We start from the raw sequence: 72,089 nt of genomic DNA on the forward strand, positions 1-72,089 counted from the left end.
CACATGTCATCTGTGTATATTCTCTAGATCACAGCCCTTGCTGCTCATTCTTCTGGTAAACTTTTACCTCACCCGTGAGTTCTCACTGACCACCTCAACCCCTTCCAATAACCAATGACACAGCCACAAACCAGTAAGAGCCAGCCGCCTGCAACTCTGCACCTACTTCAGAGTGACACACCCACCCAAATCTTCACTGATGGCACCAAAGGCTGTATTTCTGAAACCATGTATGCTTATTCATCATACAGCCAGCATGATGGTAAGGAAAAAGACACTAGGCGTTGGGTAAGAAATACCCAAGCCCAACTCCAGAGCAGGTAAACTGGAAGTCTCTGGGTGTGGGATTCAGGTACTGGTATTTTAAAAAATCTCCCCAAGGGATTCTAAAGCACAGACAGAGTTGAGAACCACAGGCCTCATACAATATGGAGCCCTGAGGACTATGGCCATGTGCGTAGTGCAATACTGTTCCAAAGTCAATGACCTTCCAGGCAGAGCTTATAGAGGTAGAATCACAAAATCAGCATGAAACCTGGTGTGGCAATTTTAAAATATGGCGCCAAAGTGTTTGACATTTCTTCCACCAAAAGGTAAGGTCTGTCAAAATAAATTAAAAATGGATGAAAGACCTGAATGTGAGACAGGAAACCATCAAAATCCTAGAGGAGAACACAGGCAGCCACCTCTTTGATCTCACCATTGCAACTTCTTACCAGACACATCTCACCAGAGGCAAGGGGAAAAAAAGCAAAAAAAAATTATTGGGACTTCATCAAGATAAAAAGCTTCTGTACAGCGAAGGAAAAAATCAACAAAACTAAAGGCAATCTACGGGATGGGAGAAGATATTTGCAAATGACATATCTGATAAAGGGTTAGTATCCAAAATCTATAAAGAATTTATCAAACTCAACACCCAAAAATAGATAATCCAGTTGAGAAATGGGCAGAAGACAGGAATAGACATTATTCTAAAGAAGACATCCAGATGACACATGAAAAGATGCTCAACATCACTCATCATCAGGGAAATATGAATCAAAACCACAATGAGATACCGCCTCACACCTGTCAAAATGGCTAAAATTAACAACACAGGAAACAACAGATGTTGGCAAGGATGCAGAGAAAAGGGAACCCTCTTAAACTGTTGGTGGGAATGCAAACTTGGGCAGCTACTCTGGAAGACAATATGGAGGTTCCTCAAAAAGTTAAAAATAGAGCTACCCTATGACCCAGCAATTGCACTCCTAGGTATTTACCTAGACCCACAGATCGGAAGGGGTACCTGCCTCCCAATGTTTATAGCAACATCATCAACAATAGCCAAACTATGGAAATAGCCCAAATGTCCATCTGCTGATGAATGGGTAAAGATGTGTGTGTGTGTGTGTGTGTGTGTGTGTGTGTGTATGTGTGTGTAATGAAATATGACTCACTCATTGAAAAGAATGATATCTCACCATTTACAACAATGTGGAGGGAGCTGGAGTGTGTTATGTTAAGCAAAATAAGACAGAAAAAGACAAATACCATATGATTCCTCTCATCTGGAATTTAAGAAACAAAACAGATGAACACAGGGGAAGGAAGAAAAAAGAAAGAAACCATTAACTAATGGTCTAAATGGTCTAACTAAAATAAGAGACCATTAACTACACAGTACAATCTGAGGGTTGCTGGAGGGGAGGTGGGCAAGGGATGGGCTAAATGTGTAATGGGTATTAAGGAAGGCACTTGTGATGAGCACTGGGTGTTATAGGTAAGTGATAAATCACTAAATTCTGCCCCTGAAACCAGTATTATCATATATGTTAACCAACTAGAATTTAAATAAAAACTTGAAACTAAAAGAAGAAGAAAAGAAAGGTAGTGTGTGTGTCCTTTCCTCTCAAATATGGGTGGATCTTTGACTGTTTCGTCCAAAAAATATAGCAGAATTGATGTTATCTTCTTTCAAAGGCTACATCATAAAAAGCAATACAATTTCCACTTTGTGGGCTTGGGAACTCATTTTGGAGTCCTGAGTCCCCAAAGAAGTCCAACGGCCTCAGCCACCAGGCCATAAGGAAGGAAGATCGGGCTACACTGAGAAGCCATATGCAGGGATCCTTCTTGATGCTCCACCCAACTTCCCAGTCACCATCAGTGTCAACTGAATAACTGAGAGATTGACAGCTTATCTACAAAATGTGGGGCTCGAAAGCATCAAAGTAAATAAGTATATTGGAGTGATGTCCCTGAATTTGCCCAACAAACGCTCATTTTCCAGTTTTCCTCCAAATTTAAGATCACTCTTAGTTTAAGCAAACAGAAGCTACATCACGAGTTTTTCTTGCTCTGAATAGTGGCTACATTTGAAATGAAACAGAAAAAATACTCTGAAAATGCTAGAAAGGTCTCTAACAAAACTGCCTAACCTCAGAGTAACAACCACTATCATTCTGAAATACCAGAGAAATGAACAAACTTTAGTAATTTGAATGTGGGTCTAAAAAGCCGAATAGTGGTCCCAAAAAGGAATATCCATGTCCTAATCCCTGGAACCTATGGCTGTCACCGTATTTGGAAAAAAGGTCTTTGTAGAGGTAATTGAGTTAAGGATCTTAAGATGAAACCATCCGGAATTATACAAGTGGAAACTACATTCAGTAACAACTGTTCTTGTAAGAGATACACAAGAGAGGTAACAGACAGAAGGGGACCAGGCAATGTGACCACTGAGGTAGAGATCTGAGTGAGCCAGCCATACATCAAGGACTGCCACCAGAAGACGGGAAGAGGCAAAGAACAGATTCTCCTCTAGAGCCCCAGAGGGAATGTGGTTCAGCCAACACCTTAAATTTCGACTTCTGGCCTCCAGAACTGTGAAAGAATAAATCTCTATTATTCTAAATCAGTCTGTGGTGATTTGTCACAGCAGCTACAGGAAATTAATACAGTTGGGGGGAAAAAAATTTCCTAATCCAATGTTCTGCTTCTTTCTATAGAAGTACAAAATTTAATAAGTTAGTTTTATTCTTTATACTTTCTCCTCATGCTTCTACCTATAAGATAAATTTCAGTTCAAAATGTCATTTCTAATATAAAAATGTCAAATTATTGTTGTTATTTTTCTATATGTTTAATGTTTCCATGCTTGTCCTTTGAGTATGATCTAACAGTAATTTTTAGACTATATTTATCAGCAGCCTAAACAGAGTATAAAGTGAAGGACTTGATTGAGCGTTCTAAGTTCTGCAGACAATGCACTTAAATTCTGGGAGGCGAGAAGTGGATCTCAGAGCAATAGTTACAGAAAGAATAAGAAGAATGATATCCCTTCTGTAAAGTATATGACTTGTAGAGCAATGTCTCTAGACATGCTTTAAAAAGGCTGTCTCAAAATCCCAATAGCAGGACATCCTACAAAATGACTTACCAGTATTCCTCAAAACCATGGAGGACAGCAAAAACAAGGAAAGTATGAAAAATTGTCACAGCCACAAGGAGCCTAGAGAGACATGAGCACTAAATGTAGTATCCTGGAAGAGAAAAACATTAGGAAAAATGTAAGGAAATCTGAATAATGACTTCAGTTAAAGAATAACATATCGTTACTGGTTCATTAATTCCAACAAAAGTACAACACAAATATAAGGTGTTAATAAACAGGTAAAACTGGGTGCCAGATGTAGGGGCACTCTGCATTCTATCTTCTCAATCTTCCTAAAAATGTAAAACTGTTCTAAGCAACAGTCTACTAAAATACACACCGCACGCACACGTGTGCATACACACACACACACACACACACACACACAAAGCTGTCTCTATCAATATTCATATTTCAAATAAGAAACTAAAGTTGAAGGAAGTGAAACATTTAATACAAATCAGTAATGTTGAGGAAATTTTCTCGACTACTTCCCAGAATGCTGGTGCATGTCACAAAGAATTATTTAATAAGGCTTTTTGCCCTGAATTATTGGCGATGTTCTCAAAAAGGCACACTATCAAAAGAACTTTTCTGGAATTACAAAAAAGAAAAGGAAAGGAAAGGAAAAGAAAGAAAAGAAAAAAACAGCTGGTTCTGCTTGCAGTCTAGTTTCCAGGACTAACTGGCGTGCCATCTGCTCCCAGCATAGAATGGTAACCATGGTTCACGTGTCACACCAGCGTGCGGTGTTAGGAAGTTTGCCCCAACAAGCCTGGACAACTTAGCTTCCGCGCAGGCTGCAGAGGGGAGGGGTGGCGGCAGCGGCGTCCAGAGTGCGTATATCGTTTTTTCCAAACTCCATCTGCTTTCCCCACCCCTGGCTGTGCCCGCGGTCTCCCAGCGCGGCAAGCCGAGGGGACCGGAGCGGGCCTTTTACGCATAACAAAAGAGCCCTGCTCCTCCTCCTCCCTCCGCCCCGCGCTGCCCCGCGCCGCCCCCACCTTGGCTTCCCGCGGCCGCCCGGGCCCGCGTCCCCGGCAGGAATTGGCTCCCGGGCCCGAAGTTTCCAGGTACCCGGAAGGGGGAGGGGGCTGAGGCGGCAACAATTGGGCGGGTGAGAGCCAAACGCGCGGCTCGGAGCGCCAAGACTCCGAGGGGCGGCGAGCCCGAGCCGTGACGCCACGTGATTGGCCGGGACCGCCCCGCCAGCCTCCGCTGATTGGTGGATTCTTAAATTCGGTCTCAAGGCGCCAGAGGAGGTGTTTTAGCGGGGACTGCGATTCAGGGCTGGAACGCTGGCGCTGCCCGGACACCTCGGGGTCCCAGCCAGCTCAGGGCACTCGGAGCGGGGATCGGCGCGCCTCACTTTCCCCGCCCGATGTCGCCGCCCGCCTGCTGATCGCCTCGTCCCGCTGGTCCCGCGCCGGTGTGGGGGTCGTGGAGGTCCCCAGAGGCAGGAAGCCTCCTCAAAGTGGGAGTAAGTAGCGTGCGGCCCTAAGCGCTGCGAGGAGGCGGGAATTGGGGGGAAAGGGGACACCCCCGCCCAGGCTGCCAGCCTGCCACCCCGCTCCCCTGCTGGCGGGGATCGAGGCATTTCTGCCACCGGACCAGGCGTGCGTGGGGTGTCCTGGTTCCAGCTCTGCCTCCCGTGGAGCAGTAGAAGAGACTTGTCTTTCCTCAGGATCTGAGGGTTTCATTGGAAGAGTTTATCCTTGGGGTCCGCTTGGAGGCCTGGGAAGGGGCTGCGCTAAAAGCCGAGTGGGTTTGGACTGGCGATCAGATTTCCTTCCCTCCCGCCCCCACCCCCCGATTCAAAACCCCCTCAAAGCCGAATTCCTCCCAGTTCTTTGCGCCAAAATTAACTGACCCAGGAGACCCTGTACTTTCTGACAGATTTGCCCTCCACTCTCCTGACTTGGTAACTTTGTTTTGTGCTGTTGCTCTTCATAAAAAATTACCATTTTTGTGTATTTCTTTTTCTTCACAGGTTTTTAGTGTTTCCAAGCACACTTTAAGTGTTCGTGTTCATTTCATGTGTGTTTTAGAGTTGGGGGGTGGCTACACTCCTGGAAATTCCCAGGATGAGTTTAGGGAAGGGAAGTTCATGTTCATGGGCAAGTGATAGATATTTTTGTTGGAGGAGAAAACATCCAATTGTAAAATCATAATTGTGCTTTACAGATGGAGGTAAATTGTTTAACACTAAAAGACTTGATCAACCCCAGGCAGTCCAGACTAGATTTTGCAATTGAAGATGGGGAAAATGCACAAAAGGTAAGTACACTTAAATACCTTAAAGCTCTAACATATTTAGGATGGTGGTGTCTTATTCAATAAAGTGTTCCGACATGCCACCCATACTTGTCTTGTAAACAATAATTAGTTTGATGAACATTATAGAAATATACTTTTCTTTTTTTTTACAATGGAGACTTCCAAACCATTATTGTTGAGCTTCTCACTGATTTTGCCGTGGAAAGAGGCTAAGTTAAATGTAATGTTGGAACCAATTTATATGAATCAAAGATGTGCTGGACACGGCAATTGAAAGTTTGTAATACTTATTTATAGCTGTCAAGAATGGAGTTAGCTAATGCTGAGCAGGAATGTTAAGCCTCAATTCCCAAAAAAATAGACCTTATACTGTAAATGCTGTATTATTAAAGTGCTGTGGAATGTTCTTTTGTACCAATGATCGATCTCCTAGCGGCTGTTCCATTCACCCAAAATTATGACCTGTGCCTCCTGTATATGAGGAGATAAAATGACTTGGCCCACTAGTGTACTCCGAATATTTGACAGCGCTGCTGATGGTTTTGTACTAAGCCTCTCCCTCCCTTTTTGCACCCCTTGTGATTTTTAAGACCGTAGTTGTGTCTTCAAGAAACGTAATGAAATAAAGTGGCCATAGTAATGTCTAAGCTATCACTATTGCCACATCAGCTGTACTCACCAGCCAATGCCCTACTGAAAAAGTATAGTAGCTCGTTAGCAAATGTCTAAGCATTTTTAGCTAGAAACCAAATAGATATAACAAACCTAGATAGAGAAACTTTGCATACAAATCTGAGCATCACAACTTACTTGGGCACTGAACTTCTCTAGGTCTCTATTTTTAGGCTTAGTTAGCATCAACAGTGAAACTGCCTGGTGGAAAAACACCTGTTATGTAGACCTTTGAAGAATACTTGACGACTGTTTATTTGGATAGGTGTGCAATTGTATGTTTTTTGTAGATTGTTGTTCCTAGCATTCAAAATTTTTTTGTTGGGAGAAGTATGCCAAAACATTATTGTTTTCAAGAGGACTTTCTAAAAATTACCTAAGCTATACGAAGATGAAATGCCCAGACTTTAAAATGTAGATTGAGAGTTTTGGCTTTAGGAGTTTCAGAGCAAGACTTTTTGTTTTTCTTTATAATTTGGATGGAACAGCCTTGAAGGAATGTGTATACATTTATATAAAGCCTGAGTCAGTGTCCACTTCTTTCCTTCTGGGTCAGTGATTTTTTTAAGTGCCTTCCGCAAGGGCACTCTACTCTAGTTAGCATCAGTAAGGGCTATGTCCATTTGAACTTTCCCATTTTAATGCGTGTGGAGAAGAACTCAAATTACTCAAAAGAGATCGGAAAAACAGTTAAAATATTTGAAATGGAATGTATGAGCAGGGATTATTTCACCTCTCAAAGAGAAGGAAAGGAATGAGAACAGTGCTTCTGCCTGGATACGGGAGGGGTTTTGTCCTTTTTTCACTTTGCTCTGTAGTAAAAGAAAGGAGGATTTCTAGTGATGGCGAAAACATGGAATTTGCAATAACAGAGATCTGGGTTTGATTTCCTGCTGTGCCATTTATTAGCTCTGTAACCTTGAACTAATACATTTATTCAGTCACTCAATAAATATTTATGTTCTAGGTGCTGGGACACAGCGGTTTAGGTTTCCTCACCTTTCTCAAGCCTGTTTTTTTCTTCCGTAAATTAGAGCTAATAAATAGCACCTCCCTCTTTAGGTATTTGTAACCCAGTAATACATATTCACACTATCCTCAGTGGAACTGGCGACCCAAAGCCAAACGAGTCGTCCCTGCCCTTACTTGTGAGACTTTCAGGGTCTCAGATGCAAAACTAACCAACTGTACTGTGATTTGGTAAGTGCCATCATAGGAGCAGGCGCAAAATGTTTGGCAAAATAAAGAAGGAAGAAATAAATTCACAGGGAATTCTGGGAGATTTGGGAAGGTTCACAGAGGAGTTAACATCTGGGCTAAGCCTCAGTGGCTGAGGACATTCATCCTACAAAAAAACAAGAGTGAGCGAGATGGACATTGTAGGCAGAGGAAACCACATGAGGTGTAGGCATTCAAGAAATGCTCAAGATTTTCAGAGTGGCCAGAAGCTAGTGGTGTTGGATTGTTACTTGAAACTCTCTGAGAAATGCCTACTACAGTGTTTTGTGGGTCAGCTGGCATTTAGAGGATTTCTTTTTTGACTTTCTGCACATTGGTCAACAACTCTAAGTACTATATTGTGCATGCATTTTCTTGCTACTTATGGAGAAGTTTTTGTAAACATATAAGAGCTTTCAATTTCATTACCCAAGTTTACTGAGACCAGTTATGAGAAATAAACCAGAGTCTCCTCTTAAGTTGTTTACAGCTGTTTTGGGGAAGACAAAAGGAAACAAATGGTTTGGCACACAGGGGTGAGCAGTAAGGATTAAGCTGTTGGGGTGCTTGGTGAAAAAGATAATACCTCACAAGGGCTGGAAGGAAGGAATACTAACTTAAGCAAGTATAGAGGAAGGGAACTGGTAAGGAGTAGAAATGAGCAGGTATGTTTGGAGACAATACCCAGACTTGGTGGGCACAGGTTTTCCTTGAAGGTCATTCATAACTTTTTGGAGTAATTAAGAAAAAAGGTTAAGTTCAATTTGGAATATATCTATGTTTGTTCCTGTGTGATTACAGGTAGATAAATATGTACAGGAGACACTGGTTGTCTGATTGTGGAATTCATGAAAAATCCTAGCCAGATACAAACTTGGGAACTGTCAGGTTGGTTTTAAAGCCATGGACATGACAGTGGGTGAACTCTCCCAGAGCGAACAGAGAAGACTGGAGGGCAGAGGTTTTAAGAGTGGAAAAAGAGGAACCAAGGAAGGAGACTGAGAAGAAATAGTCCAAGAAATAGGAAGAGAACCAAGAGAGAAAGTGTGCTATTTTAGAAGGGCTGTGTGTTTTGTAGAGCAAAGAACAGTCAACAGTCTCAACCATGGCAGTGAGATCAAGTGAGGTGTTTTACTATTGAACTGGCCAGTGAGAGGTGACCTAGGTGAAAGCATTGGATCAGAAGAGCCTGGTGGTTTGAGGAACCCCTGGGAGATGGGCAGGGGAAAGCCCTTGGTGTGGATTATTTTAGAAAGTGTGCTCTGAAGGGAAAGAGAGTTATTGGTCGGTAGCTAGAAGGAGACACTTCCTAAGGTGTCATCTTTACAGTGAGTCCTAAAGCATAGGTAGGGTTTCTGTGGCCGAAGTTTCACTGAGAGCATTAAAGACAAAGTCGTGGTGTAGGGCAGGTTTGAAGAAAAACAAGTGTACTATTTGGGTAAAATGTGGAATAGGCGTGAGATGGAACTGGAAAAGCAGTTGGCAAAATAATGCCAACGGCCTGGACAAGGCTGATCATCGTATATGTTATTTGAGGGACACGATCAAAGCTGTGTCTGAGACACAAGCAAGACGCGAACCAAGATCTTCTAACAATAAAGCCTCTCTCTGGCAGTGTACGGCAGAGTCAAAATTCTGGTGTAATTCATGATCACACACATCTGTAAAACACTCACAAGTTACTTCTCCTATCCCACCTTCCCAGCACTTCTATGGCAAGTAAGCCAGGCTGTGTGGTCTCTCTTTGCATATGAGAACTGGAGAGCCTGTTTCATGGGTCACACTTCCCCAGGCCCTCTCTAGCCAAGGAAGGGGACTTCTGCACATTGCAGCTTAGATTTCCTGGCAGGCAGATCTGACATAGAGTCAGTGCACAGGTGGTATGTAGGGGGATTCTGGGGGTCCAGGCATGTGGGTGGAAGGGGAAGGCTGCCGAACTGGACAGAGGGAGAAGCAGATCTGTAATACAGTCTCAGGGGACGTCTAGACTTAACCCAACTGGAAGTTCTAGGATGGCCCCTCAGAGCCATCCTGAGTCATTCGTTCCTGAAGAGATTTCAGTGCCTCCCTATGGCCACCACACAGCTGGGAAGCCTTGGTGGAAGGCCTTGGAGGTAGTTACTATAGTTGGAACCCCTCATTTTATTGATAAGGAAACTTGGGCCCAGATGGAACAAGCATTTTGTTCAGGATCAAAAAGATACAGAACTGAGACAAAAGCTACATTTCCAGATTCTAACTCCCTTTCCGCTTAACACGGTGTGAGGATTGCAGGCTAGACAGACGAAGCAGGGTCCGGTTAGGGTACAGTTGACTTTTTCTGCCCATCTGAGATCTCAGAATGCAAATGCACGTGGCATTTTTTTTCTTTTGATGTAGATGTATGCTACAATCATAACCTAGCAGGTAACCTAACTCCCCTCCTGCTTTAAGTTTTACTTAAACTGTAGTGAAAATATATCAAAGTGTTAGAGGAAATAATGCATCTAAATTGTTCCTCCATAGGGAAAAAGTAGGAGCTCATCATTCCTACAAGAATAGGTACCCTAGAGGCAGTACAGGAGGGTGGATCTCTGGCCACCTCAGTGAGTCTGGGCCACACCCTTTACCACAGGGATACTTTTTGGAAAACTAGATAAACGAGGCATAGTGTTCTTTCAGCATCTGTAAGGGGCAAGGCGTTGTGCCAAAAATTGTGAGGAATGAGACACATGGAACTTGCTCCCTGACCTCCAGAAGTGCACAGTCTCGTTAATGAGTCAAGATATGCACCTGAGAAGTTAAATAGCAATATGACAGGCTATGTATCATATTAGCTCTGAGTGCCAGAATGAACAGGAATAAAGAATGGTACAGAGGGGAACAGGTAACAGCTACGTTTTATTGAGAGCTCAGTATATGCCAGGAACTACTCTAATAACCCTTGAGGTTGGTATTTTTATGAACTTCATGTTCGGTGAAGAGAATTAAAATTCAGTGAAGACAAGTAGCTTGCCCGTGCTCACACTACTGCTAAGTAGCAGAGGAGGTAAGCTATCCCAAGAGCCTGCCTACAGAGCTCCTTCCCCATACTGCCTCTCCGTAGGTGTCAGTGAGGATCCAGGGCTTGCTGGGTACCTTTTGTGGGAGCTATGGTAAAGGTAACTTACCCCCAGTTTGCACCCAGGACAGGCTCATTTCTAGATGCAGGATTTCAGAAACTTCTGCTGTCAACTCTTTCTTGCCTACCAATGACTTCTATACTGAATGAAGGTCGTATGTGACCTCGGGCAAGTTATTTTACCTCTGTGCCTCAGTTTCTTCATCTGGGTCACAGGACTGGATGAGGAGGTAATCGACGTAAAGTACATAAAAGGGGGTGTGGCCCGTAGGAAACATTTAATACTTTCCCTTCAGAGTCCCCTTGTAGAAGACTTCATCAGAACTGCACACTAGTAGGGATGTGTTAAGAGATGTGGATAGATGAAGTTTCCGGGCAGGCTGCTTACCACCTCTGTGGTGGGAAATCATCGCCCTCATCCCCACCTCCCTTCCTTCCAGTGACACGAGGGCAGAGCCTCACCCTGTCCGGCTGGCAGCTTCTGCCGATCCAAGGAACAGGGGTTATCCCTGCTAACACAAACTCCAGTTGCTCCCAGTCTTTTTTGCCTCTCTTCATATATTGCTCATTTATAGGAAAGCACCTTTTTTAAACCACTGCCCAGCCAAAACGTAAGCATACAGTAGCTGCAGAGTGACACGTGTATAGGAAAAGGAATGACGAATGTTTAACACATCTGCCTTCATCATTATGTGAGATACTATTGCCTGGAGGTGAATTCTGGTATAGACCGAGTAGAATCTTTCTGTTTTCAAAAGACAAATATTTATTTTAGGGGAAAGAAATTTGTTTTCATTGCTTGGTAAATGTGGCTTTCATATACCCAGTCCTTCATAATTGACTAAGGAACATATTGGATCCATCACTGATCTTTTCTTATAATTATCTAAAACAGTCTACTCAAAGTGTGGTCTGGGGGCACATTGCTAGTCCATAAACTATTACTGAACTGCAAAAAATTAAGAACAGAACTTGAATAATTATCATATGGTCTCTCTGACATGAGGAATTTGAGAGGCAGGGCAGGGGGATTGTGAGGGGAAGGGAGGGAAAAATGAAACAAGTTGGTATTGGGAGGGAGACAAACCATAAGAGACTCTTAACCTCAGGAAACAAACAGGGTTGCTGGAGGGGAGGGGAGGGAAGGATAGGGTGGCTGGGTGATGGACATTGGGAGGGTATGTGCTATGGTGAGTGCTGTGAATTGTGGAAGACTGATGATTTACAGACCTGTACCCCTGGGGCAAATAATACATTATATGTTAATTTAAAAAAATTGCAAAAAAAAAAAAAAAAAAAAAAAGAACAGAACTTGAGTCAAATGCTTAGAAAGCTCTGTAGCAATCTGATCTTGCCCCCTGTGGCATCTAAGCCTATATGATCAAGGGTCTCTTCCCGTTGAACAGGCTGTAGGTTGTTTGAGTGACAAACTCTAACGGAGAGTCACAGGTGGTGGAAGTGGCATGTGAGTCCTATGAAGTAAAACCACGTATCAGTATGTGGGAGTTTGGAAATAAAAAACCCTGGCCCGGGGCACCTGGGTGGCTCAGTGGGTTAAAACCTCTGCCTTTGGCTCAGGTCATGATCCCAGGGTCCTGGGATCGAGCCCCGCATCAGACTCTCTGCTCAGCGGGGAGACTGCTTCCTCCTCTCTCTCTGCCTGCCTCTCTGCCTACTTCTGATTTCTGTCAAATAAATAAATAATAAATCTAAAAAAAAAAGAAACAAAACCCTGGCCCTTCACCATGGATAGTTTGAAAAGCACTGCTCTAGGGGAATTACAGCCCTCCAGGTTGGTTTGACATGTGGCATTTTGTTGGATACTTTTCCATTGGTCCTACTACTAATTGCTTTATTAGCACCGGTGAACATTGAATGACAAAAGCATAATTGTACTGCACTAGTTCGTGCAAACTTGTAAATAGAGAAGCACTATGGACTCAACCCACAGTTGCCCTTATCATCCTCAACTATTACAAGCATCTACCAGTGACAGATACACTCATGACTTTGTTCACAGAGATGCATGAGAAGTATGTTTAGAAGTGGTAAATGACAGGCACCTGGGTGGCTCAGTCAGTTAAGCATTTGGCTCTTGATTTTGGCTCAGGTCATGATCTCGGGGTCTTGGGATTGATCCCCACATCAGGCTACAGGCTTGGCAGGGAGTCTGCTTGAGACTCTTTCCCCCCTTCCTTTGCCCTTCTCCCTGCTCTAAAATAAATAAATCTTAAATAAAATAAAATTTTTTTAAAAAGCAGTAGATGATAATCATTTTCTCACTGAGCCCCTCTTGGATTCCACAAGTCCTTCTGTCTATTTTCATTAGTCCTAGCCTGATATTTTTCAGCCCTAAACATGGGGTCTCTTTGTATCTTCATGTCTTGGTGAATCATGGGAACAAAATGCTCTTAACTTATACCTGCCCTTTCTGTTTCTCGCTAAAAGGTCTCTTTTTTTAAAATAGGAAAATATATTTGTTGATCGTTCAAGGATGGCCCCGAAGACTCCAATAAAAAATGAACCAATTGATTTATCAAAGCAAAAAATCTTCACTCCAGAAAGAAACCCCATTACTCCAGTTAAGCTTGTTGACAGACAGCAGGCAGAACCATGGACGCCCACGGCTAACCTGAAGGTGCTCATTAGCGCCGCCAGCCCTGACATAAGAGACCGGGAGAAGAAAAAAGGACTGTTCAGACCTATTGAAAACAAGGATGGTGCCTTTACAGACTCTTTGCAGGTAAACAGGCTATACTCTTCAGGCTTTATAGATTTTTTAAATTTTTACTTGATTATTTAAGTCATAGAATTCTCAATTCTTCAGTTACTATTGAGCCAAAAGCAGTATTAAACTACATGCTTTCTTTTTTTGTTGTTTATTTGTATATTCTTGCTATTGGGGTGATTTAATGGCATATCAAATACCTGTAATGGTAAAATACCTTTAGGTAGGCAGTATCTTTCATCTACAAATCCCTGTTTTTTATAGATATCAAAATATATCAAAACTTAGTATCTTATTTATAGCTAAAATGGAATTCTTACTCTGTCTCATTTTTTTCATAATGAATGCTTTTTTCTCTTCTGTATGCTACTCCCTTGAGTACTCCTAGTACACATTTTAAAAATGACCATTATTTTTTAAAAAATAATTTTTTAATAATTTTTTAAAAAAAATAATTATTTAAACAAAACTATAATTTTGATTTAATAAAGAAGCCTAGACTTTTTTATGTTGCTACAAATTATAATTTTGCTCCTATTTTGAAGGCAATAGTGTATTTTAGACCTGGGAAATTTCATTGTTTTTATGTATGTTCAGTTCTTTGGTTTGGGGCCTTAAAGTTAAATCACCTTTAAGTTAGCTGTCCTCTAGGGAACCAGAGCTATTGAATAAACAGCATATCTATATTTAAAAAAAAAAATCAGTGGTCAATAATTTTCAATCTCCCATCAAACTTCTCAGATTTGCTAAGAAAAGTCAGTTATTTCTCCATTTTCCTCCTTTTGGGGATTTTTCATGCTATAAATATTACCAAAATGAAGAAATTGGGACAGGAGAAGAGTAAAAGATGTCCTGAATCTGGTTTTGGGTGCCAAAGATATTATGTACATAATAAGTATGTAAATATGTGTGTGTGTGTGTGTGTGTGTGTGTGTGTGTATGTAAGTATATATATATACACATATACACATATATATAAAAGTATATTTTATATGACCAGATATTCTATCAAAAGGTAATAAAGAATACATTTAAAGAAGATATTCCTCAGTAATTTTTAAGAATGTAAAGGGATTCTATGACCCAAAAGTTTGAGGACTACCGTTCTAGGGTATACATCTAGTAGTGAAATTATTAAGTCATTGGATACGCAAATATTTACAAAGTAATTGCTTTCCCAAGTATGTGTGAACATTTATCAATCCACATTCTCCCTGACATTTGACACTGTCAAATTTATTAATTTCTGCCAACCTAATGGGTATACAGTTGTGTATTTTTGTAGTATTCATTTGCTTTTCCTTGGTTACCAATAAGGCTAAGTCTCTTTCCACATGTTTATTGGCCACAATGTTTTTTTCTTCTTCTGTGAAGTGTCTGTTCACATAATTTGCTGATTTTAGTTGGGTTCTTTTTCTCCATGCTGATATATAAGAGTTTATTATATATTCTTGAAAATAAACCTTTATCAGTTTAATGTATTACTTTTCAATTTGGTGTATATCTTTTAACATGTTACTTGTTATAATCAATTGTCCCTGAACTATTTACTCAGTCCTTCTTGTTCTCCCAAGTTGGCAGTGCTATCTCTGTCATCTGTTTCTTGGCTATCTTTTATTCCATTGGCCAATCCATGCATCCCTACACCAATAACATATTGTAATAAGCATTGGTATCAGGGAAAGCAAGACTCAACTTATTTTGCCTCAGAATATATGGGCTATTCTTCACCTTTTATTTTTCCTTATATACTTCAGATTGGATTTTAATTGGAATTGCATTACATGTAGATTAATTGGAGAAGAATAAACCTGTTTATGGTAATGCACTCTCCTATCCATGAAGATAGTATATTTCTCTAAGTTTTAAGTGCATTTCTCAAAGATCTAAGTTTCAATATTTTATGCAAATAGACTTTTGCTAGAATTGTTCCTAAAAACATCACTCATATTGCTATTGTAAATAATGTCTTTTCATTTCATTGTTCTGTTACTACTGTATGGCAGTACAAGTGATTTTTGAGATACATTGTTTTGCCTTTACAGCTACATTGCTAAATTTGCTCATTATTTTTAATAATTTGTCTGAGATACTTTTGAGTTGTATATAAACAATCGTGTCTTCTGCAGAATGAAAGTTTTGCTTATTCTTTTCTAATCCCTTGCCTCACTTTCTTTTTCTTGTCCTCATGCACTGGCTAGGATCTTCAATATGGTGTTGAAGAAGAGCAGTGATAATGGGCATCCTTATCATTTTTCAGATTTTAAGGGAATGCTTCCAAGATTTTCCCATTAAGACATGTGTTTGCCATTGGATTTTTTTAATGGATACACTTTTTATTAAAGAAGTTCTCCATTTCTAGTTTTTAAGGCATTTTTGAAAATCATGAATGGGTATTAAATTTAGCAAATGCTTTTTCTGAAAGCCATTGAGAAAATCATATCACTTTTCTCCTTGAATCTGTTCACTGAAAAGCCTTTTACTTTCTCAGGCTTGAATTGAGCCTTTTTCAAATGTGGGTTGATGAAACAAGGATACTACTCAGGGTACTTGCCATAAGAAAGAATAAGGAATAAGACTTAGCTGCCCTTGTTCAGTTCCATTTACCCTTGGTCAGTTGTTAAAAATAAAACACTGGTGACACAATGCAGGCCAGTGGATCTCAGACTTTTATGTCAGGAGGAATCACCCAAGATCTAGATTCGGATACATCAGGTCTGGGATACGGCCTGAGACTCTCCAAGCTCCTGGTGATGCTAATCTAGTGAGCACATTAGTAGCGAGGGTGTAACAAGTGATAAACAACTTCATTTTTCACTTTTTAAGCTTTTAACCAAAAGACTCACCTTCAAGTTTCAAAGGAGAAAGAATTCAGCCCAAAGAAAACAATCAGTAAAACATCAAGAAAATTGGATTAGGAAATGTATTTTAACCAAAATCTAGCATGATACGAACTGAGATGTCTCTCTCACTTTGCTAGTAACTCTCATTTCTCTATACATTTTTCTTGCATTTTTCATACAATTTCTCTATTAGGATGTTAAGTATGACATCTCTCCCCTCCCTTTTGTCTGCCCTTTGTAGCTTGATGTGGTTGGGGACAGTGCTGTGGACGAATTTGAAAAACAAAGGCCAAGCAGAAAACAGAAAAGTCTGGGACTCCTGTGCCAGAAGTTTCTAGCTCGCTATCCAAGTTATCCCTTGTCAACCGAGAAAACAACCATCTCCCTAGATGAAGTTGCTGTCAGTCTTGGTATGTATCATCAGATTACCTGCAGTCCTTTCTGTAGTCACAGTGGGAAACCGGTTTCCTTGGGCAGGCCAAAGTCTTCAGATAGCTTCTCATTAAGCAAAGGGTGGGCTCAGAATGGTAAGGATGGAGGAGCAAGTCGAGCTGCCTCCTGTCATCAAATTTCTCATCCTTATGCATAGGATTCCAGGGAGTCTTCTGGGCCTGAGGGTCAAACAAAAATTGGGGTTTTTTTAACCTTATAAAATATTTGTATAAAAAGACTCACACTAAAAATTAATATCTCATTTTTAATTTCAGATTATTTCAGACAGACAAACACTTAAAAATGCCTTGTTCTTTATTTTTAATAATGCTTCTAAGAGTTCAGACCTGGTATTATTTCTGTTACCAAACAGGATTTGAGAGCAAGACCATTATGTTTGAAGCCATATACTAGCATATTCACAGCAAGCCTGAAAAACGAGGAAAAGCACATCTGGACATAACTCAAACAGCTAAACCTCATAACAAAGAGGAGTGCATGTGTTCACATGGCTTGGGTGTGTGTGATGTGCCGTGGTGTATGGGCTGTAGATACGCAGACAGCCGTTCAGAATAGAGACCCCTAGTGGACATGGATTGCAGTTCGTCTCAGAGTAAACATTGTTGACAATCTTTAATAAGCAGAAATCACAGTGGTAGAGGGTGTCCCCTTAAAAAACAAGGAGGTTGTACATACAGAAAAAAATAAAAAATCAACTAAACAGGCTATATGATAGGTTATATTTTTAATTTGGGTTTTTTTTTTTTTTATTCTCTTTCTTCCTATAGCCCCGAGAAATGTGTCCTGTTAGATGATTGTCAATCTGAATTATTCAAACTGATGGCTAAAAACATTTTGGTTACCAGATACTGAGATAATGAGAAAGCAATAGGTTATGATAGAAAGACCATGGGTTGGGCTTTGGGTCAGATGGGCTTGGATTTGAAGCCCAGTTCTCCAATTTACAGGCCCTGAGAGTTTTAAAAAAGGTTAATTAACCTTTTCCTGTCTATAACACAAGGATCATAGCGCCTTGCAGAAACTTAACAAAGTTGGGGATAATATCAACAACATGCCTAACTCAGGGCCTAGCATGGAAATGCTACTCTTATGTGGAATAATTTCTACTCCGCTCTTATTAGATCTCCCTCTGCCCTCCCCAAATTGTCCTCTCAACCTCTAGGATGAGCAAGCATGGTGTCTTGGTTGGGGAGCCCAGAAGTAGAACACAGTATTTCGCATCGGTGCCAATGAAACAAAAAGGGGAAGGTGACCCAGTTGGATAGAGGCTTAGGATACACCCATTCGAGGTACAGGGTCCTAGAAACTAGTCTTACAGAGGGTGAGAGTAAAACAATAGCACACAGTGTCCTTCTCACTGGGGTTCATGAGGCCAGCTTCCATCCTGTACCAACTTCCATCCAGGGACCTTGAACTGATATCAGTGGGAAGACAAGAGATTGGATGTTGGAAGGCTTTGTTACAGATCTGGGGGTGAGAGGGATCAGACAGGAAACAGGACTCCTGCTCTCATGTGAGCTACAGATGCCTGTGTTATGGCTGGTTAGAGCAGAATTCCAGAGATTTTTACAAACAGCTTCCTAATGCCTCACGATCACCCAGACCTGCCAAATGACCTTGCCATCTCTCTTCCTGTGATGTCCAAAAATGGGGTCCCTTCTTGGAAGCTATTTCAGTGGTAACCATTTCTTGGGGTTGAGTCTAAACTCCCTGCTCTAACCCAGGTCACAAGCTCTAAGAACATATGTTAACCAAGAATGTTCAGAGCATTTCAGTCGCATCATTTCCCAGATTGTGGTCCCATGTAGATTTGACATGGATATTACAGGTAAGAAGTTAAAGAACTAGGGGCGCCTAGGTGACTCAGTCAAGTAAGCATCCAACTCTTATTTTTGGCTTAGGTCATAATCTCGGGGTGGTGGGACTAAAACCCAGGGTTACTTCTAATCCAGCGAGTCTGACCTCAAAGCCCCCGGGCTTAACTGCTGTCCATATTTTTGGTAAATGTGATAGACAGCTCTTTTGAGTGTTGGGAGAGTGGGTAGACAATTGATGAACTCTACACTCAGCAGGGAGTCTTCTTGGGATTCTCTCCCTCTGCCCCCCACTCCCCGCTTGAGCATGCTCTCTCTCAAATAAATAAATTCATTAATAAAATCTTTTTTAAAAAAAAGAAGTTAAAGAACCAGGAGTGACTTTAGTAAATGGATAATAGCACAGCCTTAGATTTGAATTTATTGGGCTGAGAGATGTTCTCTATTATCTCCCTCGAGGACTCAGGGAAGCATGGTAGTGACCGTTAAATCCTTGGGGAGGCATAACTAATGCCATGACCAGGATTAATAGGATTGTGTTGATCCAAAAGAAAAGGAAGGCTGGGTGCCAGGAAAAACCTTCCCGACAGAGCGAGCCCCAGAGTAACCTGAAGATCTTGAGACCTGTGAAATGGGACTTTTTAGTGCCCCAGCCTGTAGGCAGTTAAATAGTCCAGATTGAAAAGATGATTATCTAGGCAGGCAGCTGCCAGTGTGACTTTTATCAGCACCACCTATTAAACACCCATTGTACATCTTAAACATTGATCTCACCCTCCAAGTGGTCAGAATCTTCCTTTATTTTCCCCTTTTTAGGATGTCTATCCACTAGATGGAGAGGGAACAGTTTATATCTAATACAAAATAACAAAACAGCCCAGCATATGGCTGGCCCTGGGGTGTCTCAGTTGCATTCACATGACATTTCTAATGGGGAGGTTTATAGAATGTTACACTCTAAACAAGATGTGTTAATATATGAAAACAGACTGGAATAGAAAACCAGGCAGATCTGGACAAGGGGCTGCTCACAGCTCCTGCCAGCACCTTCCAGCAGGCATCTGGCACTGAAGCCTGAGCTTCTGAGGGTGAAGAACCTTTCGGGGTCAGGAGCCGAAATGTTCTGGTTAACTGTGAAATGTGTCTTCATGCATAGGAAAGAACTTCACTTCACCTCTGAAGTTTTCATCATAATTTGGTCAGTTTTTTCTATTAAATCTTAGAAGGGCCAGAAGCTATGTTCACTGGGTCTGCTCTGATTATAGAACAGCTTCTGGCAAGTAAGCAGAAAGAGGGCATCTTTGTAGCTGGACCAGTTTTCTGGGAGCTGCCGGGAGGCTTTTGTTATGGGGACTTAGAGGAGAGCAAAGGAGCCATTGGGTTCCAAAAGCCTAAGGGTCTGTTGCACGACAGGCTGAGGCAGAGGAGGTTTTAAAATCTGTTTCTACTGTTGACGTCTCAGGCTAGCAGGGATTTGGGGTATTTCCGATGCTGTGCGGGAAGTATTTACAAAATAGTATACAAACAGTAGATAAAATTGACACCCGTTGTAGACCGTGTACGTTTATGGCCACATTTAATCCTCATCACCTTATGAGATAAATACTAAGGCACGGAAAGACGAAGTGACTTCCAAGGATCACACAACTACTAAGGGATAGAGCAGGGTTGCTTCTAATCCAGGCAGTCTGACCTCAAAGCCCCCAGGCTTAACTGTAGTACCTATTTTAGATAAATGTGATAGACAGCTCTTGGGAGTGTTGGGAAAGTGGGTAGACAATTGATGAACTCCATGGTCAGCCTGAATTGTACATGAAGAATCTCTGTGCTTTACCGCTGGCCTGTTGGGCCCAAATGCCCCTGAATGGGAATGGAGGGACAGGTACCAGTGGCCAAGATGAACAAAAGGAAACTTGTATGTTATTCAGCTGTGGCTATAGCTTCCTCCAGCAACTTGAGAAGGATGCCCAAGCTCTTGACTCCTGAGTTTCCAATGCAAAATAGAAAACAAAATATTTGCCATCTGTTTTCCTAACTGGGCCATTAAGAGAGTTAACAAGATCATTATTTCACATCATTCAAACTCCGGGAAAGGCTAGAATTGTCCAAATGAGGTATCATGCATTGGACACAGTTTATAGTCTGCATAATTAGGAATACAAGTCCAAATCAACCAGTGTTCATCAGGCATCCATTAGACACTTTAGTGCATGTGGTGCTCAGTCCCACCTGTTTAAACATGCTGAAATGGTGGCATGGCTTACCTAACAGGTCCAAAGAAACAGCATACTACTGTTTATGTAATAGAGATGGAACTATCGTCCATGTCTGGGTAGATGTTTTATCCTAGCACTTGCAAAGCATTGGATTCCAAGAATAAGAAAGAAAAATAATTCCTGTTGCTTGTATCCTAAGAGGTTGAATTTTTAGAGCATCTGCACTGGCTGGCCATTATACAGGGCACCGTGTAAATTAGTTTACAGACGCGGTCCAGGCCCTCAAGGAATTTTTACTTGAAAATGTTTGCCTGCGTGACCGTCAGCTTCTATTTCCCAAACAGGCGTTGAAAGGAGACGTATCTATGACATTGTAAATGTGCTGGAATCACTGCATCTGGTCAGCCGGGTGGCCAAGAATCAATATGGCTGGCATGGCCGGCAGAGCCTGCCAAAAACCCTGAGGAGCCTCCAGAGACTGGGAGAGGAGCAGAAATATGAGGAACAGATGGCTCATCTCCAACAGAAGGAGCTAGATCTGATGGATTATAAACTAGGAGAACGTAAAAAAGACGGCTGTCCGGATTCTCAAGATCAACAGCTATTGGATTTCTCAGAACCCGACTACCCCTCTTGTGAGTGCACTGGAACCACACAAGTAACGGCCAAGAGGGAGGGATGGTCTCTTCCGTAGAAACTCACTGCTAAGGTGGGGAGTGCCAGACTGACAGCCCTGGAGGGAGATGCCCTCCGATTTGATCTACTGAAGAAAGGGAGACAGATGGCTCCCTGACTGGGCTTCCCCCTTAGCCTCACTTCAAGCCTGTCTAGTGGCAGTTTGTTTGGTATTGGGTATGTTTGGACCAAAGATCGCGGACAGTGCTGCATTTCAGACTGACGGCCCCATGCTGACGTCTGTTTGTGAGCCTTTAAGGAAATTTTGCTCTGAAAGAAGCTATCTTTTCAGAGAATTCAGTTCTTTTACTTAGAGGAGATTACTTAGAAAAGAACCCCGTTTGGAGAACATGCTGATAAGAAAGATAGATAATCTCTCCTGTCATCTGATGCAGCATTTTTTAAATGTATGTCTCCATTATTCTTCCCCGTCAGCTCCTATGTATCCTCTCCCTGTTGTTACCATTGATCTCCATCATTCTCACGCTGTTCCCCATTGCTAAGACGATAAAGTACAAGTGGCAATCCCGTTTCACTTGCAAATATAACAGGAATGGAAATGTGGGCCTGGTTTTCATTAGATTTACTGCCTCCTGCTTTTTAGCACCACCCCTGAGCCAGTTCTTATCCTAATAACCAGAGGAGACAGCCATCTGTCAGGGATGGTTCGCCTGTCTTCGACAGAAGCACACGTCTGATCAGTGTTTCGTATTCATTTCTAGCTTATTTCTTTTCTTCCTTCTGAAAAGCAATGGCAGGGTCGAGCGCCTACTGTGTTTCAGTCAAATTATTGTAGGCACAGAGAAATAAAAACAAGCGTTCTCGCCCTTAAGGGAAAAGTTGATGTTCTGAAAACAGTCCCTGAAGTCTACCCTCTCCTATTTTCCTTCCCCATTAATCTTTTCAAAAAGTTGCTTCAGGAAAACTACCTCATGGATTGTATATTCTATGAAGTGGGAGTATAAAGCATGATGAGTGGTTTCAATTATGCATTTCAGAGTTTATGCCTACTGGAGAGGAGTTGCACAGGCCATTAGAAAATCCATCTCGGGGCGCCTGCGTGGCTCAGTGAGTTAAGCCTCTGCCTTTGGCTCAGGTCATGATCCTGGGGTCCTGAGATCGAGCCCCGCATCGGGCTCTCTGCTCAGCAGGGAGCCTGCTTCCCCCTCTCTCTCTGACTGCCTCTCTGCCTAATTGTGATCTCTCACTCTCATAAATAAATAAAAAATCTTTGAAAATCTATCTCACTTCTTCGGGCACCAGGCTGCCTACAGGTAGAGCTTGCAACTCTTGATCTCAGAGTCGTGAGTTGGAGCTGCACATTGGACATAGAAATTACTTAAAAAGGAAAGAAGAAAATGTCCATCTCATTTCTTTACCAGCCACCTCTTTGTGATGTGTGTCCAGTAAGCTCCTGCCTGTTACCAGAGTGATCTTTGCATCTGCTATTAGAGTTCTCAGTTCTGGCAAACCCCAAGTACCGTCTTTCATGTGGTAAATTATATGTTTTGATGCTTTTGTTTCATTCCCTTTGTAGCATCTGCAAACAGTAGAAAAGACAAGTCTCTGAGAATTATGAGCCAGAAGTTTGTCATGCTGTTCCTCGTGTCCAAAACCAAGATTGTCACTCTCGATGTCGCTGCCAAAATACTGATAGAAGAAAGCCAGGATACCCCGGACCATAGTAAATTTAAAAGTAAGTTATCTTCACCTAAAATGACTTATCAGTACAAAAAGGGTGGGAGTTCATGTGTTGATATTTTCTGCCTCTGAGATTGGAAAAAAATTTTTTTTTTCTTAAGAAGTGCAGTCTTTCCTGTACTCGTAAAGGTTCTTGAACAGTGCTGTGAGAGGTAAGTTAGTAAATACCAGAATTCCCATTAAAGTTCTGTCAGATGCCTTTTCCTCAGCAGTCAGAGGGGATGGTGGAAGCAGAATGCCATCCCACAAATGCAGGTCAGGAAGGGTGTAAGATACTTTGCATTTCTCTTTAGTATCGCTGCATCCAAGACGGAATGTCTGAGTTTTCTTTCCCCTTTTTTCCTCACCCCCTGCCTACTCTTCTGATGGGTGGAGATGAAAGTTGTCTTCAGGTAAGAACCAGAGGAATGACCAGGGTAGGGCAGGGGTGGTGGGACAGAGCTACTGGGCAAAGAGAGAGTTTCTGAGTTTCACACCCAGGGCATCTTCTTTTCCTGTCAAGCCTCGGTGGAGCCAAATACCCTCGGCCACCAGAAGCACTTTCAAGCCCTGGGAAGCCATGAGCTCAGCTTTCTCTGCATATTTTGTTTCCAGTGTAATTATAGCCAACCTGTGGGAGAAATGAGTAGATAAAATTCAGCTCTATCAGGATTGGGAAGAAGGTTACATCTGGGGTGAACGTTTGATGTTTCTGGACCATAATCACAGCTCCTTTGCTTGATCTTAGCCCAAGGTCAAGTGGGTTTCCTACCTATAAATCAATTTCTTGAATAGAAATTACTTTGTGGGCATTGCCCTGCCTGTCGAATGCCTTACCACCCCTGCTGAATTTCTCTTCTAGTACCTGCATTTTCAAATGTCTCTCCCCAGACTTCCTAAGACTCAGGGAATGCACATCCCACCCCTCCCCCACTAGGCGGCCAGACACTAGGATTCAGGTGAGGAGCTGCCTGTCGTTGGCACAGCTGAACCTCATCACCATGACCCCCAAACCCTCTTGTGTGCCCCGGAGTGCAGCCTCACAGGAAGCTCTGGGGCATCCCTGTCATTTTCACAAGCCAGCTGCCTGCTCAAGCTGGTGCCACCACCTCCTGCTGGGAGAAACTCAGAGCAAGCTTTTGACATGCCACATAGCAGAATTACATTCACTAAGCCTTTAATTACAGCCCCTGTCCCTCCCTTGGTGTTTTTGCCATCTCAGCGCTCCCTGCCTGTCACCAGGTGCCTCTTACAAGGGCTGTGAAGTTGTGGAAGAGGGAAGACACACTGACCTTCCCTTAGAATGTGTCTACGGACACATCAGATACATAAATCCCAGGTGACTGCACGACAGAGCCGTTGGCCTCTGCTGCACCCTGCTGCTTTCTGCTGGAGGTTTATATGGTGGCTGAGGAAAGTGACCTGTCATATCAACTAAAATATAGTGGTGTCACAGACGGCGTGACTGTAATTGTGTTTTATATCTTTAAGCAAAGGTACGACGCCTCTATGATATAGCCAATGTTCTGACCAGCTTGGCTCTAATAAAGAAAGTGCACGTGACAGAAGAGCGAGGCCGTAAACCAGCCTTCAAATGGATCGGGCCTGTGGACTTCAGTTCCAGTGGTAAGGTCGGGTGGTTTTTCGAGGCATCTCTTTTATTTGCAATCCCCAATTCCTGTTCCAACTCATGCATCTTCTACACAGTGAGATTGATCTTCATTTCCCATAACCCACATCACATTCAAAATTAGTCTAATGGTATCTCTTGAAACAGTGAACGTTTGTCTGTAAGTGGTGTGTGTGCCACAGCCCACATCCCGCTGGAAGGGAAGTCCTGAGAGCTTTTGACGTGGGAGTTTCTGTAACTATTAAATTATAGCTCATTAGCTTTTTTTCATTTCATTCCAAAGCTCCTGGAAGTTTGGGCTTGAGGATTAAAAATAACCCTTCTTATGAACTCTGGTGGTTTCCATACCAGCAGAATAAAGCATTATTTTTCTTTGAAACTCCAGGTAATGTAAAAATTGTATCAGTTACTATCACGAAACGAGTATGTGGTAAAGATGGCTTCTATATATGGTATGGATGTAATGAACTCATCTTTGATAATTTGTTTAACAGGTTACAAATGTCATAATTACACTAAACTAGAGCAAAAAGGGTATTCTCCTTATTTGATGGATAATATATGAGCGATTGGGGACTAGATCCTACTGTACCAGCTACTTTACATACAGCTATGCCGCCTGGAAAAAAAAAAGCCATTAAAGTTATTTTTAAATTACCCTTCCAATTTTGGTATTAGAGGCATAAATTCCTGCCACTTAACCCAGGCTTATAAAAGATATAGCTCTCTACCTCGCTTAGAACACATTATTCACTTAGGAGCTAGATGAAACCACTTAAAATCAAGTATAACTAATTCAACCCAGCAAGTACTTACTGCATGCAGACCGTGCTCCGCTACTATATTAAATGCCAAGAGAGGTTTAAAGACGTGTATGACACCATCCCCACCTGCATGAATTCTACACCTTTGCCATTTTCCACTCCTCTGGCTTTGGCTTCTATTCTTTTCACCTGTGAAGCCCTCTTCTTTTTGACATGTAAATATTCTACTCAATTTTCAAGATCTGGCTCAAATGTCAACTCCTCCAGTTTTCCCTGGTCACCCAGAGCAAAGACTGTCTCTTCGGAGCTATTGTGATTTAATATTGTCCTGTTGTACTCAGGGAGGTTGATACGTCTTGCCATCGTTGTCCGCCCCCCGCCGCCCCCGCAGCTCTACACATTTGAAACCAGACTAGGTCTGTTTTGTTTGGTATTTTCTTTTTTTGAATTTTTAACAACTGTATGAAGATATAATTTTGCATAAGATATGATTCATGTAATTCATCAATTTAAATTTAGTGCAGAGTTGTGCAATTATCACCGCAATTACTTGGAAAACAAAGTCACAGTCCCCAACAGAAACCTTGTACACATTAGCACTTTCCACTTCTTCCCAACCTCTCCCTTCCAGCACCAAGAAAATAATTAATATATTTCCATCTCTATAGATTTACCTGTTTTAGAGATTGCCTATAAATGAATCATACAATATATGGTCATTTGTGACGAACTTCTTTTACTGAACAGTATTGTTAAGGTCCTTCAACATTAGAATGTGTGTCCTTACCTCCTTGCTTTCCATTGTGGAATACCACACTGTTGTATGGACATGCCACATTTCTTCATTCAGCAGTTGATGGACATTTCGATTTTTTCCACTTTTTGGCTATTGTGAATGATGCTGCTTTGAACACTGATGTGGAAGTTTTGATATAGACATCTTTTGCACCTCTCATCGGCATATCTAGGGGTGGAAGTGATGGCTCATATGGTAGCACTATGCTTAACATTTTAAGGAATTATAAGGAATTTTAGGGGGAAAAATTTAAGGAATTAACATTTAAGGAACTGTTTTCTGAAGAGGTAGATTCCTAGTGAGTTAAAAGCAGACTTGGTCTTTATTCATACATGATTACCTGTTAGACCCAGATTGGTGCTTTTACTCACTCTTGTTGATTATGAGCTTCTACTGAAGGTATAATTAGCATACATTTGAAAATTAGAGAACAATTAAGCGGTACACATGGTGGTCCTGGCTCTTTGGGAACTCAGAGAGGATATGAGTTACGTTTTAATGGACAAGACTGTTAGGTTTTGGAGGGAAGGAGAGCTTTTCAGTTCAAGGAACAGACACCTAAAAACAAATTCGGTGTGTGTTTAGAGAACAATCGCCCTGATTTAAGTGGAGGGCTGGGGATAGGGAATAATGAAACATAAAAAGTGATTGGTTGGGACCACATTTTGGAAGCCTTCAAAATAAACCCAGAAGTTTGTCCTAAATGTAATAGGCAGAAGTGACGAGGGATTTTTAGATAGATTAAAGGAGAAGAGGGACTCAAAAGTGGTAGTGTCACTGAAGAAACTAGGTAGCCAGGGAACCGAGCTGGTGTTGAGGAGTCAGGAATTAAGGGATTTGTGTAACCACAAGGATAACAGCCACAACAGTTCTGCTCTGAGAAGGGGAAGAAGACTTGGGACCTGGTCAGGAACCTCAATGTGAACTCACTTTCTCTACCTGACAGAAAACTGATCTTTTTTCTGTATATCTGGTTTCCTTACTGACAATACAACTGTCATCATCAGCCCAGCCATCAAATCCAGAACTTCAAGTTACCTTTGATGTTCTTAATTCACTCTCCTTCACTACTCCTTGAGTAGCGATTCCTCTCAGATAAACTTAATAAATATCTCTTTTCCTCTTCTCCTTCCTACCACATGGCCTTTTCATCCTTTCACAACTTTTTTGAGATCTTGTGACATAGAATAAATGGCACATTTGTAAAATTACAATTTGGTAAGTTTTGTATTGTGTGGGCCCCTGTGAAATAATCACCACAGTCAATGAACCCATCACCCTCCAGAGTTTCCTGCCCCTTTGTAGTTCCTCCCTCCTTGCCCCCCACGCCCCCCGCCAACCCCAACCCCAGGGCAACCACTGATTGCTCTCTTTCACTCTAGATTTGTACATATTTTCTAAAAAATTTTATAAGGGGCTCATATACAGTTGATGCTCATCATTCAAAGTGCATATTTGCAAATTTATATATTAAAATTACTTGATAATTCCAGAATCAGTACTCACAGTATTTTCTCAGTCATTCACAGACCTGCAAAGGGGCAAAAAATTTTGACTGAGAGCATACCCGTGTTCCCAGCTGAGGTCAAACAAGGAAACACTCTGTTCTCTTGTTTCTCATACTCGTTTCCACATGGTTCTCCTACCCTAAACGAGTGTCCTTTTCATGGTCTTTTTAGTGCCATGTTTTCACATTTTTGTGCTCTGTGGTGGGGATCTTGCTGTTAAAATAGTTCCCAAGCGTCCTACTGAAGTGCTAATGATTTCAAGTGCAAGAAGGCGTGATGTGCCTTACACAGGAAATACGTATCTTAGAGGAGCCCCATTCAGGCGTGTGTTCTAGTGCTGTTGGCTAAGAGTTCAGTGCTAGTGGATCAACTATATATGTTAAACAAGGCATAATAAACACAGGTTTATGTGTTTATCAGTTGACAAAAATGTGACCAGAGGCTGGCAGCAACCTAACCCTTTATTATTCTAAGAGCACTGGTTCAGTATTTACTAATTCAGTGTTCATGGTAACTTCATAGAACATAACTGCCATGAATAACAAGAATTGACTGTTGTTTGTATACTCTTTTTATTGAAATTCTTTCACTTGGCATATTTTCAAATTAATAATATTGTAGCATATATCGATAATTTTATTCCTTTATATGCTGAGTATCCCATTGTATGGATATATCATTCTTTATTCATTTACTTGTCAGTGGACATGTGGATTATTTCCAGTTTGGGGCTGTTAGAAATAAAGCTAAATGAATATTCACATACATGCCTTCCTATGGTAGAATTCACCAGTGAAGCCATGTGGGTAAGCAGTTTTCTACATAAGAAGGTTTTTAACAACAGGTTTGATTTCTTTAGCTATAGGGCTATTGAGGTTATCTCTAGTAATCTTTTCTTCTACTTTTTGTCCAATTTGCTCTTTTTCTAGTTCGTTAAGGTAGAAATGGAGTTTATTCAAGATCATTTTTTTCGTTTTTAGTGCTATAAATTTTGCTGTAAGTATGGCTTTATCTCTATTCCACAAATTTTGATGTGTTTTGTCTTTTAATTTAAAATATTTTCCTTTTTGGGACACCTGGCTGGCTCAGTGGGTTAAGCCTCTGCTCTCGGCTCAGGTCATGATCTTAGGGTCCTGGGATCGAGGCCTACATCAGGCTCTCTGCTAGCAGGGAACCTGCTTCCCCCTCTCACTACCTGCTGCTCTGCCTACTTCTGATCTCTCTCTCTCCCTCTGTCAAATAAATAAATAAATAAATAATTTTTTTGATTTCCCTTTTTTCTTTGATTTACAAGTTATTTAGATGTGTGCTCGTTTCCAAATCTTCTGGAATTTTTCAGAATTTTTTCTTAGAGATTCTAACTTCATTCCATGTGAACAGAAAATATACTTTATATAATTTGAATCCTTTCAAATTCATTGAGGTTTGTTTTATGGTACAGATAAGATCTCTCCACATATACTTAAAAGAATGTATCTTCTGTTTTGTTAGGTGGAATCTTGTATAAATGACAACTAAGGTTGGTTGATTGTGTTGTCTAATTCTTCTATATCCTCACTAACTTTGTTTATCTGTTCTATCAATCATTGATAGAGGAATGTTGAAATGTCTGATTTAATTGCGGATTTGTCTATTTCTTCCAGCTCTCTCGAGTTTTGCTTTGTGTATTTGAAATTGTCATTAGGAGCATAAACATTTAAGATTGATCATAGAATACTATGTCTTCTTGGTGAATTGAACCTTTTTTATGCCCGATGATATTCTTTGCTCTAAAATCTACCTTACCTAATGGTAATATAGTCACTTTAGCTTTCTTTTGATTAGTTATCATAGTGTATATTATTCATTCTTTTCTTTTTAACCTTTGGTATCTATATTTAAAGTGAGTTTCTGGTAGGTAGCCTACAGACAAGAGTTTTTTAATCTAATCTGACAATTTCTGCTTTTCAGTTGACTTCTTTAGACCATTTACATTTTATGTGATTACTGATGTTTGATTTTAGTCTATCTTGCTATTTCTTTTCAGTTTGTCCAGTCTGCTCATTGTTTCTTTTTACTCTTTTTCTCCCTTCCTTGGGATTTATTATTTTTTATGCTTCCATTTTACTGGCTTTATTGATTTATTAGCTTTACGGGCTTATTAGCTGTAAGACTGTTGTGTTATAATAATGGCTGCCTTAGGGTTTATAGTATTCATCTTTAACTTATTTTTCAGTTTGTCCAATCTGCTCATTGTTTCTTTTTACTCTTTTTCTCCCTTCCTTGGGATTTACTATTTTTTATGCTTCCATTTTACTGGCTTTATTGATTTATTAGATTTACGGGCTTATTAGCTGTAAGACTGTTGTGTTATAATAATGGCTGCCTTAGGGTTTATAGTATTCATCTTTAACTTATCACAGGCCACCTTCAAATGATATTATACTGTTTATATTGTATAAGAACCTTACAATAGCATACTTTCATTTCTCCCTGCCTGACTTTTGTACTGTTGTTGCCAAATATTTTACTTCTCTGTACGTTAAAAACCCCACAATGCATTGTTATCACTTTTGTTTTAAATAGTCTATTGTTTTCTAAAGTGATTTAATAAGGGAAAAAATTGATATCTACCCAAGTAGTCACCATTTCTGGTACTTGTCATTCCTTTTTGTAGATGTAGATTTCTTTCCATCTGGTATCGTTTTTCTTGCCTTAATGGACTTTAACATTTCTTATAGTGCAGATCTGTCAGTGATAAATTCTTTCTTCCAGCTCTTCTGTGTCTAAAAGCATCTTTATTTTGCCTTTTTTCCAACTTTATTGAGATATGCTTATTTATATCACATGTAAGTTTAAGGTGTACAGTGTAATGATTTGACATATATTGTGAATTGATTACTGCAATAAGTTTAGGTAGTATCTATTATCTCATATTTAATACAATGAAAAGAGAAAAAAAATTTTCCTTATTCTCATCCTTATGATGAGAATTCTTAGGATTTACTCTCTTTACAACTTCGAATGTAACAGACAGTAGTATTAGCTATAGCCATCATGCTGGACATTACATCCCTAGTACTTATCATGTAACTGGAAATGTGCACCCTTCTTTGTTTTTGAAAGATATTTTCAGTGGGTAAAGGATTCTAGGATGAAGGTTTTTTCTTTCAGTACTTTAAAGAAGTCACTCCACTGTCTTCTGACTTAGATTGTTTCTGGTTAGAAATCTCTCATCATCTTCTTCCATATGTAATGCATCTTTTTCTCTGGTTGCTTTTAAGATTTTCTTTCTGACTGGTTTTAAACAATTTGGTATGTGTGCTTTGATGTTCCTTTCTTCATGTCTCTTATACTAGGATTTGTTGGCCTTCTTGGATCTATGTGTTGGAAGTGTTTATTGACAGACAAATTTTCAGCCCTTATTTTTTCAATTATTTTTTTCTTTCCCTTCTTCTGTTCTTTGGAGACTCCAATTATGCTTATATTTGACTGTTTGAAATTATCCCACAGTTTTCTGATGTTTTGTTTCTTTCATTCTCTTTTCTGTGCTTCATTTTGGATGGTTTCTATTGCTACGTCTTCAAGTTCACTATTTTTTCCTACAGTGTCTAATCTGCCATTAATCCCCTGTATTTTCTTCTCCAGCATTATGGTTTTTAACCACTCGAAGTTTAACTTGAGTCTTTATATTTTTCAGTGTCTTTATTTAATATACCTAATCTTTCCTCTGGTTTCCTGAATTCATGGAATACAATCATAATACCTGTTTTAATGTGCCTGTCCACTAATTCTATCATTGTGTCACTTTTGAATCCATTTCCTTGATTTATGTCCTCATAGTGGGTTGTATTTCCCTGCTTTTTTGTGTACCTGATAATAATTAGTTGTAAGCCAGACAGTGAGATTTACATACTGTTGAGTGCTAGATATTTCAGTATTTCTAAAAATGTTCTTCAGCTTTGTTCTGCAATGCAGTGAAGTTGCTTGGAAACAGTGAACCTTTCAGGTCTTGTTTTTAAGCTTTGGTAGACAGGATCATCAGAAGTTCATTTTCAGTGCATTACCCTCACTATTGAGGCAATAATACCCTTTTTAGTATTCTAACCAGTAATTCATGAATTAGGAGATTTTTCCATGCTGGCTATTGGCAATAGGCACTATTCCCAGCCCTGGATGAGCTGCAAACACTATTACTTCTTCTCCTTTTAAGTGGTTCCTTCCCTGACCTTGGGTAGTCTCACATGCATGAGTACTCCACTAAACACTTAAGTGGGGCGAGGTAGGGGGGAACCTTCTGCAGATCTCCAGCATTCTTTTGGTATGGCTCTCCTCCCTGGAGTTTTGCCCTGCAAACTCTAGCTGCCTTGGCTTGCCTTGGCTTCCAGCTCCAATCTTGAGTTGGGGAGATTTCCAATCTCTCTCCAGGTTCCCTTCCCTATACTCCAACCAGGAAATATTCTCTGGGCAGTAAGTGAGGGCAATATTGGTCTCACCTTATTTGATTACTATCTCTGAGGATCACTGCCTGTTTTTTCCTACTGTCCAGTGTCTTGAGAGCCATTGTTTTATTTGTTTTGTCTGATAACTGTGTTTAAGGCGGGAGGGTAAATGTATTCCCTGTTACCATCTTGACCCATTTTCTTTTTGATTTTGTAATTTTTTATTTTCTAGAAAGAGCATTTTGGAGGGTTTTGTTATGAGAAAAAACTGTAAAAGTGATTTAAAAATTTTTGTGTGTTTTAGAAAATGTAAGTCTAGCTGAGCCTTTCCTTTTATTAAATTAGTCTTGTAATTAAAACATGCATGCTTTGATCTTAGAAAAATCAAACAGATGAACAGGGTAGGAATGACTGAGCAACGGGAACTATTTCTCTGTAGAAAATAGGCCTGGTTCTACCTAGAAAATTCTGTCCTGATTTTACACAGGCTACCATAAGCATAAAATGGGCCTCTTAACGCTTCTATTCTCACTATTCTGCAGCATTTCAACCATGGGGCTTTTGCTGACCTTATTCCCTTGGTCACTTAGTAACTGAGCCTCCTACTACATAAGAAAGACATAATAAAGCAACATAATAGAAAGTAGAGATTCTTATTGCAGTAGAGCTGTGGCCTAAGAGGCTGATCTCAATTAGTGTTAAAATCTTTAAATCTGTGTGTTGGTGTGAGCATGGTTGGGTTTTCCTTTGATATCTCTGCCCAGAGAAAGCATCTGAAATGTCAGGTCTGTTCTAATTTGGGTTGGAGAACATCTTGTTCTATTTTTGTTGCAGTTTAGATAATTTTAGATTATATGTGGATTCAGTTTCACTTTATAGTCTTTTACTAACTCTTAAAAAATTAGTACATCAAAAGAAATTGGGGTTTGAGACAAGGCTCATAAAATTCCTTTGATTGTCTTAGTTTTTAATTTATAGAGTAGCTCCATTACAATTACAGGCTCTCAAAGCTATATCTTTAAAAGACTAAAATTATCCAGAATTACAGCTATATAACAACACTACCAATTCTCTCATTTATTTAGATGAAGAACTAGTGGATGTTTCTGCATCTGTCTTACCAGAATTGAAAAGAGAAACATATGGCCAGATTCAAGTCTGTGCAAAACAGAGGCTGGCTCGACATGGTTCTTTCAGCACAGTTCAGGCTTCTGAGAGGATCCAGAGGAAAGTGAACTCAGAGCCCAGCAGCCCTTATAAAGAGGAACAAGGTATCTGCCTTTCCATATTCTGTGGAATCAGTCAGTTGTCCTGTAACAGTCACCCTGCCCAGGCATTTTAAAATAAGCTGACTCTAGGCCCTGCCTGTTTCTTCCACTTACCTGAAGTGAAATGATGGTTGGGGGTAAAAGAGTTGCTTGCTTCACAGGAAGTGAACATGGCCCCATGCCTGAAATTCATCCTAGTCCACCAGTAAAGATTAGCTGGTTTGCCAAGGTTGGTCTGTTTGATGCATGTCAGACATTCATCAAATTTACAAAGCAACACTTGTTTTGTTTTCTTTCTAATTATTGATAAAACCTAAATTCCCCATTAACAGCTAGCTTCTGGAAATTTCTCTCTTTGAATCAAAACCGGAATGGATTTCAGATAATCTTATAATCCCTGAGCAGTGAATAATGAATCCAGCTGTATATCATTGGTGTGTATAAATCCCCTGCCATATTTTGTTAGAGTTTTATTTTTCTTTTCAGGGTCAGGTGGCTACTCCTTAGAAATTGGAAGTCTGGCAGCTGTTTACCGACAGAAAATAGAAGACAGTTCACAGTGAGTAGTCTTCAAAAACTCTGAGTGTATTCTTTTTTGTTTTTTTAAGATTTTATTTATTTGAGAGTGAGAGAGAGACAAAGAGAGCGTGAACAAGGGGAGGGGCAGAGGAAGAAGCAGAGTCCCCGCTGAGCAGGGAGCCCAATGTGGGCTCGATCCCAGGACCCCAAGATCATGACCTAAGCCAAAGGCAGACGCTTAACCGACTGAGCCACCCAGGTGCCCTGAGTGTATTCTTTTCTATTTTCTGGTGTTAACTTTGACTCCATTGAAATGCCACCTATCAGAATGTAAATGTTAGCAGTCTTGCTCCTAAGTCAGCCATTTGTACATTAAGAATTTTCTGGGTTTCCCCTTTGTGCTCATCATTGTGCTGGGTGTAGCATCAGGGACACAAAAGTATGAAAAATTTATACCCTAAGCTAATGAAAGCTTATAGGGGAAAAAAATAAAAACAAATACATTGATAAAAGACAGTTTACTACTAACATGGCCCTGAGAACTGATAACTATAGTTCCTGGAATCACTTGTCATCACTGTAGCTAACTTTGTTTATGAACCACCAGGTTCCATTCTGAAAGTTTTATGTACAGTAACTCATCTAATCACAACAACAGTTGTTTGAGATTGGTACTCTCATCTTCATTTTACAGAAAGGAAACAGAAACCCGAAGAGGTTAAATAACTTGTCCAAGGGCACAGTGCTAAGAAGTGACAGAGCCAGGATTCAAACCCAGGCCATCAGACTCAAGTTTTGGGTCTGATTTAGAAGGAAATCACATATTATAGGAGGAAGCAGAGGAAATGCTAATGTGGGAATAAGAGAGGATTTTAATGACTGATTTGGGAAGAAACAGATTGTGAGGCAGGGTCGGGGAGTATGGGGACATACACTGATTAGTTTAGCCATAACGATTTGTACAAATAGGAAAGCAAAAGGAAACCTCATTCATAAAAAGAACTCGGGGTGTTGGAGGTGAATAGGTCAAACTGGCAAAAAAATATTATTTTAGAAGCCAGGTAGAAGAGTTTGGGTTTATGAGACAGACAGTAAAGACCTACAGCAGACTTCCTTGAGAACACCATGACTGTTTAAAGCAGGCGGAATGGCCCATCTGCAGCCATTCTGGTGTGGGTCTGAGCTGTGTCAGCTGCAGATGGAAAGGAGTGGAAATCAGTGTAAGACAGTGAGTCAGCACAACTCACCAAGATAGGAAGCGGCCTCACAAAGGACACCTAGGTCTCAAATGATGGTGCTGCTATTGGTGGAGATGTGGAGGGTGAAGGTAGATGACTGGAGGTAGGTAGGACGGTGGGGGATGTACTCAGTATAGGTATTTTGAGCTTCACAGAGCTGAGTAGTAGTGATTTCTCATTCAGAGGGGCTGCGGCCAGAGAGCTTTACTCATCTCTGCAGCCCAGGGCCCTCCATATGATTCCCAGCAGCATGTGGACAAGAAGACAAGGCAAAATACATCTTACTGATTCCATCAAAAAGGCTCAAAGAAATCCCTCTCCTCTGTTTACTCTTCTTAAAGGAGTCTTAAACAGGTTTTCCTAATTTGTTTCCAAAAATACACTAATGACATAACTTTTTTTGTTATTTAGAAATCTTTCTGTATAAAAGGCCCAGACATTGTTTTTAATCTATTAAATAGGGCTTAATTTTGAATGAATTGTGCCTAAAAATTGGAATTCTGAGCAGAATAAGAATGACAGAAAATAATTTAGTAGATAACTTTATTTCCTCACTCACTGCCCACTCCATTTGTCGCACAGTGGATTTGAGACACTCCAGATGTGTCCTTTCAGTGAACCTCTGGTCCAGTCTCGGCTATCTACCCAGAACGTCATTTAGTGCCTGAGTGTGAGCCCCGTCTTCCTTACATTCAAGCAGGCCGGTTGACCTTTAGTAGGCTGATCAGTCACTGATCTCTCAGTCACTCACTTTTCCTCCCTCGTCAACTGGCAAGGGGTAACTATCATTATAATTATGTAAAATTATTATGTTAGTCATGGGGCATTTGTGGGCCTGCTATGAGGTAGCAGTCACTATGTGCTGATAACTATTAGACATAGAGGAGGCAGGGGAGAGCCGGTGTGATCTCTGAGCTCAGAGTCCCCCAAGGGCTCACCCACCCCATCCCTAACCATCCGTCCAAGTTGTATGGTCATCTGCTCTGGAGTCAGCTCGTAGGTGCTCAGGGACACACTTTAGTATCAGCTTGAGCAGCATTATCTCATTTCTGCTTTGGTACGTCTCTCTTTGAGAAAGCAGAGAATCTGGTGGAATGTGGTAACTTGATGGGACCCATTATGTTCCTTTTTACTGCAGGAGGAAAGCCTTCGTCAGTAAGAGAGTGATGCCTCCGTCAAGCAGCCTGGACCCTGCTGCTCCTTTCCCTGGCTTGTCTGTTGACTCAGAATATTCTGCTAATCCTTTACCACACCAAGTATTTTCTGTGGCCCAAACGGACCTGCAGGCCTTCTCCATGCAGAACAGTCTGACTGGACGAATGAGTGTCTCACCAGCTTCGGCTGCCTCGGACATGGAGACCCTGAAACCAGCCCTGCTGGCCAGCCAGCCTGTGGTGTACGTGCCCTCCACCTCGCTGTTCATGCTGTACGGGAGCCTGCAGGAGGGACCGTCCCCAGGGTCCGGCTCGGGGTCAGAGAGGGACCCATCCACACCCTCAGTTCAGAAGCGCCTTGGGGAGGAGAGGAGGCCTCAGGAGGAGGAGCCAGCCACTAAAAGACAGAGCAGGGACTATGAAGACAGCCCTCTAGCTCTTGTCGTGCCCAAGGTAAGGGAGTTCGGGTATACAGATGTACAGATGCTAATAAGCCATTGAGTCTGAAATGTGAGGTATTTCATGTGTTGCTTATATAATTAAGCCCAGGACTGGCTCTGCCATAAAATCTTGCCATAAAGTAGTACTGTAATAAAAGTGACTTTTATAAAATTCCCACTTTGCATAAAATGCTAAAAAGTGTAAAAAAAAAAAAAAAAAGACACATAATCCTACCACATAGAGTCAATCACTGTTCATGTGTTTGTATATTCCTCCCCATCTTTTGGCTTATCCTTTTTTTCTTACATGAGTGGAGGTCAGTGACATAATCATCTGAATCCAGGATGCACGCGAGCTCCAGAGTCAGCAGTGTGATGGCTGCTGGTCTTTCAGTGTCTGTGTCCGTTCTCATCACAGCTTAGAGATCCCGTTTCCCCAGCTACAAAACGAAGGGAACACAAATATGAGCTGTTCACATCTCTCACTTCGTAGCCATTCAGAGGTGAACAAGATCTGACCAGTCCAACACTCAGGAAGCAGAAGCACGATCACGGCAGGCATCTGTGCTGGGTTCACTCGGCACCCGCATGGAAATCAGTCTATTACTGAGGATGCTTTCTCTTCTGTTCCTTTCTCTCACCAGAGTGACTCCTTCTAATTTTGTATATAGCCTAGGGTTGCAGAATGGCAGTGAAAGACTGACTGGTATATATAGGTCTTAGATAACCAAGACTGGCTTTGGGCCAGTCCTCCTGCAGTTGTTACTGGGCCACTCAAAGTCTGGGACCTATACCCTTTATGTGTCAGTAGCTCTGAAGTGTATCTTATTGTCTAAACACCAGGGCCAGTCTGTCATTGTTAAAACTCCATCATGTCTATGCTTAAGAATCCTAAGCCTATAGAAGTACGTGATAGGACACTGATTTTCAGACCATTGTAATAAGCGTGACTGAAACAACGGACATATGCAATTCGGTGTGGCACACATTGGTCTTTGACCTGTTTGTTTATGTGTTAGCTGCGTTGAGAAAGCTGCTATCGTATTTTACCACTGGGATTTTTCTTGCTTTTCCGGTTCTTCGTTGACTGTGCGTAGAAACCCTCAGAGTCCACAGACGTTGCCTCCCCCAGGATCCCAGGTAACAGCGGCTCTGTACCCCTCGAAGACACTCACATGGAGGCCCAAGTCTCAGCTGCAGAGGAGCCTTCGGCAAAGGGCACAGCCAACTGCTTCGTTTCTTCTGAGTGGGGAAATCCTTCGGGAGACACAGAGATCGAAAAGTCTTCAAAAGAAAATGAAAGCACCAAAGAGCTCTCTTTGCAACAGTACCTTTACGTGCAGTCGCCGGCCGGTAAGGAGGGTCCTTGTGTCTTAGGGCCCCTCGGGGTGGTCAGGTCATAAATTAGATTTTTACATCTTTTCCATGTCACCTGACAAAGTGGTTCATCAGTGAACTGCAGTCTACACAGCCTCTGAACCATTTCACTCTCAGCCCTTTCTTTCCCTCCATCAATGAAATGAAGGTAGAGGCTGCTATCACTTTGGCCAACTTGAAGGAAACTATGAAAATAATTAGGGCAAGTCATCTTTTTTAAATGCATTAAACTTTTGGCCACCTTGTACAGCTAGTGTGCTGATGTCTTGAATATCCAGAGGTACTCAGCGTGTCACTGTGGTCAAGGGCCGGGTCTAGAGAGGGCTGGACAGCAGAGCCACTCATTACCTGCATGAACTTAAATATTAAGGCATCCTCGTGGTAAAGCAGCACTCACGATGGCACCTGTGCCAGGTGGTACTCTCGAAACTGAATTAAATTTTATATTTAATTCATCTGAAACACTTCAGGTGCTAGTGCCTGACAGTAAGACTCCAACGCTGTCAGTGTTTTGAAATAAAGCTGAAATATAATAGATCCCTAATTTTTAAGACACGCATTGTGTACATAAATCTGCTCTCGATGCAGAGACTTAAACTGATTTTCCTGAATTTTCCATTCACTTCATAGGTTAGGTAGGTGTTATTATTGAGTTATCTACAAAACATTCTTTATTCCATTAGCAAATATTTTCTGAGGGTTTGATATAAGCATGATATTCAAAGGTGCAGATACACTGGTAAACAAGAAACAGACTCAGTCCCAGCTGAATGGAAATGACAGCCCAGCACTGGGATTCTTAGCTTTTGCTGACACTATGGTAAAGCCTGTAGATTCCTCCTCGGAATGTTTAAAAAATGCATAGAATTAATAAATACATAGGATAATAAAGGAGGCCAAATATATTGAAATACCATTAGAAAAAATTTTTTAAATTATAGTAATAAGAAGATCCGACAGTAGTTCCAGTGTTCTCATAATTTCAAAGTCGTAAGGAGCTTGACAGTCTAGTAACAATCTCCCATAGCTCTAATGTTATAGGAATATATATGTCAAGGTGCTAGTAATACTGTTGGATTTGTTGCCTGTGATCCAAGTTGAGGGAAATATAAATTTGTTAGAAGTTTACAGAAATAAAGATAAAATTTTTCCCATCCAAGTTCACTTTCCTCTTCAATTTGCATTCAGTGGAACACATGTTAATTGACTCTCTCTGGAGACACTGACATCCCCCACATTATCCCACAGTGGGGGGGGATTTCAGTGGTGTCCACTGCTGGGGAGAAGCGGTGTAGGGTGGGGAGAGCAAGGGAAGGGAGTTGGCCTGGTCAGGTGGAATTCATTCACCGTGGGTTCCCATTTGGAAGGGCCGTGGGGTACATGTGCTGGAAGCATACGTACATTCTGTTGACTTTCACCTTGTTCTTCCGTTTCAGGATTAAATGGTTTCAATGTGCTCTTATCTGGCAGTCAGAACCCCCATGCCGTGGGACCCCCTTCAGGTCAGCTGCCATCCCTCAGCATTCCTTGCATGGTCTTACCATCTCCGACGCTGGGCCCTTTCCCCGTCCTCTATTCTCCCACGATGGCCAGGCCACTTTCCTCGGCCCCCGGTGCTCTCCCAAATGCGGGACCTGTGAATTTTGGCTTGCCTGGCCTCGGATCAACAGCTCATCTTCTCATCGGCCCTGCAAACATGGTTAATCCAAAATCATCAGCACTCCCCTCCGCAGACCCTCAGCTCCAGGGTCCACTCTCACTCAACCTGAGTCCAGAGATGCCAAGATCACACAACGTCATCCAGCCTGAATCCCCTGTGTACTCGGGGCATCCTGTCCCCATAGTAAAATTACAACAGGTGAGTTGTGCCGTGAGCCCAGGAAGGTCATCATTCTGCGATGGGGTCAGTTCAGTCTGCATTTCATGAGCTTTGCTTTTCGTCTCATGCCAGTAGTACAGAGGCTCCAGGTCAGGGTCTACCCAGCTTCTGTTGGAGACTGGAGGCTAGAGATGCTGTACTTTGAAGACAAAAATATTTTTTAGTTGTCAGTATGTTCCTTAAAATTAAAGGGATTTATTTCAAGGATGGTTCAGGGGGCTTGTTGATGAATGCTGAATATTCCAATGATTTCTCCAGGCTTTCATTTCATTAGATGAATGACAGGAGAACACCCTGAATTTTCATTGTACAGCTGTAGAAACAATTCAGGGAAACAGAAGTCTGGATACAAGCACAAAGATTCCAAGCATCTGTCATTTCTCAAAATGCAGTGTTTAGGAGGCTGTACACACACACACACACACACACACACACAAATGTACATATATGAATTTTATAATCAATATTAATTAATCAGTACTGTATTTCCTCCAAACTCCCATTTGTAGTTCGTCAATAAGCATGTGTTGGTGCCTTAGGCATTGTCCAGAGTTGTTCCTTTCTCTCACGGAGACAGAGTTTTATGTTGTGGCCCAAAATATTTTAGACAAATAAGTCAGAGGTTCCCAAGTTTGCTAGATGTTGAAATTAAACAAGTTAGTTTTTAAACAAGGTGATGAGAATGTGACATGCTTTCTGATCACCAGTCATGTGCCAGGCATTCATCCAGCCAGTTAAGATAGGAAAGTAAACAGGATAATGGTCCCTACCATTTAAGGGCACGTTAAGGAGATCAATATGCAACATTTAACACAAGAAGATACATAGTAGCAAGTGTACAAAAAGAGCCAAGACGCACATACTTACTGTATGCCTAGCATGGCCCAAAGTGCTTTATAAATATTATCTTGTCTAATTCATACAACCCCGTCACCTTTGTCACCCCCACTGTATGGATGAAAAGACCGAGGCACAGCTTGGTTAAGTAGTTTGCCCATGTCAGCCAGCTAGTCGTGCTGGTGGCACGCTCCCAGCCTCTTCGTTAGGCTGCCTTTCCGCCCACAAAACAAAGAAGTGAATTTCCGGTTGTGGGAAGTGTTGGGGAGGCTACAAAGCAGAGGAGTGGGACAGAAAAGCGAAAAGAACACCGCACAAAGATCGTACTGACACAGGTCAAGAAAGAGCTTAGTTCAGAGACCGAGAACAATTTGACTTCACCTGTTTGTGTTTGCTCTTTTAGTCCCCAGTTCCCATGACCCCCAAGAGCATCCGACGCACACATCGTGAGACATTTTTCAAGACGCCTGGCAGCCTGGGAGACCCTGTCCTTAGGAGAAGAGAAAGGAATCTGACACGAAACACCAGCTCAGCACAGAGGAGACTCGAAATCCCCAGCAGCGAGGCTGACTAATCCCACGCCTTGCCAGACGGGGGTGGGGCTCCCCCGACCTGACCTTCCCCATCCCAGGTGATGCCCTGACACTGAATGCAAAGCGGGATGCAGACCGTCCGGTCTTAGGCACACATCGTCCTCTCTCTTTCACCTGCTGGTTCTAATGTTAACTTCCCATCATCATGAATCATCTATTCCTGAAAGCAATTGTTATTAATTGTGCATTTAATATCAGCTAGAGTCCAGACTCTGTGCTTGGTGTCACAGTGAAAGCACCGACTGACTTCTATGGTTTCGATTCAAGAATCCTCTTATTGCTGGAAGCCGATATGAGCAGGCTACTGGAGCCTTGTGGTTTTTCTACTGGGGGAGGGAGCTGTCTAGCACTTAACTAGGGTGAGCATTCTTGGCAGGTTTTTCCCCTCGCCCTGAGCATAGATCTGTGGTGAGAGAAACTTCTTTTCTGCAGTTTAAAAAAAGCTACTGCTTCCTTAGGCTTCATCAGGAAGCCGATTCCAGTTGTGAATCCTATGGTATTATTTATTTTGTTCCTGAAATGGGATTTAGTGCAAAAAGTTTACGACAGCAAAATACATGTTTTTCAGGGTATGACGACTTGAATGTTTATACTTTTTTCCTATAATTTGCCCTGCACTTACGTTACAACCTACTAATAATGTGGATAAATGTGTATGCAGACGGAATGTTACGACCAAAATAACTGTGAATGGCACCCTTGCTATCATGAACTGTGCTGACCCTGTCTGGGCATGAGAAGCAAGATGAACGCTAGCAGCCCAAGAGCTGACCTGTGTGAACATTAAGGTTTTACTGTTCATTTGTAAAAATCCTACCATGTGCAGTTTCCTTCACCACATGCCCCGTGGGTTTTTTTTTTTTTAATTTAAATATTAACTGTAGAGTATCAGGTATGGATGCCTTCGAAGGATATCTGTCTATTGAATAAATCAGGATGGTAGCAAGTGATTATATGGAAAATTGGAACCTAGATGGGACCTTTTGGTAGAATTCTGAAGCGTAATGATATAGAAATTGATATAGGACCAATAGGTGATCATTTTATTTTTTTTCCTTTGGCTTTTTTTTTTTTTATTTGTGGAAGGGTAAGAGGGAATATGGACAACTTAGGTTCAGTATCCAAGAGTATTCAAACCAGTTATTTTTCAGAACGTTTCTGAAAAATAAGAGCGGTGAGTGCAGGGATTCATTGTTCTAGCATGAATACAATTCTGGAAACTATTATGCAATACCCCTTTGTTAAACCATACTGCTTTAGGATTTCATTAAGTAGCCAGACTAGTTCTTTATATTCCTAGGTTTATTGACGTACCTCAATCTTGTCTCTTCCAGTAAATGCCTTCCTCTCTCCTTCCTTTTTTCCTTCCCTCCTTCCTTTCCTCTTTAAGCTTCTGTCTTAGATTTGGAATCTTGGTGTAGGATTCTATTTTATTTTTATTTTTGGACCCAATAAAATGTTATATGAAATAAAAATATTAATTTAAGAGACTCTGGGAGTCTGACTAAAGTAGCTTTATATTAACTACACAATACTATTAGCCTTATTACCCCCACAAGATTTTTGAAAACTTGAGGTAGGTAGCCAGATTAAATAAATTTGTTATTATATAAAATTTTTTATCAACACTAAACTTTTGAAGTTTACAAGATGGCATTTTTTTCTTTTTCTTTTTCTTTTTCTTTTTTTTTTTACAATCTTTTCTAGTGTTAAACAGATAAAATTATGGTTCTAATCAACAATCTCCCAGTAACGATTACCCGGAGCTAATACGAGGAGTTCCCTTAAACAAAAATATGCCTTTTTCAGTGAAAGTACAGGACACACAGCATCCCTAGCCGCACAGGATATGTGCATGTTTAAATCCACCATGCTTAAAAACTTCCACAAAATATTTTCACTTGCGAGGTCTACATTTAGATGAAATCACAATCTGATTTTTCCCCGCACTGTTTTTGGACGCTCGCCACTTACTATTTTAACTTCTTTGCTTTCCTTTTTTTCTTTTTTTTTTAAATTCTGTTCATGATATGACCATATAAACCTCAGAGAATTCACGGTTTCTTGGGGGGTGTAAAGAAGCAACCCCATAAATCAGAATATTATGACTCTGTGACCATACTCAGCAACAGAAAACGGAGAACCAATTTGTTTTGTATTCAGTGCCCACTTTTTAATGTGGCTTTGTGATGTGTAAAAATATAAAAATAAAACAATGCAGGGGTTGTTTCTGTCAGGAAAACGTAGCGAAGCTGCTAAGCTAGACTTGGGTATTCGGGGTAGTGAAGAAGCAATGGCAATCTCGAATCTATCATTGTATAACTTAGTAACAGAGAAAAATAATTGTTGGGGATCCTGCTAGGGAAATGCAGCTTTGACTTGGCACTGAGGGAGGTATGTGTGCCCTACACTGTCCAGGGTTTGTGAAACCCTTTCATTCTGGTACAAGAGTTGGGAGTATAACTTTTATACTTGAATCTACCTACCAAGTTTACATTTCTCAATTCTTTTTTGTAAGGTGCTATTTCTGTATTTAAGTAACTTTGTTTTTTTTTTTATTCAATGTAAAGCTGCTTTCAGCTAATCTTATTGCACTGCTAGTTTTGTGTAGGTATTAATTTTATTGCTGCTTACTGCTTTCATCTTCATACTATTTAGCTGTTCTTTTTTCTAATGGCTATATTTATAGCTATCTACTTGTAACTTTACTACATGTAAACTGATTTGTTTCTCTTTTAGAAAGATATTAAGCTTTATAAATTAGCAATAAAAATTAATTCATTTCACGAGACGTTGGTTGTATTTGGTGGTGGGCCGTGTATACCAATTTCAGCAAAACCATTACCTCTTGCAGCACAGCTAACCAGGCCCTCCGAAACCCAAACGAGATCCTTTTATTGAGCCCTCCTGGTAGTTCCCAAACAAAAAACTTAAGGTATCACAACTGAGAGGGTAGGAGGATGATGCCCTTGAGCTTTGGATTTCTACTGAGACAGACTCTCAGGTTCAGAGCTTCTGGATGATTCTGAGGCTTATCCACTTCTAAGAATCACTTTCCCAACTTCTCATGACATCTGCAAGGTTAAATTCTTCTCATTTTCTAGCAAATGCCTACCCTTACTTAGTTCAGAGCCAAATTCTATTGTTAACCCTCACTTTCAGATAAACTCCGAACAGACCTCATTTCATATTCCCTACTTTGTTATACTTGCAGAGTTATTTAGGTTACGTGGTTTTCGGTCCCTCCTGCTAAATTGTGAGGTCCTAGGGAAAACAAGAGCTTTGAAACCCCAGTACCAAACCCAGTCTGGGTACTCAGCAGCCCCCAAAATGGTGAATGGAGGAACTATAGGACCCCCCACAATAGGGCCTACACTTTCGCTAGGGCTGTTTGAGTCCGCTCTCACCAATTATTTCACTGCGACCTCTTCATTCTGACACATCACTTCCTGTCCCAGTCCATAGCCTCCCTTATCACAAGACATATACAGTTGATCCTCGAACACCACAGGGTTTAGGGGGCGCCGACCCCTATGCCAGAAAAGTCCAGCATAACAAACTTCCCTAAAACGTAACTACTAATAGTCTACTGTTGACCAGAACTTTACCAATAACAACACATTTTAAATAAGTACTGTATATTGTATTCCTACAATAAAGCTAGAGAAAAGAAAATGTTAAAATCATATGGAAGAGAAAATACGTTTACAGTACTGTATGTATTGAAAAAAGTCCATGTAAGTGGACCTGTGCAGTCCAAGCCCATGTCATTCAAGGGCTAGCTGTATGAGATAACAGCATAAAATTGCTTCTACACAAATGCCAGTATTAGGATCTCACTAGCATACAGTTAGCAGTATATGTTATAACGGGGTTGCACTGTTATTACAGGCATCTACCAATATCTTCTCCCATTTGCCCCTCCTTGTTGGTCTTTAATGGTGTAAGTATACTGAACAAGCAGGACTCATGAGGTAATCATGAAAGCGATTTTGTCTCCTGGTGTTTGTTTTAAGCCTGGTTAACAGGGGTATAACCCATTTGCCCCAGTATGGACACTAGGTCAGGTGCTGTGTCTTCTCTGGTTACAGTCAATAATAGAACTGCTAACAGTGATTTTAAGTTACAAAGACAGTCTCAATTTATTATGCAAATGAGCATTTAAAACTCCTGCACCTGGGGCTCAAGTTGAGCAAGGAGAGCATGGATCTTTGCTTCTACTGAGCATTTCCCCTTCCTCGGCGTACTTGCCTAGATTTCTAACTCCAGCAAGGTCGAAGTGTGGGAACATTTGCCTGAACTTCCCGCAATGCAGGCAATACATTTTCCTCCAGCTGTTTTCTCCTTTAGTCTCTGGTTTTCCTGCAGTCCATTCCACACAGGCTCTTGGGCAGGATTTTAGAACAGTCCCAGGCTGGGCCCATCTGCCATTAGCCCACCTGAGATGTCCTTTGCCCTGATTCTTGGAGAGAAGCCCCAGCCAAACTCATAGCTGCATCTCCTTCCTTTTGCTGCCAGAGCTACTGGCTCACCCACATCCCCTACATCAGCCAGAGTCTGACCCAGAGAAGAGAGGCAAGCAACGACCCTCCCTACCTCCCCCTTCCTGCTTCGGAGGCAGAGGTGTGTGGAGGCACAGTACAATTCTCCAAAGAAATCACAAAATCCATTTTGATTTCCATTTGCTCAACCTTTCAAGGCTTATGGTGAAGCGATTCCATAGTTGCATAACTTATTTGCAAAACCTGCTCTATCGATTCTTTGGAATGCCGCACTTACTAGAATTTGGTGCTACACCCAAGCTATTTAACATCCTGTTACAATAGTTATAAACTTCCATTGTCCAAGAGTTGCATTTTTCTACATGATTGTTAAGTGCTTAATATCTCATAAAAGTAATCTTTGATAGCTATTAATTTTTTGTGTTTAGATGAGTTTGATTAGGTCAATGTACTTTTGGACCTGAAAATGCCTAAGAAATGAAGAAATAATAAAGTTAAAATAGTTTCCTTCTTTGCATCCCATTTTGTAAATAGCTTGCTTGTAGTCTTCAGCTGAACTGGTTCTTCTAAATAAGCACCCAGTCTTTCCCCAACTACACCCTGAAGAACTCAACTATTAATAGATATTGAGAGTCAAATGGAAGGGTAATTTTAAAATTAAACAGTTGATTTATTTTTACTACAGGATTTATTAGACTTAATTTTTGCAAGAAGAAATACAGTATATATACAACATTTTTAAACTGGTTTGATAGTGGGACTGTTTGTTTTTTTTTCTTAGAGTAATGTGCAAAATTAGAGTCTGGCAACAGTCACTTTAAGAAACAATAAATTAATCCACCAAACAACTCTAAAACTTTCTTACACTTCACTGAAAAGAGAAGGGATCAATATTAGCTTCTTAAAGTCAGAGACCATACATTATTTATATCTGTATTCACAGTGTCTTCCATAAAATGTGTACCCAATTAAAAATGGGGAAGAACACTGGAGAATGAATTACCACAAATCACTAAAAAGAAAAAACAAAAACAAAAACACCTTTGAAGGCTTTTTCATTGCATGGCTCTAGGTACCTAAGACTTGTTGAATAAATAATACTATAGTCTGTGTTTCTTCTTTTTTTAGTTTATTATTATTTTCTTTAGATTTTATTCATTAGAGAGAGAGCAAGCACAAGAAAGGGGAGGGGCAGAGAGGGGGAGATGTAAAGGAGAAGGGGGAGATATGGGGGGGAGGGGGAGAATCCTAAGCAGACTCTGAGCCAAGCACAGAATCCAATGTGGGGTCCAATCCCAGGACCCTAAGACCATGACCTGAGCTGAAATCAAAAGTCAGATGCTCACCTAACTGAGCCACCCAGGGGCCCATCTTTTTTAGTCCAAAAGAATGGCCTCTACCAAGCCCACCAATGCTTATAAAATAAATTGAATTGTCATAACCTTGCTTCTGAGCTTTCAAGAGCATCCCATGAAGCATTTTCCTGACCCTAAAGCATGGCTCTCTGGTCCCTTCACAGTCTGGCCCCAGCTTCCCCTCACAGCTCTAGACCCTAGAAATGGTCTATTGACCCTTATGTTCATTTCACTCCTCTTGCAAGCTCTTTATCACAGGTTCTGAAAGCTTGGGAACTAAATTTCTCAGATCCCCTTGCTACCAGGTCCCAGTTGGATTCTGTCAGTTATAAATCCTCTCGTGCAGGACTTGGTAGAGAGAAAAGCAGCTGGGGCTGTTCTTCCTCAAGCATAGACTGCCGCACACTGAGACTCTGCAGCAGCCAGACTTGATGCTACTGTCTAGTCCAAGACCATGTACCAGCCGTGATCCTGGCCACGGTTTCATGTTGTTCCCAACCAACAGCACCACCTGCAAGCTCTGGGTAGCAGCCATGGTGACATAATCTGAACACTTGTGTTTTCCCTGCCTTCAGTGATTTTATAAGCACCAAATTCCTGTATTAAAAACTTCCTGCTGGAAATACCTAGAATGTTTCCTAATTTCCACACAAAACCCAGCAGTCTTGTCTGCACCACTCTTCCCTTCTTCTCTTCCAGCCACCTCTGTCCATCATGTCACTCTCTGCGTCCACATTCCTCATATTCCCTTTTGCATCCATGCCTTTGCCCACCCACCCTCTCTTCCTAAAAGATCCAACTCCTGTTCCCACTCCTCTTTCTCTCTTGGGCTGTTGCATATGCATCTTCCAAAATCCAGTTCAAATGTCCCTTTCTCAGGAAGAATGAGTTGGTTTCCCCCACCACACCGTGAGACGCTCCCAGGCAGAAATTAAGCTTTTCTTATCTAGAGCCTAGCACCATGCTCAGTGAGTAGATGAATCAAGCTGCAGCTTCATGATAGTGCACCCTGAGATCGGCGAAGCTCTAAGCGCATCCACAACATGAAAATGGTGAGTACCAGAAACAAAAGCTTCTTCTTCCTTTTTTTTTTTTTTTAAAGATGTTATTTGCTTATTTGAGAGAGAGTGTATGCACACAAGCAGCAGGAGCAGCGGGCAGAGGGAGAAGAGAGTCCCCGCTGAGCAGGGAGCCTGATGTAGGACTTGATCCTAGAATCCTGGGATCATGACCTGAGCCAAAGTCAGACGCTCAACTGACAGAGCCAACCAGGCCCCAGAAACAAGAGCTTCTAACCAGCATCAGATCATACACAGCTCTACTCCACTGAAGTCATGCTAATCATTCATTCACTCAATAAATATTACCATTACTATGCAAAAGGAAGTACTCTTGGGTGAGTGTGTGTTGGGGGGGAGGTCAGCCCCTTTATCTCTTTTTTAATTTTTATTTTTTTAAAGAATTTTTTTAAAGATTTTATTTATTTATTTGACAGACAGAGATCACAAGTAGGCAGAGAGGCAGGTAGAGAGAGAGAGGGGGAAGAAGGCTCTCCGCCGAGCAGAGAGCCCGAAGTGGGGCTCAATCCCAGGATCCTGGGATCATGACCTGAGCCTAAGGCAGAGGCTTTAACCCACTGAGCCACCCAAGCGCCCCCCGCCATCTATCTTTAATAATGGTACAGAATTATAGAAATGTAGTGCCAAAAGGAACTTTAAACATCATCTTATTTACTCTCCTATTTTCCAGAGAAGAAATGGAAAACAAGGAGGTTAAGTGAATTACCCTGGGTTATACAGCTACTTAACTACAAGGTTGAGGACAAAACCCAAGACTCCAAATATTCCTATCCAGCATCTTTGTCCCTTTGCCATGCCACACCTATCAAGCTAAGGCAAAATCTTTTAACAAGATGTTGAAGGGGTCATCTGTACAAAACTATCCAGTTTTCAGCATGTGTGAATTTTACAGATCACTAACTTGGGAGTGCAGAACATTGGGACTTTATTACACAAGCAGTGCTCTCTTTGCACAGCAAGTGGACACTGTGCAAAGTAACCTCAGCATTTGTACTGGGTTTCAGAAGATACATAGGAGATTGCCAGGTAGAGGACAGAAACATTGGGGGTTGGAGGAGAGCAGAGGTGCAAATGAGCATGGAGGCATAATTGTAATTGTTCTGCCATCTTTAAAATTCTCTATCCGGGTACTAGGTTGGTTAAGCATCTGACTCTTGATTTGGGCTCACGTTATGATCTCAGGGTCGTGAGATTGAGCTGCACATTGGGCACTACGCTGGGCATGGAGGCTGCTTAAGAGTCTCTCTCTCCCTCTGGCCTCTCCCCTACCCCCACAAATAAATAGATAAATAAATATCTCTATCAAAACATCTAAACTCCCTTACTGTTGACTATAAATATTTAGGGAAATTAAAAAATAGTAAAAGTAATATTTGTTAAATATGTAATCTAAAACATCAGAACGTCAAGGTGGTGCCTGTGGGGCTCAGTTGGTTAAGCATCCAACTCTTGATTTTGGCTCAGGTCATGGTCTCAAGATCATGGATCCATCTTCAGGTCAGGCTCTGAGCTCTGCACAGAGTCTGCTTGAGACCTTTTCCCTCTCCTTCCGCCTCTGTCCCTCTCCCTACTCTCTCTCCACTCCCCCTAAAATAAATACAGAAATCATTAAAAAATGTATCAAGAATAGTTTGAGCAGTGCTTTTTCTTCTTATCATATAAATGAGATAAGTACTGATCATCTTTCCTATAGCTTGCTGGATTATTATACTCCTTTCGAAGTTTGGGTCATCTTCCAAATTTTATCCTTTTACTTTTTTTTTTTTTATTTTTTTAAAGATTTTATTTATTTATTTGAGAGAGAGAGACAGAGAGATGGCAACACAGAGCACAAGCAGGGAGGAGACGAGAAGCAGGTTCCTGGCTGAGCAGGGAGCCCGATGTGGGGGCTCAATCCCAAGACCCTGGGATCATGACCTGAGTCTGAAGGCAGATGCCCAATCAACTGAGCCATCGAAGCACCCCCTTTGTACTTTTAATTCCATAAACTATCTCCAAGAGTTCACGCAATGTAAAGTTTTTGCAGGCAGCCCTTACCCAGAGCACCTCCAACCTTTCCCCACAATTGTCACTTATGCCAATAAGCTCACCTTCACTATATCCAGCATCTCTCAAGTGCTGACATCGACACTGTCATCAGTAGCAACACCAACACTGCCCGCCGTTTCCTCCTACGTGGATATCTGATTCAAAGTTTAACTCAAGCCTTATCCCTCTCTGCTTCTTTGCCTCACTTTCATCTTTGCTGACAAATTCTCTGTTTTGAGCATTCATTTTATTAAAAAGTCATGTGTTCTTATCATTGGGAAGAAGATGCAACATGACTAAGCTTTGCTGTTTGTGTGAACTGAGAACTCTGTGTGAACAACAGACCTGGTAAGGAGCGACACTGGACGTTGGTCCTGATGGGCATCTGCTTTTTGTGTAGTGATTTGTGGGCTGAAGCAGCAAAGTTTGTACTTTATGCAATTACTCAAGGTTAATATAGCATATCCTATCAGAGTAACTGAAATCTGAGCCATGCTATGGGGCGGGGAGAATGGTGTTATTTAACTAAACCATGGTAACTGACGTGTGCCTGTCAAAACTGTGTAAAGCAAGGACTACTTGTATATATTCTTTTTTTATTTATTTTTATTTTTTTTGCTTGTATAGATTCTGTGATTGAAATTAATTTCTATTTTAAGCCTTCATTCTACCTTGTGGCACAAATTAATTTCAGCAAATTCAGAATAATACCGGTCAATTCAGTTCCCTTCCCCCACCACACACTTCTTGCCACTCTCTCGAAGCAGTACTTGTAGTGGCAAGTACTTAAGAACATATTTCAGGGACTCCTGGGTGGCTCAGCGGGTTAAATGTCTGCCTTCAGCTCAGGTCATGATCTCAGGGTCCTGGGATCGAACTTCACGTCAAGCCCCTTGCGCAGCAGGGAGCGTGCTTCTCCCTCTGCCTGCTGCTCCTCCTACTTGTGCTTGCTCTTTGATGAATAAATAAATAAAATCTTTTAAAAAAACAACACATATTTCAGACTGGCTTCAACAACAAGGGGCCTTGGTGCTTACAAAGCACCAAGTGGAAGTCTAGAGGCAGGACGACTCCAGCTTTTTCACGCCAATCCCTTTGGTTCTTTTTTCCATATGCCAATTCTATCAGACTGCAGCAATTACAGTTCCACACAAACCAAGTTTAAAGAGAAGAAACATATCTTTGAAACACCTCCAGAGGAGTAAGAAAGAAATTTTGCAGAGATCCTCCAGAAAATCCCTCCTCATCATTGGCCCAAATTGCCTAACATGTCCATTTCAAGACAGATCATCAGCATGGGGTACAGGATTACCTTTATTCTATTGAGACCTGCCCCTGTAACTGAAGCATGGGGGCTCTGCAGGGGCCGAGGTGGGCCCTTGAACAAAACCGGGCTTCCATTAGAATGTAATAAGCAGGAAGTAGATGCGGGCCTACAGAGCAATTTCACGATGGTCCTCCCCGACTCCCTGCAGCCACATAGCATTGCATTTTGGGGTAGGACAAATGGCTTCTCAGTCCTCTACTCTTCAAACTGACCTCGGTGGAGATGTACATTTTTCCTTCTGCTCTCTGGTCCCTCCTATCCCTTTCAACATCCACTGTGACTTCCTTAGACCCACTTTGACCTCCCTGGTATCTCTTACTGGGTCTTCCTCATCCAGCCACAGGCAGGTTTTCGGCCCACATTCAACACAGCATGGGCAGCCGCAAAGAAAACTTCTAGTTCTCTAGGGCGATGGTCTTCCCTGCTTTGTGCGTGTCTCAGGGGCCCAGAGAAGTCTTGTCAGGCTGTCTCTGACTCTCTGCCCAGATGGTTTCAGGTAACGCTGGGCCTCATGTCTGTTCATTCTTCCCTTCGGAGCTGCCATCTCTAAGCTTCAACTCGATATGCAAAAGCAATTAGCCCTTTCAACCCCGCAAGGCCACTCTAGCGAAGTGTTTTGATCGTTTTGAGGACATAAATCTTAGAGAAACTCTTGTCTTATACACAGAAACACACATAAAGGTGTTGGTCATTCCATTTTTGTAACAACAAGAAGCTATAAGCAAAGTTCCAACAACGTGGATAGTGACATATTCATTATCACATAGTACTGAATACTTTCAATGAAATAGCTAAATCTGCACGCATCAACACAGATACATCTAAGATTTACCATATTGAGTAGAAAGAGTAAAATGCTAAAGACATGTACATTTTACATTATGTATATTTTTAAAGCACTTTTGTAATAAATATATATTTTATATATATATATATAATATAATAAATATAATAAATCTCACATCAGGATAGTTATTTCTTAGAAGGTAGGGGCTTAAAAGAGGAATGAGAAGAGGTTGGTGGTGGGCTTCAACTTCATCTACAATGTTTTATTTCTTCTTTTAAAAAAGATTCTAGGGGCTCCTGGGTGGCTCAGTTGGTTAAGTGTCTGCTTCGGCTCAGGTCATATCCCCAGGGTCCTGGGAATGAGTCTGGCATGGGGTTCCTTGTTCAGTGGAGAGTCTGCTTCTCCCTCTCCCTCTGCCTGCTGCTCCCCCTGCTTGTGCTATCTCTCTCCAATAAATACAGAAAATCTTAAAAAAAAAAAAAAAAAAGATTCTATTTATTTATTTATTTTAGAGACAAAGAGAGCATGCATGCAAGGAGGGGAGTGGGAGAGGGAGAGACTCTCAAGCTGACTCCATACCAAGAGCTGGGCCCAACGCAGGGCTCCATCTCATGACCCTGAGATCATGACCTGAGCCTAAACCAAAAGTCACCCCTTAACCAACTGAGCCTCCAGGTGCCCCTATTTCTTTTTTAACAAGGGGATCTGAAGTCAATATGGCAAATATTAACATTTGGTAATTGTAGGATATAAGTACTCCCATTTTTGTTATGTTAATCTCTATTGTATGTTGGAAATAATTTGTAATTTTAAAACTAAAATAAATATTTTTATATTTTATATATTTATATTTTAATATAACAATTTTAGAAAATGATCACCATCTCTTTACTGTAAGTCAGTGTTCTTGGACTTGGGGTTTTCATGGGTGCAGGACTTTATAACATCAGTCAGGATATCTGCTGCCCCTTCCTGGAGGAAGTCTGTATATCCTTATCAGTGTTGGACTCAGCATAGGCTCTACACTTACTTTTCCAAAGAAATACAGAAGAAGTGATGAGGGTCCCTTTGGAGCAGAAGTTTTAAGAGACTGCTCAGGGTTTTCTAGGCCTGTTTTTCCCTCTGCTAAGAAACCACATGTCCCAAGGAAGAGCTGTGCTCTCACAGTCCTAAGCAAGGAGCAGAGCTATAGCCCACCTACAATGACCATACTGCGTGAGCATAAATAAAACTTGTTCTCAGATTGCTGAGATTTACAGTTAGTCAGCTTAATTTTTAATTTTTAAATTTGATTTTTAAAACTTAGTTTTAGTTTTTAAATTCACAACTTAAAAAACATAATAAATGAGGAATCGATATAGCATGGGCTTTCAAAATCACTCTTAACTTCTCAGAACACCATTTCTCTCTCTTTTTAATGCAGAAGATGAAACAAAATAAGGAAGAGTTATTTAAAGTCAATTAATTTAACACTTTGAATGCTTGACTATGCCCACATCAGTCTCGACTGCCACAGCCCAATTTGGAATCAGACTTCAGGCAAGCATCATCAAGCAGTGGATTTGGGGATAAACCAGTGATTTCAAACTGGGATGTGTAAAGAGTTTTCAAGGGATAGGTATATATTCAAATAATTTTTAAGGGAATCAGCTTCCCTTCCATCTTCAGATTTCATTTGTATTCATTTTAAAATATCATAACTGATAATCTTGATAATTTCTAAAACTGATAAACTTGATAGCCTTGGTAATCTCTGGCCAACTATTATTTTGAAATGACAAGTTCCCATCTCCTCTTCCTAAGCTCCTTCTCCCATTAAAGAAAAAGAGTTTACATTCCACCCAAAGATTACAGAGGTGCACTGTTTTGAGTATAAAGTCTATAAAACTAACTTCTGTGATGTCCATACCGAGATTATTTTAAATATTGGTATCTATGCTGAGAATGTAAATAATTCTAGTGACTGGGTACCAAATCCTTTTGCAGGTCAGGGAGCTTCCAATTCTGTTGCTGTCAACATCATTGCAGCAAAACTAAGCCAGTTGTCACTGATTCTTAAAATAAGTAAGTAAATAAATATATAAATAGTACTATGTCATTTTTGGCAAGTACCTCAGAAATCAGTTAAAGAATTGGGTTACAATGCCTAATAAAATTTCTTCCAGTCCCATTAACTTATTTCTGTGAGTGAAATTTCTTGAGGCTTACAACTGGGGGAAAAAAAAGATAAATACATATAGTATTGATGCTGATCATTTTCTCATTCTAGCAATAATGAATTTTCTTCATGAAATGAGTGAACTAACTTTTTAAAGCCCCATCTAAGCTGCAGATTTCCACATAAAGGACTACTTTATATTGTTCAATAATTACTGATCAGCATTTGTAATATATTTGTGTTTTTTAATCAACTATGTACTAAAAAGCATAGATAACTAAAGCCTTATAGTCACAGAAAAATTTTATAATTTCAATTTCAATTTACAGACTTAGAGGAAGATGGTGAAGGAAGAGGGGACTCTTTCTAGTTTCATCTGGTCTCTGGAATTCAGCTATGTAGCTATCAAATCCATCTGAACACCTGTAAACTCAACCCAAGATCTAAGAAAATAATTGCTACAATTCTACAAATAGAAAAGTGACCACTTTTTGCAAGGTAGGAGGTGTGAAGTGAAGCTGAGGCGACATGTTGGAAGATAAACCATGGCGGGGGGGGGGGTGCTCCATTAGCAGCTACTGGAAAGTGACAGCAGTGGAGCACAGAATCAGAATGTTTAGAAGTCTGCTCAGGTGAGGGACATCCCTGCTCAAGTGAGGGACATTTAGAAGGTGCTCGGGTGGTGAAGCAGGGCAGAATGCTAGGTGGGACAGTGTGGTCTCAGGATCCCCTGGGGTCACAGAAAGAATGAGGGTGTCTGAGTGCTGCAGAGTTCCCAAGATTCAGAGTGAGGAAGCCAGCTGCCGTCTGTGAGCCAAAGAATGGGCTTTCAGCTCCGTGTTGCCATAAACCATGAACTGCTGCTGTGCAATCAGGCGACCATTCCCAGCAGGGGCCCGGCAAACAGCACTGAGATCCCACTCCCTTCCCCCCAGGAGCAGCAGCATAGTTGCACATTGCAGAGTTTGGAGACTCAAATTGGGGTCACATGCCTGAAATAAAAACACTTGGTCACAAGCTGGGTGATCACAGAGTGTGGACAGAAACCAGGGAGACAAAAGTGATGCACTGCTTGTCCCTGAGGGCCCACTGAAGAGTGGAGGCCACTGTCTTTCTTCATTCCCATCCTCTAAAGCAGCAGAAACCCTTCCAGGAACAAAAGCCACAGAGAGCAAACCGGAGCAACTTACTTAGCCTTACTTAGACTGACACACCGCAAGGGTCATGCAATTCCACTGGGGCAAAGACACTTGAGAATCAACACAACAGACCCCTCCCCCAGAAGATCAGCAAGGACATCTGGCTAAGACCAAGTTTACCAATCACACAGACCTGCAAAACTGTAGCGCTAGGGGAAGATGGTATATGGTTCAAGGTTTTCTCTCATTATTCTTTAATCTTTCAGTTAACATTTCTTTTTCCTTTTTTTCCCCCTTTCAACTAGTTTCTTATCAACTTTTTTTTTTTTTTAAGATTTTACTTACTTATTTGACAAAGAGAGAGATAGAGAGAGAGCACAAGTAGGGGGAGCAGCAGGCAGAGGGAGAGGAAGAATCAGGCTCCCCACTGAGCAGGGACTCTAACACAGGGCTTGATCCCAGAACCCTGAGATCATGACCTGAGCCAAAGGCAGATGCTTAACCCACTGAGCCACCCAGGCACCCCTTACTAATTCTTTTAAGTCTTTTTTAATTTTCATTTTTACATTTACATATATATATATTCTTCATTTTTGGTTTCCTTTCGTTGTATTTAATTTTATTTTTGTATATATATATATATATATATATATTTGTTTTTTTGTTTTTGTTTTTGTTTTTTTATAATTTTGGGATCCAGTTTCTTTTAAAAAGCAGACCCAAATACACCCAGAACCTAGTATATTACCCTGTTCTGTCCTCCTGTTTGATTATATTCTCGCTTTTTCCCTTTTTTTTTTTTTTTTCTTCTTTTTTGGTTTCTGATCTCTTCTGGTTTGTTTAGAATATATTTTGCTGGGGTCATGGTCAATATTTTTGTATTTTGCTCTCTCATTCATCTATTCTTCTCTGGACAAAATGACAAGACAGAAAAACTCACCCCAGAAAGAAGAACAAGAGGCAGTACTAACTGCCAGAGACTTAATAAATATGGATATTAGTATAATGTCAGAGCTAGAATTCAGAATAACAATTACAAAGATACTAGCTGGGCTTGAAAAAAGCATAGAAAACACTAGAGAATCCCTTTCTGGAGAAATAAAGGAATGAAAATCTAATTAGGCCAAAATCAAAAAGGGTATTACTGAGTTTGCAAGAAAAAATCACAGGCCACCTTCAAATGATATTATACTGTTTATATTGTATAAGAACCTTACAATAGCATACTTTCATTTCTCCCTGCCTGACTTTTGTACTGTTGTTGCCAAATATTTTACTTCTCTGTACGTTAAAAACCCCACAATGCATTGTTATCACTTTTGTTTTAAATAGTCTATTGTTTTCTAAAGTGATTTAATAAGGGAAAAAATTGATATCTACCCAAGTAGTCACCATTTCTGGTACTTGTCATTCCTTTTTGTAGATGTAGATTTCTTTCCATCTGGTATCGTTTTTCTTGCCTTAATGGACTTTAACATTTCTTATAGTGCAGATCTGTCAGTGATAAATTCTTTCTTCCAGCTCTTCTGTGTCTAAAAGCATCTTTATTTTGCCTTTTTTCCAACTTTATTGAGATATGCTTATTTATATCACATGTAAGTTTAAGGTGTACAGTGTAATGATTTGACATATATTGTGAATTGATTACTGCAATAAGTTTAGGTAGTATCTATTATCTCATATTTAATACAATGAAAAGAGAAAAAAAATTTTCCTTATTCTCATCCTTATGATGAGAATTCTTAGGATTTACTCTCTTTACAACTTCGAATGTAACAGACAGTAGTATTAGCTATAGCCATCATGCTGGACATTACATCCCTAGTACTTATCATGTAACTGGAAATGTGCACCCTTCTTTGTTTTTGAAAGATATTTTCAGTGGGTAAAGGATTCTAGGATGAAGGTTTTTTCTTTCAGTACTTTAAAGAAGTCACTCCACTGTCTTCTGACTTAGATTGTTTCTGGTTAGAAATCTCTCATCATCTTCTTCCATATGTAATGCATCTTTTTCTCTGGTTGCTTTTAAGATTTTCTTTCTGACTGGTTTTAAACAATTTGGTATGTGTGCTTTGATGTTCCTTTCTTCATGTCTCTTATACTAGGATTTGTTGGCCTTCTTGGATCTATGTGTTGGAAGTGTTTATTGACAGACAAATTTTCAGCCCTTATTTTTTCAATTATTTTTTTCTTTCCCTTCTTCTGTTCTTTGGAGACTCCAATTATGCTTATATTTGACTGTTTGAAATTATCCCACAGTTTTCTGATGTTTTGTTTCTTTCATTCTCTTTTCTGTGCTTCATTTTGGATGGTTTCTATTGCTACGTCTTCAAGTTCACTATTTTTTCCTACAGTGTCTAATCTGCCATTAATCCCCTGTATTTTCTTCTCCAGCATTATGGTTTTTAACCACTCGAAGTTTAACTTGAGTCTTTATATTTTTCAGTGTCTTTATTTAATATACCTAATCTTTCCTCTGGTTTCCTGAATTCATGGAATACAATCATAATACCTGTTTTAATGTGCCTGTCCACTAATTCTATCATTGTGTCACTTTTGAATCCATTTCCTTGATTTATGTCCTCATAGTGGGTTGTATTTCCCTGCTTTTTTGTGTACCTGATAATAATTAGTTGTAAGCCAGACAGTGAGATTTACATACTGTTGAGTGCTAGATATTTCAGTATTTCTAAAAATGTTCTTCAGCTTTGTTCTGCAATGCAGTGAAGTTGCTTGGAAACAGTGAACCTTTCAGGTCTTGTTTTTAAGCTTTGGTAGACAGGATCATCAGAAGTTCATTTTCAGTGCATTACCCTCACTATTGAGGCAATAATACCCTTTTTAGTATTCTAACCAGTAATTCATGAATTAGGAGATTTTTCCATGCTGGCTATTGGCAATAGGCACTATTCCCAGCCCTGGATGAGCTGCAAACACTATTACTTCTTCTCCTTTTAAGTGGTTCCTTCCCTGACCTTGGGTAGTCTCACATGCATGAGTACTCCACTAAACACTTAAGTGGGGCGAGGTAGGGGGGAACCTTCTGCAGATCTCCAGCATTCTTTTGGTATGGCTCTCCTCCCTGGAGTTTTGCCCTGCAAACTCTAGCTGCCTTGGCTTGCCTTGGCTTCCAGCTCCAATCTTGAGTTGGGGAGATTTCCAATCTCTCTCCAGGTTCCCTTCCCTATACTCCAACCAGGAAATATTCTCTGGGCAGTAAGTGAGGGCAATATTGGTCTCACCTTATTTGATTACTATCTCTGAGGATCACTGCCTGTTTTTTCCTACTGTCCAGTGTCTTGAGAGCCATTGTTTTATTTGTTTTGTCTGATAACTGTGTTTAAGGCGGGAGGGTAAATGTATTCCCTGTTACCATCTTGACCCATTTTCTTTTTGATTTTGTAATTTTTTATTTTCTAGAAAGAGCATTTTGGAGGGTTTTGTTATGAGAAAAAACTGTAAAAGTGATTTAAAAATTTTTGTGTGTTTTAGAAAATGTAAGTCTAGCTGAGCCTTTCCTTTTATTAAATTAGTCTTGTAATTAAAACATGCATGCTTTGATCTTAGAAAAATCAAACAGATGAACAGGGTAGGAATGACTGAGCAACGGGAACTATTTCTCTGTAGAAAATAGGCCTGGTTCTACCTAGAAAATTCTGTCCTGATTTTACACAGGCTACCATAAGCATAAAATGGGCCTCTTAACGCTTCTATTCTCACTATTCTGCAGCATTTCAACCATGGGGCTTTTGCTGACCTTATTCCCTTGGTCACTTAGTAACTGAGCCTCCTACTACATAAGAAAGACATAATAAAGCAACATAATAGAAAGTAGAGATTCTTATTGCAGTAGAGCTGTGGCCTAAGAGGCTGATCTCAATTAGTGTTAAAATCTTTAAATCTGTGTGTTGGTGTGAGCATGGTTGGGTTTTCCTTTGATATCTCTGCCCAGAGAAAGCATCTGAAATGTCAGGTCTGTTCTAATTTGGGTTGGAGAACATCTTGTTCTATTTTTGTTGCAGTTTAGATAATTTTAGATTATATGTGGATTCAGTTTCACTTTATAGTCTTTTACTAACTCTTAAAAAATTAGTACATCAAAAGAAATTGGGGTTTGAGACAAGGCTCATAAAATTCCTTTGATTGTCTTAGTTTTTAATTTATAGAGTAGCTCCATTACAATTACAGGCTCTCAAAGCTATATCTTTAAAAGACTAAAATTATCCAGAATTACAGCTATATAACAACACTACCAATTCTCTCATTTATTTAGATGAAGAACTAGTGGATGTTTCTGCATCTGTCTTACCAGAATTGAAAAGAGAAACATATGGCCAGATTCAAGTCTGTGCAAAACAGAGGCTGGCTCGACATGGTTCTTTCAGCACAGTTCAGGCTTCTGAGAGGATCCAGAGGAAAGTGAACTCAGAGCCCAGCAGCCCTTATAAAGAGGAACAAGGTATCTGCCTTTCCATATTCTGTGGAATCAGTCAGTTGTCCTGTAACAGTCACCCTGCCCAGGCATTTTAAAATAAGCTGACTCTAGGCCCTGCCTGTTTCTTCCACTTACCTGAAGTGAAATGATGGTTGGGGGTAAAAGAGTTGCTTGCTTCACAGGAAGTGAACATGGCCCCATGCCTGAAATTCATCCTAGTCCACCAGTAAAGATTAGCTGGTTTGCCAAGGTTGGTCTGTTTGATGCATGTCAGACATTCATCAAATTTACAAAGCAACACTTGTTTTGTTTTCTTTCTAATTATTGATAAAACCTAAATTCCCCATTAACAGCTAGCTTCTGGAAATTTCTCTCTTTGAATCAAAACCGGAATGGATTTCAGATAATCTTATAATCCCTGAGCAGTGAATAATGAATCCAGCTGTATATCATTGGTGTGTATAAATCCCCTGCCATATTTTGTTAGAGTTTTATTTTTCTTTTCAGGGTCAGGTGGCTACTCCTTAGAAATTGGAAGTCTGGCAGCTGTTTACCGACAGAAAATAGAAGACAGTTCACAGTGAGTAGTCTTCAAAAACTCTGAGTGTATTCTTTTTTGTTTTTTTAAGATTTTATTTATTTGAGAGTGAGAGAGAGACAAAGAGAGCGTGAACAAGGGGAGGGGCAGAGGAAGAAGCAGAGTCCCCGCTGAGCAGGGAGCCCAATGTGGGCTCGATCCCAGGACCCCAAGATCATGACCTAAGCCAAAGGCAGACGCTTAACCGACTGAGCCACCCAGGTGCCCTGAGTGTATTCTTTTCTATTTTCTGGTGTTAACTTTGACTCCATTGAAATGCCACCTATCAGAATGTAAATGTTAGCAGTCTTGCTCCTAAGTCAGCCATTTGTACATTAAGAATTTTCTGGGTTTCCCCTTTGTGCTCATCATTGTGCTGGGTGTAGCATCAGGGACACAAAAGTATGAAAAATTTATACCCTAAGCTAATGAAAGCTTATAGGGGAAAAAAATAAAAACAAATACATTGATAAAAGACAGTTTACTACTAACATGGCCCTGAGAACTGATAACTATAGTTCCTGGAATCACTTGTCATCACTGTAGCTAACTTTGTTTATGAACCACCAGGTTCCATTCTGAAAGTTTTATGTACAGTAACTCATCTAATCACAACAACAGTTGTTTGAGATTGGTACTCTCATCTTCATTTTACAGAAAGGAAACAGAAACCCGAAGAGGTTAAATAACTTGTCCAAGGGCACAGTGCTAAGAAGTGACAGAGCCAGGATTCAAACCCAGGCCATCAGACTCAAGTTTTGGGTCTGATTTAGAAGGAAATCACATATTATAGGAGGAAGCAGAGGAAATGCTAATGTGGGAATAAGAGAGGATTTTAATGACTGATTTGGGAAGAAACAGATTGTGAGGCAGGGTCGGGGAGTATGGGGACATACACTGATTAGTTTAGCCATAACGATTTGTACAAATAGGAAAGCAAAAGGAAACCTCATTCATAAAAAGAACTCGGGGTGTTGGAGGTGAATAGGTCAAACTGGCAAAAAAATATTATTTTAGAAGCCAGGTAGAAGAGTTTGGGTTTATGAGACAGACAGTAAAGACCTACAGCAGACTTCCTTGAGAACACCATGACTGTTTAAAGCAGGCGGAATGGCCCATCTGCAGCCATTCTGGTGTGGGTCTGAGCTGTGTCAGCTGCAGATGGAAAGGAGTGGAAATCAGTGTAAGACAGTGAGTCAGCACAACTCACCAAGATAGGAAGCGGCCTCACAAAGGACACCTAGGTCTCAAATGATGGTGCTGCTATTGGTGGAGATGTGGAGGGTGAAGGTAGATGACTGGAGGTAGGTAGGACGGTGGGGGATGTACTCAGTATAGGTATTTTGAGCTTCACAGAGCTGAGTAGTAGTGATTTCTCATTCAGAGGGGCTGCGGCCAGAGAGCTTTACTCATCTCTGCAGCCCAGGGCCCTCCATATGATTCCCAGCAGCATGTGGACAAGAAGACAAGGCAAAATACATCTTACTGATTCCATCAAAAAGGCTCAAAGAAATCCCTCTCCTCTGTTTACTCTTCTTAAAGGAGTCTTAAACAGGTTTTCCTAATTTGTTTCCAAAAATACACTAATGACATAACTTTTTTTGTTATTTAGAAATCTTTCTGTATAAAAGGCCCAGACATTGTTTTTAATCTATTAAATAGGGCTTAATTTTGAATGAATTGTGCCTAAAAATTGGAATTCTGAGCAGAATAAGAATGACAGAAAATAATTTAGTAGATAACTTTATTTCCTCACTCACTGCCCACTCCATTTGTCGCACAGTGGATTTGAGACACTCCAGATGTGTCCTTTCAGTGAACCTCTGGTCCAGTCTCGGCTATCTACCCAGAACGTCATTTAGTGCCTGAGTGTGAGCCCCGTCTTCCTTACATTCAAGCAGGCCGGTTGACCTTTAGTAGGCTGATCAGTCACTGATCTCTCAGTCACTCACTTTTCCTCCCTCGTCAACTGGCAAGGGGTAACTATCATTATAATTATGTAAAATTATTATGTTAGTCATGGGGCATTTGTGGGCCTGCTATGAGGTAGCAGTCACTATGTGCTGATAACTATTAGACATAGAGGAGGCAGGGGAGAGCCGGTGTGATCTCTGAGCTCAGAGTCCCCCAAGGGCTCACCCACCCCATCCCTAACCATCCGTCCAAGTTGTATGGTCATCTGCTCTGGAGTCAGCTCGTAGGTGCTCAGGGACACACTTTAGTATCAGCTTGAGCAGCATTATCTCATTTCTGCTTTGGTACGTCTCTCTTTGAGAAAGCAGAGAATCTGGTGGAATGTGGTAACTTGATGGGACCCATTATGTTCCTTTTTACTGCAGGAGGAAAGCCTTCGTCAGTAAGAGAGTGATGCCTCCGTCAAGCAGCCTGGACCCTGCTGCTCCTTTCCCTGGCTTGTCTGTTGACTCAGAATATTCTGCTAATCCTTTACCACACCAAGTATTTTCTGTGGCCCAAACGGACCTGCAGGCCTTCTCCATGCAGAACAGTCTGACTGGACGAATGAGTGTCTCACCAGCTTCGGCTGCCTCGGACATGGAGACCCTGAAACCAGCCCTGCTGGCCAGCCAGCCTGTGGTGTACGTGCCCTCCACCTCGCTGTTCATGCTGTACGGGAGCCTGCAGGAGGGACCGTCCCCAGGGTCCGGCTCGGGGTCAGAGAGGGACCCATCCACACCCTCAGTTCAGAAGCGCCTTGGGGAGGAGAGGAGGCCTCAGGAGGAGGAGCCAGCCACTAAAAGACAGAGCAGGGACTATGAAGACAGCCCTCTAGCTCTTGTCGTGCCCAAGGTAAGGGAGTTCGGGTATACAGATGTACAGATGCTAATAAGCCATTGAGTCTGAAATGTGAGGTATTTCATGTGTTGCTTATATAATTAAGCCCAGGACTGGCTCTGCCATAAAATCTTGCCATAAAGTAGTACTGTAATAAAAGTGACTTTTATAAAATTCCCACTTTGCATAAAATGCTAAAAAGTGTAAAAAAAAAAAAAAAAAGACACATAATCCTACCACATAGAGTCAATCACTGTTCATGTGTTTGTATATTCCTCCCCATCTTTTGGCTTATCCTTTTTTTCTTACATGAGTGGAGGTCAGTGACATAATCATCTGAATCCAGGATGCACGCGAGCTCCAGAGTCAGCAGTGTGATGGCTGCTGGTCTTTCAGTGTCTGTGTCCGTTCTCATCACAGCTTAGAGATCCCGTTTCCCCAGCTACAAAACGAAGGGAACACAAATATGAGCTGTTCACATCTCTCACTTCGTAGCCATTCAGAGGTGAACAAGATCTGACCAGTCCAACACTCAGGAAGCAGAAGCACGATCACGGCAGGCATCTGTGCTGGGTTCACTCGGCACCCGCATGGAAATCAGTCTATTACTGAGGATGCTTTCTCTTCTGTTCCTTTCTCTCACCAGAGTGACTCCTTCTAATTTTGTATATAGCCTAGGGTTGCAGAATGGCAGTGAAAGACTGACTGGTATATATAGGTCTTAGATAACCAAGACTGGCTTTGGGCCAGTCCTCCTGCAGTTGTTACTGGGCCACTCAAAGTCTGGGACCTATACCCTTTATGTGTCAGTAGCTCTGAAGTGTATCTTATTGTCTAAACACCAGGGCCAGTCTGTCATTGTTAAAACTCCATCATGTCTATGCTTAAGAATCCTAAGCCTATAGAAGTACGTGATAGGACACTGATTTTCAGACCATTGTAATAAGCGTGACTGAAACAACGGACATATGCAATTCAGTGTGGCACACATTGGTCTTTGACCTGTTTGTTTATGTGTTAGCTGCGTTGAGAAAGCTGCTATCGTATTTTACCACTGGGATTTTTCTTGCTTTTCCGGTTCTTCGTTGACTGTGCGTAGAAACCCTCAGAGTCCACAGACGTTGCCTCCCCCAGGATCCCAGGTAACAGCGGCTCTGTACCCCTCGAAGACACTCACATGGAGGCCCAAGTCTCAGCTGCAGAGGAGCCTTCGGCAAAGGGCACAGCCAACTGCTTCGTTTCTTCTGAGTGGGGAAATCCTTCGGGAGACACAGAGATCGAAAAGTCTTCAAAAGAAAATGAAAGCACCAAAGAGCTCTCTTTGCAACAGTACCTTTACGTGCAGTCGCCGGCCGGTAAGGAGGGTCCTTGTGTCTTAGGGCCCCTCGGGGTGGTCAGGTCATAAATTAGATTTTTACATCTTTTCCATGTCACCTGACAAAGTGGTTCATCAGTGAACTGCAGTCTACACAGCCTCTGAACCATTTCACTCTCAGCCCTTTCTTTCCCTCCATCAATGAAATGAAGGTAGAGGCTGCTATCACTTTGGCCAACTTGAAGGAAACTATGAAAATAATTAGGGCAAGTCATCTTTTTTAAATGCATTAAACTTTTGGCCACCTTGTACAGCTAGTGTGCTGATGTCTTGAATATCCAGAGGTACTCAGCGTGTCACTGTGGTCAAGGGCCGGGTCTAGAGAGGGCTGGACAGCAGAGCCACTCATTACCTGCATGAACTTAAATATTAAGGCATCCTCGTGGTAAAGCAGCACTCACGATGGCACCTGTGCCAGGTGGTACTCTCGAAACTGAATTAAATTTTATATTTAATTCATCTGAAACACTTCAGGTGCTAGTGCCTGACAGTAAGACTCCAACGCTGTCAGTGTTTTGAAATAAAGCTGAAATATAATAGATCCCTAATTTTTAAGACACGCATTGTGTACATAAATCTGCTCTCGATGCAGAGACTTAAACTGATTTTCCTGAATTTTCCATTCACTTCATAGGTTAGGTAGGTGTTATTATTGAGTTATCTACAAAACATTCTTTATTCCATTAGCAAATATTTTCTGAGGGTTTGATATAAGCACGATATTCAAAGGTGCAGATACACTGGTAAACAAGAAACAGACTCAGTCCCAGCTGAATGGAAATGACAGCCCAGCACTGGGATTCTTAGCTTTTGCTGACACTATGGTAAAGCCTGTAGATTCCTCCTCGGAATGTTTAAAAAATGCATAGAATTAATAAATACATAGGATAATAAAGGAGGCCAAATATATTGAAATACCATTAGAAAAAATTTTTTAAATTATAGTAATAAGAAGATCCGACAGTAGTTCCAGTGTTCTCATAATTTCAAAGTCGTAAGGAGCTTGACAGTCTAGTAACAATCTCCCATAGCTCTAATGTTATAGGAATATATATGTCAAGGTGCTAGTAATACTGTTGGATTTGTTGCCTGTGATCCAAGTTGAGGGAAATATAAATTTGTTAGAAGTTTACAGAAATAAAGATAAAATTTTTCCCATCCAAGTTCACTTTCCTCTTCAATTTGCATTCAGTGGAACACATGTTAATTGACTCTCTCTGGAGACACTGACATCCCCCACATTATCCCACAGTGGGGGGGGGATTTCAGTGGTGTCCACTGCTGGGGAGAAGCGGTGTAGGGTGGGGAGAGCAAGGGAAGGGAGTTGGCCTGGTCAGGTGGAATTCATTCACCGTGGGTTCCCATTTGGAAGGGCCGTGGGGTACATGTGCTGGAAGCATACGTACATTCTGTTGACTTTCACCTTGTTCTTCCGTTTCAGGATTAAATGGTTTCAATGTGCTCTTATCTGGCAGTCAGAACCCCCATGCCGTGGGACCCCCTTCAGGTCAGCTGCCATCCCTCAGCATTCCTTGCATGGTCTTACCATCTCCGACGCTGGGCCCTTTCCCCGTCCTCTATTCTCCCACGATGGCCAGGCCACTTTCCTCGGCCCCCGGTGCTCTCCCAAATGCGGGACCTGTGAATTTTGGCTTGCCTGGCCTCGGATCAACAGCTCATCTTCTCATCGGCCCTGCAAACATGGTTAATCCAAAATCATCAGCACTCCCCTCCGCAGACCCTCAGCTCCAGGGTCCACTCTCACTCAACCTGAGTCCAGAGATGCCAAGATCACACAACGTCATCCAGCCTGAATCCCCTGTGTACTCGGGGCATCCTGTCCCCATAGTAAAATTACAACAGGTGAGTTGTGCCGTGAGCCCAGGAAGGTCATCATTCTGCGATGGGGTCAGTTCAGTCTGCATTTCATGAGCTTTGCTTTTCGTCTCATGCCAGTAGTACAGAGGCTCCAGGTCAGGGTCTACCCAGCTTCTGTTGGAGACTGGAGGCTAGAGATGCTGTACTTTGAAGACAAAAATATTTTTTAGTTGTCAGTATGTTCCTTAAAATTAAAGGGATTTATTTCAAGGATGGTTCAGGGGGCTTGTTGATGAATGCTGAATATTCCAATGATTTCTCCAGGCTTTCATTTCATTAGATGAATGACAGGAGAACACCCTGAATTTTCATTGTACAGCTGTAGAAACAATTCAGGGAAACAGAAGTCTGGATACAAGCACAAAGATTCCAAGCATCTGTCATTTCTCAAAATGCAGTGTTTAGGAGGCTGTACACACACACACACACACACACACACACAAATGTACATATATGAATTTTATAATCAATATTAATTAATCAGTACTGTATTTCCTCCAAACTCCCATTTGTAGTTCGTCAATAAGCATGTGTTGGTGCCTTAGGCATTGTCCAGAGTTGTTCCTTTCTCTCACGGAGACAGAGTTTTATGTTGTGGCCCAAAATATTTTAGACAAATAAGTCAGAGGTTCCCAAGTTTGCTAGATGTTGAAATTAAACAAGTTAGTTTTTAAACAAGGTGATGAGAATGTGACATGCTTTCTGATCACCAGTCATGTGCCAGGCATTCATCCAGCCAGTTAAGATAGGAAAGTAAACAGGATAATGGTCCCTACCATTTAAGGGCACGTTAAGGAGATCAATATGCAACATTTAACACAAGAAGATACATAGTAGCAAGTGTACAAAAAGAGCCAAGACGCACATACTTACTGTATGCCTAGCATGGCCCAAAGTGCTTTATAAATATTATCTTGTCTAATTCATACAACCCCGTCACCTTTGTCACCCCCACTGTATGGATGAAAAGACCGAGGCACAGCTTGGTTAAGTAGTTTGCCCATGTCAGCCAGCTAGTCGTGCTGGTGGCACGCTCCCAGCCTCTTCGTTAGGCTGCCTTTCCGCCCACAAAACAAAGAAGTGAATTTCCGGTTGTGGGAAGTGTTGGGGAGGCTACAAAGCAGAGGAGTGGGACAGAAAAGCGAAAAGAACACCGCACAAAGATCGTACTGACACAGGTCAAGAAAGAGCTTAGTTCAGAGACCGAGAACAATTTGACTTCACCTGTTTGTGTTTGCTCTTTTAGTCCCCAGTTCCCATGACCCCCAAGAGCATCCGACGCACACATCGTGAGACATTTTTCAAGACGCCTGGCAGCCTGGGAGACCCTGTCCTTAGGAGAAGAGAAAGGAATCTGACACGAAACACCAGCTCAGCACAGAGGAGACTCGAAATCCCCAGCAGCGAGGCTGACTAATCCCACGCCTTGCCAGACGGGGGTGGGGCTCCCCCGACCTGACCTTCCCCATCCCAGGTGATGCCCTGACACTGAATGCAAAGCGGGATGCAGACCGTCCGGTCTTAGGCACACATCGTCCTCTCTCTTTCACCTGCTGGTTCTAATGTTAACTTCCCATCATCATGAATCATCTATTCCTGAAAGCAATTGTTATTAATTGTGCATTTAATATCAGCTAGAGTCCAGACTCTGTGCTTGGTGTCACAGTGAAAGCACCGACTGACTTCTATGGTTTCGATTCAAGAATCCTCTTATTGCTGGAAGCCGATATGAGCAGGCTACTGGAGCCTTGTGGTTTTTCTACTGGGGGAGGGAGCTGTCTAGCACTTAACTAGGGTGAGCATTCTTGGCAGGTTTTTCCCCTCGCCCTGAGCATAGATCTGTGGTGAGAGAAACTTCTTTTCTGCAGTTTAAAAAAAGCTACTGCTTCCTTAGGCTTCATCAGGAAGCCGATTCCAGTTGTGAATCCTATGGTATTATTTATTTTGTTCCTGAAATGGGATTTAGTGCAAAAAGTTTACGACAGCAAAATACATGTTTTTCAGGGTATGACGACTTGAATGTTTATACTTTTTTCCTATAATTTGCCCTGCACTTACGTTACAACCTACTAATAATGTGGATAAATGTGTATGCAGACGGAATGTTACGACCAAAATAACTGTGAATGGCACCCTTGCTATCATGAACTGTGCTGACCCTGTCTGGGCATGAGAAGCAAGATGAACGCTAGCAGCCCAAGAGCTGACCTGTGTGAACATTAAGGTTTTACTGTTCATTTGTAAAAATCCTACCATGTGCAGTTTCCTTCACCACATGCCCCGTGGGTTTTTTTTTTTTTAATTTAAATATTAACTGTAGAGTATCAGGTATGGATGCCTTCGAAGGATATCTGTCTATTGAATAAATCAGGATGGTAGCAAGTGATTATATGGAAAATTGGAACCTAGATGGGACCTTTTGGTAGAATTCTGAAGCGTAATGATATAGAAATTGATATAGGACCAATAGGTGATCATTTTATTTTTTTTCCTTTGGCTTTTTTTTTTTTTATTTGTGGAAGGGTAAGAGGGAATATGGACAACTTAGGTTCAGTATCCAAGAGTATTCAAACCAGTTATTTTTCAGAACGTTTCTGAAAAATAAGAGCGGTGAGTGCAGGGATTCATTGTTCTAGCATGAATACAATTCTGGAAACTATTATGCAATACCCCTTTGTTAAACCATACTGCTTTAGGATTTCATTAAGTAGCCAGACTAGTTCTTTATATTCCTAGGTTTATTGACGTACCTCAATCTTGTCTCTTCCAGTAAATGCCTTCCTCTCTCCTTCCTTTTTTCCTTCCCTCCTTCCTTTCCTCTTTAAGCTTCTGTCTTAGATTTGGAATCTTGGTGTAGGATTCTATTTTATTTTTATTTTTGGACCCAATAAAATGTTATATGAAATAAAAATATTAATTTAAGAGACTCTGGGAGTCTGACTAAAGTAGCTTTATATTAACTACACAATACTATTAGCCTTATTACCCCCACAAGATTTTTGAAAACTTGAGGTAGGTAGCCAGATTAAATAAATTTGTTATTATATAAAATTTTTTATCAACACTAAACTTTTGAAGTTTACAAGATGGCATTTTTTTCTTTTTCTTTTTCTTTTTCTTTTTTTTTTTACAATCTTTTCTAGTGTTAAACAGATAAAATTATGGTTCTAATCAACAATCTCCCAGTAACGATTACCCGGAGCTAATACGAGGAGTTCCCTTAAACAAAAATATGCCTTTTTCAGTGAAAGTACAGGACACACAGCATCCCTAGCCGCACAGGATATGTGCATGTTTAAATCCACCATGCTTAAAAACTTCCACAAAATATTTTCACTTGCGAGGTCTACATTTAGATGAAATCACAATCTGATTTTTCCCCGCACTGTTTTTGGACGCTCGCCACTTACTATTTTAACTTCTTTGCTTTCCTTTTTTTCTTTTTTTTTTAAATTCTGTTCATGATATGACCATATAAACCTCAGAGAATTCACGGTTTCTTGGGGGGTGTAAAGAAGCAACCCCATAAATCAGAATATTATGACTCTGTGACCATACTCAGCAACAGAAAACGGAGAACCAATTTGTTTTGTATTCAGTGCCCACTTTTTAATGTGGCTTTGTGATGTGTAAAAATATAAAAATAAAACAATGCAGGGGTTGTTTCTGTCAGGAAAACGTAGCGAAGCTGCTAAGCTAGACTTGGGTATTCGGGGTAGTGAAGAAGCAATGGCAATCTCGAATCTATCATTGTATAACTTAGTAACAGAGAAAAATAATTGTTGGGGATCCTGCTAGGGAAATGCAGCTTTGACTTGGCACTGAGGGAGGTATGTGTGCCCTACACTGTCCAGGGTTTGTGAAACCCTTTCATTCTGGTACAAGAGTTGGGAGTATAACTTTTATACTTGAATCTACCTACCAAGTTTACATTTCTCAATTCTTTTTTGTAAGGTGCTATTTCTGTATTTAAGTAACTTTGTTTTTTTTTTTATTCAATGTAAAGCTGCTTTCAGCTAATCTTATTGCACTGCTAGTTTTGTGTAGGTATTAATTTTATTGCTGCTTACTGCTTTCATCTTCATACTATTTAGCTGTTCTTTTTTCTAATGGCTATATTTATAGCTATCTACTTGTAACTTTACTACATGTAAACTGATTTGTTTCTCTTTTAGAAAGATATTAAGCTTTATAAATTAGCAATAAAAATTAATTCATTTCACGAGACGTTGGTTGTATTTGGTGGTGGGCCGTGTATACCAATTTCAGCAAAACCATTACCTCTTGCAGCACAGCTAACCAGGCCCTCCGAAACCCAAACGAGATCCTTTTATTGAGCCCTCCTGGTAGTTCCCAAACAAAAAACTTAAGGTATCACAACTGAGAGGGTAGGAGGATGATGCCCTTGAGCTTTGGATTTCTACTGAGACAGACTCTCAGGTTCAGAGCTTCTGGATGATTCTGAGGCTTATCCACTTCTAAGAATCACTTTCCCAACTTCTCATGACATCTGCAAGGTTAAATTCTTCTCATTTTCTAGCAAATGCCTACCCTTACTTAGTTCAGAGCCAAATTCTATTGTTAACCCTCACTTTCAGATAAACTCCGAACAGACCTCATTTCATATTCCCTACTTTGTTATACTTGCAGAGTTATTTAGGTTACGTGGTTTTCGGTCCCTCCTGCTAAATTGTGAGGTCCTAGGGAAAACAAGAGCTTTGAAACCCCAGTACCAAACCCAGTCTGGGTACTCAGCAGCCCCCAAAATGGTGAATGGAGGAACTATAGGACCCCCCACAATAGGGCCTACACTTTCGCTAGGGCTGTTTGAGTCCGCTCTCACCAATTATTTCACTGCGACCTCTTCATTCTGACACATCACTTCCTGTCCCAGTCCATAGCCTCCCTTATCACAAGACATATACAGTTGATCCTCGAACACCACAGGGTTTAGGGGGCGCCGACCCCTATGCCAGAAAAGTCCAGCATAACAAACTTCCCTAAAACGTAACTACTAATAGTCTACTGTTGACCAGAACTTTACCAATAACAACACATTTTAAATAAGTACTGTATATTGTATTCCTACAATAAAGCTAGAGAAAAGAAAATGTTAAAATCATATGGAAGAGAAAATA

General features: G+C 41.0%; 2 protein-coding genes across 2 annotated transcripts; both read left to right on the plus strand.

Moving 5' to 3' along the window:
• Positions 1-5,602: 5,602 nt before the first annotated feature.
• LOC111142218 (transcription factor E2F7-like) lies at positions 5,603-41,537 on the plus strand. The gene is made up of 12 exons (XM_022495248.1): positions 5,603-5,695; positions 13,153-13,428; positions 16,498-16,666; positions 21,084-21,374; positions 22,952-23,110; positions 24,586-24,720; positions 33,299-33,484; positions 33,968-34,040; positions 36,377-36,845; positions 37,930-38,185; positions 39,646-40,067; positions 41,329-41,537. Exons 1-12 carry the CDS (start codon positions 5,603-5,605, stop codon positions 41,497-41,499), a joined length of 2,700 nt encoding a protein of 899 aa, XP_022350956.1. The 3' UTR covers positions 41,500-41,537.
• Positions 41,538-51,933: 10,396 nt separating this feature from the next.
• On the plus strand, positions 51,934-68,406 carry LOC111142337 (transcription factor E2F7-like). The gene is made up of 7 exons (XM_022495371.1): positions 51,934-51,979; positions 60,167-60,352; positions 60,836-60,908; positions 63,245-63,713; positions 64,798-65,053; positions 66,515-66,936; positions 68,198-68,406. Exons 1-7 carry the CDS (start codon positions 51,934-51,936, stop codon positions 68,366-68,368), a joined length of 1,623 nt encoding a protein of 540 aa, XP_022351079.1. The 3' UTR covers positions 68,369-68,406.
• Positions 68,407-72,089: the final 3,683 nt, after the last annotated feature.

This window comes from Enhydra lutris, unplaced genomic scaffold (assembly GCF_002288905.1).
Source record: "Enhydra lutris kenyoni isolate GAN:26980312 unplaced genomic scaffold, ASM228890v2 scaffoldscaffold7, whole genome shotgun sequence".
NCBI lineage: Eukaryota > Metazoa > Chordata > Mammalia > Carnivora > Mustelidae > Enhydra > Enhydra lutris.

Coding starts and splice junctions, on each gene's coding strand:
- LOC111142218 (XM_022495248.1), top strand. CDS start 5,603: ATGGAGGTAAATTGTTTAACACTAAAAGACTTGATCAACCCCAGGCAG. Junction 36,846..37,929: donor TAGCTCTTGTCGTGCCCAAG/GTAAGGGAGTTC, acceptor GACTGTGCGTAG/AAACCCTCAGAGTCCACAGA. Junction 38,186..39,645: donor TTACGTGCAGTCGCCGGCCG/GTAAGGAGGGTC, acceptor CTTCCGTTTCAG/GATTAAATGGTTTCAATGTG.
- LOC111142337 (XM_022495371.1), top strand. CDS start 51,934: ATGGTCCTCCCCGACTCCCTGCAGCCACATAGCATTGCATTTTGGG. Junction 51,980..60,166: donor ACATAGCATTGCATTTTGGG/GTAGGACAAATG, acceptor TCATTTATTTAG/ATGAAGAACTAGTGGATGTT. Junction 60,909..63,244: donor AAAATAGAAGACAGTTCACA/GTGAGTAGTCTT, acceptor TTTTTACTGCAG/GAGGAAAGCCTTCGTCAGTA.